At 44.2% G+C, this 72,089-nt stretch overlaps 5 protein-coding genes and 1 pseudogene across 5 annotated transcripts; 2 read left to right on the top strand and 4 right to left on the bottom strand.

Moving 5' to 3' along the window:
• Positions 1-14,872: 14,872 nt before the first annotated feature.
• On the bottom strand, positions 14,873-16,089 carry LOC123441118. Its single transcript, XM_045117633.1, has 2 exons — positions 15,897-16,089; positions 14,873-15,736 (listed from the first exon to the last, which is right to left on the bottom strand). Exons 1-2 carry the CDS (start codon positions 16,057-16,059, stop codon positions 15,006-15,008), a joined length of 894 nt encoding a protein of 297 aa, XP_044973568.1. The 5' UTR covers positions 16,060-16,089; the 3' UTR covers positions 14,873-15,005.
• Positions 16,090-18,870: 2,781 nt separating this feature from the next.
• LOC123441117 lies at positions 18,871-20,187 on the bottom strand. The gene is made up of 2 exons (XM_045117632.1): positions 19,836-20,187; positions 18,871-19,754 (listed from the first exon to the last, which is right to left on the bottom strand). The coding sequence occupies exons 1-2, from the start codon at positions 20,098-20,100 to the stop codon at positions 19,033-19,035; spliced, it is 987 nt and encodes a 328-aa protein (XP_044973567.1). The 5' UTR covers positions 20,101-20,187; the 3' UTR covers positions 18,871-19,032.
• Positions 20,188-32,801: 12,614 nt separating this feature from the next.
• LOC123441116 lies at positions 32,802-34,099 on the bottom strand. Its single transcript, XM_045117630.1, has 2 exons — positions 33,767-34,099; positions 32,802-33,686 (listed from the first exon to the last, which is right to left on the bottom strand). Exons 1-2 carry the CDS (start codon positions 34,035-34,037, stop codon positions 32,965-32,967), a joined length of 993 nt encoding a protein of 330 aa, XP_044973565.1. The 5' UTR covers positions 34,038-34,099; the 3' UTR covers positions 32,802-32,964.
• A 5,925-nt stretch (positions 34,100-40,024) lies between these two features.
• LOC123441115 lies at positions 40,025-40,613 on the top strand. The gene has a single exon (XM_045117629.1). It carries the CDS (start codon positions 40,031-40,033, stop codon positions 40,409-40,411), a length of 381 nt encoding a protein of 126 aa, XP_044973564.1. The 5' UTR covers positions 40,025-40,030; the 3' UTR covers positions 40,412-40,613.
• Positions 40,614-45,087: 4,474 nt separating this feature from the next.
• Positions 45,088-45,490, bottom strand: LOC123442276 (annotated as a pseudogene).
• Positions 45,491-53,837: 8,347 nt separating this feature from the next.
• Positions 53,838-54,501, top strand: LOC123441114. The gene has a single exon (XM_045117628.1). The coding sequence runs from the start codon at positions 53,878-53,880 to the stop codon at positions 54,250-54,252; it is 375 nt and encodes a 124-aa protein (XP_044973563.1). The 5' UTR covers positions 53,838-53,877; the 3' UTR covers positions 54,253-54,501.
• The last annotated feature ends 17,588 nt before the right edge of the window (positions 54,502-72,089 follow it).

The raw sequence follows: 72,089 nt of genomic DNA, 5'->3' as shown, positions 1-72,089 counted from the left end.
CAAAATAGCAAGTATAGCATGGCAAGGGATAAATTTCCTTCAGCTACAAAAATGTTTTATATGGAAAAGGCAAGGCAGTAAGAAAATGACATTCATTCTAGACTTGCAACAAGAAGAGAAAAACTACACATATGGCTGATAATAGCAAAGAACAACAACAAATAACATATTTCTTTATGGTGACCTCTTAAACAATATCAACTTGGTTAAGCTATAATTACCCATTTGAAATTTCTATTTAGATCATATTTATACAAAGCAAACTAAATCTAAAGTTTTGTGGTAAGTGGCGTAAATACCTGCACATAGGAGGCTAGAGAGTTCAAGTAGAGTTAATCCCTCCGTCGCAAAATTACTAAGTCGGCAACACTTATTTTGGACGGTGAGTACTTGCTACCACAATAAAATGAGATGGCAAGGGCAGATAATAGAAGGATGCCGCCACCCAACGCTCACTCACACCCAAGTCTTCTCCTTTCTCATTCCGTTCCACCGCCCAAATGACACTCCAACTGTCGCCGCTCGCTGCAAGAAAAAATAGGATGGTATATGGCTCAAAAGGGAGACCAAGAAAACCGGCTCTATACATCGAGGCACATAGAATAAACAATGAGCAGAAAATACTAACTAACTAAAAGTTCATGGACACATACCACCAAAATATCCATATAATGCCCCTCTATCAAAATTTAAAACTTTTTTGGTTTTGCATATGCATAAAAACATCTTGCATTTCGTTACGCAGGGAGTATTATTTTATCTCAAGGATCGAACATAAATGTTAGACATGCTTGAAAAGAAAGTTAGCTTGGTTTTTATTGAACCATTGTTCTGACATATATATATATATATATATATATATATATATATATATATATAAAATTAATTCAGCACATAAATACATTAAATGAGCATGGATTCTTCACGGTGCTAGCTACATGCCACTGCTACCAAGTACATTTCGTCTCACTGCTACCAAGTACATTTCGTCTCATGGAGAAAAAAAGGGACACGGATGCATGGTAGAATTTTATCTGTCGAAAGAAAATTTACTAGGGTACTTATCTGGTCTGATATAGTAATAATTGAACATGGACCAACTACTACCGAGTCTAAACACTAAGTCGTAGCTTTTTTTATAGGGAAAACAGCACTATAATTTAGGCTAACTAGCACAATACCACTAAAGTGCCACATGATGGCCTACGTCACATGGAGCTGGGACTCAGGTTTCTTACATCGAGGCCAAGAGGTAGCCACCCACAACCTGTAGCAGCCGGTAATAGAACCACCATTGTAGGCTGATTCAAAACCATGGTGTACAACCCCTGCAGTCAGCCACAGGCCTGGGACGCGGATAAGAGGAGTCGTCGATGGAGGCTCATATTTTGGATGACAGCGTACTGCCTCGTGATGGCATCCTTCTTTGTTGGCTCTAAGTCAGCAACTCCTCCGTGTGTTGTTACATGCACGTCGACACAGACGATCCCTAAAATCACTTTGGAAAAATAGTGGTAAAAGGGAGGGATTCATGCCGAGGTGTACCTTGCGTGGATCTTGAAGGCCCTGTCGAAGTCGATGGCGATGGTATGAAGCTACACGCCGAGCCAGCGAGGCGAGGGGAGCAAGCCTTCAGGTGAGGAAATCGAGATCGGAGGCGAGGGGCTGCGGGATTGAGGTCCTCTGATGGGGCGAAATCGCCGACATGGCCAATGTCGCGAGGTGGGGTAGCAAAATGAGCAGCAGGGGAAGTGGTGGGGCGTCGGAGGAAGAACAGAGTGAGGGAGTCGAGGCACCGGTGGCTAGGGTAGAAGAAGAAGATGGAGACACCTGTGGGAGCAACTTAGGTACGTCTCCTGGGAACCCTAGTTAGTTTGGTGGGCTTCGGCCTATCATAAACGGGAAAGGTTAATCCAAATGCCATCTATTTAGAAAACTTTGTCTCAAAATAATATATTTAGAAAATTAATATAAATCTTATGTTCCTAAAAAATCTTCAAAAAACTAAATATATGCACGTAAAATTAGTAGGGTGATAAGACTACCAAAATTGACCATTGTGCCTAGTTTCGGTGACACTCAACAAAGGATAAAAAGGAAGCATTGCTCTGCCACTCAAAAGAGAAGTGCATGCATGGATGGACGGTGAGAACACAACAAAAACAGGTTTGCCGATTGTTTTCCAACTACTCACAAAAATTGTGTACATAAAAAAGACGACATCAGCCAGCCTGCGACACACTGTCTCATCGTGTGCCTGGACTCATAACCGCCCTCGCGCACACCGGTGATGAGGTAAGGGCGTCGTTTATTTGGATGGAATAATCCCAGTAAAAATCACAAAATTTTATAGAAGTTTAAAACAATTTTGAATACACAAAAGATTTAAAATGTTTCAAAATTAAAAGAATGTTTCTATGTATATCTCTTTCGCCACACTATTTAAAAAGAACCTAAGGTTTTATCTTTTACTATGTTTTCTCCCTCTATCCCTTCATCCAAACTCCCAACCTTCACCTATTTGTTTTCCTTTTTTCATCCCCTTTTCATTTTTCTCAAAAACAAGTAGTAACCCAATAAACCAAATCAATATATGGTATAGCAATAAATTCACGGTCCATAATTGAAGATTTTCTTACAGTAAAACATTAACGTGTATGACATCTATGATAACCCAATAATAACAATAAATTCACATCCCAAAAAGCAAATAGATATAAAAAAATATATATTTTGGACATCATGTCGTATGTGGGCCTCATTTTTCATTTTTTGAGTGACCCAAATGATTTTTTTTAAGGATCTACCATTTATTTGTTGGAAAAATGTACCAAATGAATGTTATAAAATACTAGGTCATATTTCATGTCCAGTTGACAAAATGGTTGGATAAATTTTCAGCAATTATAAAGTAATATAAAATATAGTGCTTCACAAACTGAAAATATTACGAGAAACAAATATTGGATTGTGAGCTTAGATGGATTGTTAGGTGAAGACCAAAATTTGTGGATAGCTATGATTTTGGCATATAAAATATGTGGCAAAAATGCAGCTCATTAGGAGATTCCTAGCTAGTATTTCCTTCACTAAGCTTCTAGCTGAACAGAAACTTTGGAATTTTGGTGAGAACGATTTAATTGGCAAATAGAGCTAAAAAATTTCATGAGGCAATGATTTGGGTAGGAAAGGGTGCCCAAAATATTGAGGGCAATCAAGAAATTATAAATTCTGACCTGTCAACGTACTTATCCTTTGTGGCCTTGTCGACACCTACAAGACACGTAGGCGAAATTGTCGAGTTGTTTGCCCAGTCACTTCTATTTAAGCCTATGACCTTCTAAATTTTGTCAAGGAGGACCTACAATACGGGCATAAATAGAGCTACGCATGCCAGTGACCATTTTGTGCAATGGGATTATGACCTTCTTGATAGAGATGGTGAAAAATTTCTAGTGTTTGAACGCTCTTAGACACCTCATGACCTTTTCGTAAATTTTAGTCATAGATCTATGACCAATTCAACCGCCGTCATTTTCTTTTGTCATAAACGAGCTTATTTCTTGTAGTGTTTAGATTCGTCATAATGTTGAGTATGCATATATGGATGGAGTAGGCCATACTTGAGTTCATTAACAAGTATTTTAGCATATAGAACAAGAAATCTATAAGCTTTTCTATTCTTGATTTTATAAGAATTTTGATAAAAGCATTTCATTTGCTTATGTTAATGGAAATTTTCTTTCCTAAAATGTATTCTAATTTTTGGCCTAATTCTTCCTCTAATGACCGATTTAACCTTTGATAAAAAAAGATACAAAAATGACTTAGAATTAACTCCAAATGTATTTTCATTTAATCAATCAAGAATCTTGCTTTACAAATTAAGGTGATTATAGAGCATCTCGTGTTCAACAAAGAATGCAACATTGCTACTATTTAATTTTTACAATGATTAATTTAGACCACAAATTAGTAAAACAAGAGGTAAAATATGTAAGAGACATCCACAAAACAGATCAACTCTATTAATTCAATAAAAGCACACGTGGTTATTATTGACTTAGTTAAGCATGTACTATTGTCTGGATGTTATTCGTCTCTTCATTGGACGAGCCCTGGGGTGGAAATGGAAGAATACATAGTCGGGAAGGCCACTTTTTGGCACTAGAGAAGGTGAGGAAGTGACCTTTGTAAGGGGTAACCCGTAACTAGTGATTCTGAAATAGTTGGGGCGACGCCCGCAGCATGACACCATTGGCAGGCCAGTTCGGGCTTGGGTGCACGCTTATGTTTTTCCATTTGTTGCTTTTGGTTTTATATTTTGATTTTTCTTTTCTTTATGGGTTTTAATTAATTATTTCTGCTTCTTTTTTTTGCGAATCTGCTTCATTTTTTCAGGTTTTGTATATGGGTTTGTTTTTTGTCTTGGCAATTTTGTATTTTTGTACTTTTATTTTTCCATAGTTTTTATATTATAATGTGGGATGAACATTTTTATATGGACCATGAACTTTTTATTTAATATATGGTATACTTGTTTATATACAATGAACTTTTTAAATATACGAGAACTTTAGAAAAATAAAATAAACCTTTTTAACATAGACTAAACTTTTCTTCTAAATGTATGATGAATTTATTCTAGTATATCTAGACCATTTTTAATATAGACCGAACTTTATTTAAACACATACTAAAAAATTTATCATGTAATTTTATATTTTTCTAACATATTTATATTTAGCCGTGTAAAAGACAACACTTGATTTTGTGAAAAACTACAACAGCCCGTTTTTATTGAGAGTCGCCATAATTGGGTGAAGCCTCATCTACTTGATGCTAGCAGGATGTCTCAAAAAAAGGAGGTCTCTGGGTTTTATTTGTTTTTTCGGTTTTTTCAACAATTTTTATTTTTGCTTGGTTTTCCCTAGGTTTTGGTGAAATATTTTTAGGTTTCCATTCTTTGGGAAGCAACATTTTTCCGTGAAAAACACATCATGTACTTCTGCGATAAGCACAATTGTGCTTCCTAAAAAAAAAGAAAAAAGACACAACCACGAGAAGAACAGCGTTGCTTTTGCGGGAAGGACAACATGTGCTTCTACTGAAAACGAAAAGAAACATAGGTTGTGCAGTTGTGCCTATGTAAGAAGCACAATTATGCTTCCACGAAAAGCATAATTTGTTCTTCCATTTGAAGCACAACTCTGCTACCGAAAAGGAAAATCACAATTGTGCTTCCACTCGTAAAAGGGAAAATCACGTCATGTGGAACTGCGGAAGCACTTGTGCTTGCTTTGGTAAGAAGCATAACCTTTCTTGATAAAGCGAAAAATACATAGCTAGTGCTTTAAAAAAAGGTGAAAACACAACTGTGCATCTGGGCTTTGTTTTTTTCCTGTTTTCATATTATTTTTTGGGCTTGCCATTTTTCCTTTTTCAGTTTTTTGTTCGGGTTTTAGGTTTTTCTGGGTTTTTTTATGAAAAAAAGTTCACAAAACCTGTTAACATGGGTTTTAGTTATGAAGATCTTAACGCTAGAAATCCAACGGTAAAAATGATTTAGCATATAGACCCATGATTCAAGAAATAAACCGTTTTGGAGAAAAGAATCTACGAAAGAAAAAGAAAAAAATATCGGGTTGCGACAAGGAAAATATTCATCATATGTGCGCCACTTGTCCACACTAGAGAGGTTGAGGACATGAGCTTTGTTACCTTTTGTTGGAAATATGCCTTAGAGGCAATAATAAAATGGTTATTATCATATTTCCTTGTTCATGATAATCGTCTATTGTTCATGCTATAATTGTATTAACAGAATACAGTAATACATGTGTGAATAAATAGATCACAATGTGTCCCTAGCAAGCCTCTAGTTGGCTAGCTCGTTGATCAATAGATGATCATGGTTTCCTGATCATGGGCATTAGATGTCATTCATAACGGGATCACATCATTGGGAGAATGATGTGATGGACAAGACCCAATCCTAAGCATAGCACTAGATCGTATTGTTCGTATGCTAACGCTTTTCTAATGTCAAGTGTCTTTTCCTTCGACCGTGAGATTGTGCAACTCCCGGACACCGTAGGAGTGCTTTGGGTGTATCAAACGTCACAACGTAACTGGGTGACTATAAAGGTGCACTACGGGTACCTCTGAAAGTGTCTGTTGGGTTGGTACGAATCGAGATCACGATTTGTCACTCCGCGTGACGGAGATGTATCTCTGGGCCCACTCGGTAGAACATCATTATGAGCTCAATGTGACTAAGGAGTTAGTCACACGAGGATGTGCTACGGAACGAGTAAAGAGACTTACCGGTAACGAGATTGAAAAAGGTATAGGTATACCGGCGATCGAATCTCGGGCAAGTTCTATACCGACAGACAAAGGGAATTGCATACGGGATTGATTGAATCCTTGACATCGTGGTTCATCCGATGAGATCATCCTGGAGCAAGTGGGAGCCACCATGGGTATCCAGACCCCGCTGATGGTTATTGGCCGGAGAGGTGTCTCGGTCATGTCTGCCTGTCTCCCGAACCCGTAGGGTCTACACACTTAAGGTTCGATGACGCTAGGGTTATAGGGAATTGTTATACGAGGTTACTGAAAGTTGTTCGGAGTACCGGATGAGATCCCGGACGTCACGAGGAGCTCCGGAATGGTCCGGAGGTAAATATTCATATATAAGATGGATGCTTTTTGAATACCGGAAATGTTTCGGGCGTCACCTGTAATGTACCGGGACTACCGGGACCACCGGAAATGGTCCCGGGGGTCCACCGGGAGGGGCCACCAGCCCCAAGAGGTAGCATGGGCCAAAAGAGGGAGGGCAATTAGCCCAAAGTGGGCTGGTGCGCCTCCCACAAGGAGGCCCAAGGCGCAGGAGAGGTGGAGAAGGGGGGAAACCCTAGGCGCTGGTGGGCCTAAGGCCCACCTAGGGGTGCGCCACCCCCTCCCCCTGCCCTGGCCGCCGCACCTCCCATCTGGGGAGGCTGCGGCACCACCTAGGGTGGGAACCCTAGGGGTGGCACCCCCTCCCCTCCTCCTATATATAGTAGAGGTTTTGGGGCTGTTTTGCACACGGTTTCCCATCTCCCTCGGCGCAGCCCTGCCCCCCTTCTTCCTCCTCTTCCACGGTGCTTGGCAAAGCCCTGCCGGGAGTCCTCATCTCTCCATTGACACCACGCCGTCGTGCTGCCGGAGATCTTCCCCAACCACTCCCTCCTCCTTACTGGATCAAGGTGCGGGAGACGTCACCGGACTGCGCGTGTGTTAAACGCGGAGGTGCCGTGGTTCGGCACTAGATCGGAATCACACCGCGATCTGAATCGCCGCAAGTACGACTTCATCAACCGCGTTCTAGCAACGCTTCCGCTTAGCGATCTTCAAAGGTATGAAGATGCACTCACCCCTCTCTCGTTGCTGGTCTCTCCATAGGAAGATCTGAATATGCGTAGGAAAATTTTCAATTTATGCTACGTTACCCAACAGTGGCATCCGAGCCAGGTTTTCTATGCATAGATTCTATGCACGAGTAGAACACAAAAGGTTGTGGGCGATGATTTGTCAATTGCTTGCCGCTACTAGTCTTATTCTTTTCCGGCGGTATTGTGGGATGAAGCGGCCCGGACCGACCTTACACGTATGCTTACGTGAGACTGGTTCCACCGACACACATGCACACCGTGCATAAATGTGGGTAAAGGGTGTCTGTCTCTCCTACTCTAGTCGGATTGGATTTGATGAAAAGGGTCCTTATGAAGGGTAAATAGCTTTGGCATATCATCGTTGTGGCTGTCACGTAGGTAAGAAAGCGTTCTTGCTAGAAACCTAAATCAGCCACGTAAAACTTGCAGCAACAATTAGAGGACGTCTAACTTGTTTTTGCAGGGTTTGACATGTGATGTGATATGGCCAAAGTTGTGATGTTGCATGTATGATGTATGAGATGATCATGTTATTGTAATAGGTTTCACGACTTGCATGTCGATGAGTATGACAACCGGCAGGAGCCACGGGAGTTGTCTTAATTTATTGTATGAAATGCAACGCCATGTGCTTACTACTTTTACTTCATTGCTAACGGTTAGCTATAGTAGTAGTGATAGTAGTAGTTGGCGTGACGACTTCACGGAGACACGATGATGGAGATCATGATGATGGAGATCATGGTGTCACGCCGGTGACAATGATGATCATGCGATGCCTGAAGATGGAGATCGAAAGAGCAAAGATGATAATGGCCATATCATGTCACTATATGATTGCATTGTGATGTTTATCATGTTTTTCATCTTATTGCTTAGAACGACGGTAGCATAATAAGATGATCCCTCTTAAAATTTCGGGAACGTATTCCCCTAAGTGTGCATCATTGCGAAGGATCGTTGTCTCGAAGCACCACGTGATGATCGGGTGTGATAGATTCTAACGTTCTCATACAATGGGTGTAAGCCAGATTTACACACGCGAAACACCTAGGTTGACTCGACGAGCTTAGCATGTACAAACATGACCTCGAATACAAGAGACCGAAAGGTCGAACATGAGTTGTATGGTTGAATACGATCAGCATAAAGTTGCTCACCATGGTGACTAGTCCGTCTCACGTGATGATCGGACACGGGTTAGTCAACATGGATCATGTACCACTTAGATGACTAGAGAGATGTCGATTTAAGTGGGAGTTCATACTTAATTTGATTAAGTGAACTTAATTGTCATGAACTTAGTCTAAAAGTTGTCTTTTTAAATATTGTAGATGGCCAACGCCAACCTCAATTTCAACGCATTCCTAGAGAAAAACAAGCTGAAAGATGATGGTAGTAACTATGCGGACTGGGTTCGCAACTTGAAGCTCATCCTTGAAGCAGCTAAAAAGGCTTATGTCCTTGATGCGCCGCTAGGTGACCCTCCCGCTCTCGTAGCTGCCCAGGACACTCTGAACGTTTGGCAAACGTCGAGTGATGACTACTCTCTGGTTAGGTGTGGCATGTTATACAGTTTGGAAACAGGGCTCCAAAGGCGTTTTGAGCAACACGGTGCATATGAGATGTTCCAAGAGCTGAAACTAGTTTTTCAAGCTCATGCCCGTGTCGAGAGATATGAAGTCTCCGACAAGTTCTTTAGCTGTAAGATGGAGGAGAGCAGTTCTGTCAGTGAGCACATACTCAAAATGTCTGGGTTACACGGTCGTGTGACTTCACTTGGAGTCGAACTTCCGGATGATGCTATAATTGACAGAATCCTCCAGTCTCTCCCACCAAGCTACAAAGGTTTTGTGCTGAACTACAACATGCAAGGGATGGAGAAGATCATTCCCGAGTTGTACTCGATGCTCAAATCTGCAGAAGTAGAAATCAAGAAAGAGCATCAAGTGTTGATGGTCAACAAGACCACTAGTTTCAAGAAGGGCAGGGGTAAGAAGAACTTCAAGAAAGACGGCAAAGACGTTTTTGTGCCCGGTAAGCCGGATGCTGGGAAGAAGAAAAATAATGGACCAAAGCCTGAGACTGAGTGCTTCTATTGCAAGGGAAAATGTCACTAGAAGCGGAATTGCCCCAAATACTTAGCGGACAAGAAGGCCGACAACGTTAAAGGTATATGTGATATACATGTTATTGATGTGTACCTTACGAGCGCTCGTAGTAGCTCCTGGGTATTTGATACCGATGTTGTTGCTCATATTTGCAACTCAAAGGAGGAACTGCGAAATAAGCGGAGACTGGCCAAGGACGAGGTGACGGTGCGCGTCGGGAATGGCTCCAAGGTCGATGTGATCGCCGTCGGCACGCTACCTCTACATCTACCGTCGGGATTAGTTTTAAACCTTAATAATTGTTATTTAGTACCAGCTTTGAGCATGAATATTGTATCAGGGTCTTGCTTAATGCAAGACGGCTACTCATTTAAGTCAGAGAATAATGGTTGTTCTATTTATATGAGTGATATGTTTTATGGTCATGCTCTGCTGGTGAATGGTTTATTCTTGATGAATCTCGATCGTGATGTTACACATATTCATAGTGTGAGTACCAAAAGATGTAAAGTTGATAATGATAGTCCCACATACTTGTGGCACTGCCGCCTTGGTTATATCGGTGTTAAGCGCATGAAGAAGCTCCATACTGATGGACTATTAGAGTCTCTTGACTTTGAATCATTTGACACATGCGAACCGTGCCTCATGGGCAAGATGACTAAGACTCCATTCTCAGGAATAATGGAGAGAGCAACCGACTTATTGGAAATAATACATACTGATGTGTGTGGTCCAATGAACGTTGAAGCTCGCGGTGGCTATCGTTATGTTCTCACTCTCACCGATGATTTGAGTATGTATGGGTATATCTACTTGATGAAGCACAAATCTGAGACGTTTGAAAAGTTCAAGGAATTTCAGAGTGAGGTCGAGAATCAACGTGACAGAAAAATTAAGTGTCTACGATCTGATCGTGGAGGAGAATATTTGAGTCACGAGTTTGGCCACCTAAGGAAGTGTGGAATCGTTTCACAATTGACGCCGCCTGGCACACCGCAACGCAACAGAGTGTCTGAACATCGTAATCGCACTTTATTAGATATGGTACGATCTATGATGTCTCTTACCGACTTACCGCTATCATTTTGGGGATACGCATTAGAAACTACATCATTCACTTTAAATAGGGCACCGTCTAAATCCGTTGAGACGACACCGTATGAACTATGGTTTGGCAAGAAACCTAAGTTGCCGTTTCTTAAAGTTTGGGGTTGCGATGCTTATGTGAAGAAACTTCAACCAGAAAAGCTCGAACCCAAAGCGGACAGATGTGTATTCATAGGATACCCTAAGGAAACTATTGGGTATACCTTCTATCTTAGATCCGAAGGTAAAACCTTTGTTGCCAAGAACGGATCCTTTCTAGAGAAAGAGTTTCTCTCGAAAGAAGTAAGTGGGAGGAAGGTAGAACTTGATGAGGTAATTACACCCCCTCTCGAACAGGATAGTATCGCAGCGCGGGAAGTTGTTCCTGTGGCGCCTGCACCAACTAAAGAGGAAGTTAATGATAATGATCATGAAGCTTCGGATCAAGTTACTACTGAACCGTAAAGGTCCACAAGGACACGTCCACACCAGAGTGGTACGACAACCCTGTGATGGAAATCATGTTGTTAGACAACGGTGAACCTTCGAACTATGAAGAAGCGATGGCGGGCCCGGATTCCAACAAATGGCTTGAAGCTATGAAATCCGAGATAGGATCCATGTATGAGAACAAAGTATGGACTTTGGTGGACTTGCCCGATGACCGGCGAGCCATAGAAAATAAATGGATCTTCAAGAAGAAGACTGATGCAAACGGTAATGTAACCGTTTATAAAGCTCGACTTGTCGCAACGGGTTTTCGAAAAATTCAAGGAATTGACTACGAAGAGACTTTCTCTCCCGTAGCGAAGCTGAAATCAGTCTGAATCATGTTAGCAATTGCCGCCTTTTATGATTATGAAATTTGGCAAATGGACGTCAAAACAGCGTTCCTTAACGGGAACCTTAAGGAAGAGTTGTATATGATGCAATCAGAAGGTTTTGTCGACCCTAAGGGTGCTAAAAAGTGTGCAAGCTCCAACGCTCCATCTATGGGCTGGTGCAAGCATCTACGGTCAAGAATATCCTTAAGTACCTGAAGAGGACTAAGGAGATGTTTCTCATTTATGGAGGTGACGAAGAGCTCGTCGTAAAGGGTTACGTCGATGCTAGCTTCGACACAGATACACATGACTCTAAGTCACAGACCGGATACGTATATGTTTTGAATGGTGGGGCAGTGAGCTGGTGCAGCAGCAAGCAAGAAGTCGTGGCAGCATCTACATGTGAAGCGGAGTACATAGCTGCTTCAGAAGCAGCTCATGAAGGAATTTGGATGAAGGAGCTTATCACCGACCTTGGAGTGGTTCCAAGCGCGTCGGGTCCAATGACACTCTTCTGTGATAACACTGGGGCCATTGCCATAGCCAAGGAGCCCAGGTTTCACCGGAAGACGAAGCACATCAAACGCCGCTACAACTCCATCCAGGACCATGTCCAGAGTGGAGTAATAGAGATTTGTAAAGTACACATGGATCTGAATGTTGCAGACCCGTTGACTAAACCTCTTCCACGAGCAAAACATGATCAACACCATAATGTTATGGGTGTTCGATACATCACAATGTAACTAGATTATTGACTCTAGTGCAAGTGGGAGATTGTTGGAAATATGCCCTAGAGGCAATAATAAAATGGTTATTATCATAATTCCTTGTTCGTGATAATCGTCTATTGTTCATGCTATAATTGTATTAACAGGAAATAGTAATACATGTGTGAATAAATAGATCACAATGTGTCCCTAGCAAGCCTCTAGTTGGCTAGCTCGTTGATCAATAGATGATCATGGTTTCCTGATCATGCACATTAGATGTCATTGATAACGGGATCACATCATTGGGAGAATTAGGTGATGGACAAGACCCAATGCTAAGCATAGCACTAGATCGTATTGTTCGTATGCTAAAGCTTTTCTAATGTCAAGTGTCTTTTCCTTCGACCGTGAGATTGTGCAACTCCCGGACATCGTAGGAGTGCTTTGGGTGTATCAAACGTCACAACGTAACTGGGTGACTATAAGGTGCACTACGGGTACCTCTGAAAGTGTCTGTTGGGTTGGTACGAATCGAGATCAGGATTTGTCACTCCGCGTGACGGAGAGGTATCTCTGGGCCCACTCGGTAGAACATCATCATGAGCTCAATGTGATTAAGGAGTTAGTCACACGATGACGTGCTACAGAACGAGTAAAGAGACTTACCGGTAACGAGATTGAACAAGGTATAGGTATACCAACGATCGAATCTCGGGCAAGTTCTATACCGACAGACAAAGGGAATTGTATACGTGATTGATTGAATCCTTGACATCGTGGTTCATCCGATGAGATCATCGTGGAGCAAGTGGGAGCCGCCATGGGTATCCAGACCCCGCTGATGGTTATTGGTCGGAGAGGTGTCTCGGTCATGTCTGCGTGTCTTTCGAACCCGTAGGGTCTACACACTTAAGGTTCGATGACGCTAGGATTATAGGGAATTTTTATACAAGGTTACCGAAAGTTGTTCGGAGTCCCGGATGAGATCCTGGACGTCACGAGGAGCTCAGGAATGGTCCGGAGGTAAAGATTGATATATAGGATGGATGGTTTTGGACACTGGAAATGTTTCGGGCGTCACTCGTAATGTACCGGGACTACCGGGACCACCGGAAATGGTCCCGGGGGTCCACCGGGAGGGGCCACCAGCCCCAAGAGGTAGCATGGGCCAAAAGAGGGAGGGCAACCAGCCCAAAGTGGGCTGGTGCGCCTCCCACAAGGAGGCGCAAGGCGCAGGAGGTGGAGAAGGGGTGAAACCCTAGGCGCTGGTGGGCCTAAGGCCCACCTAGGGGTGCGCCACCCCCACCCCCTGCCCTGGCCGCCGCACCTCCCATCTGGGGGGGCTGTCGCACCACCTAGGGTGGGAACCCTAGGGGTGGCACCCCCTCCCCTCCTCTTATATATAGTGGGGGTTTTGGGGCTGTTTTGCACATGGTTTCCCATCTCCCTCGGTGCAGCCCTGCCCCCCTTCTTCCTCCTCTCCCACGGTGCTTGGGGAAGCCCTGCCGGCAGACCTCGTGTCTCCATCGACACCACGCCGTCGTGGTGCCGGAGATCTTCCCCAACCTCTCCCTCCTCCTTGCTGGATCAAGGTGCGTAAGACGTCACCGGGCTGCACGTGTGTTGAATGCGGAGGTGTCGTGGTTCGACACTAGATCAGAATCACACCGCGATCTGAATCGCCGCGAGTACGACTCCATCAACCGCGTTCTAGCAACGCTTCCGCTTAGCGATCTTCAAAGCTATGAAGATGCACTCACCCCTCTCTCGTTGCTAGTCTCTCCATAGAAAGATCTGAATATGCGTAGGAAAATTTTGAATTTATGCTACATTACCCAACACCTTTAACTAGTGATTTTGAAATAGTTGAGGCTACGCGTGCATCACAACACCATTGGCCAACTCGCTTCGTGCTTTGCTGCAAGTTTTTATTTTTCCATTCATTGTTTTGTTTTAGTTTGTTTGTGGCTTTTGCGTTTCGGTTTTATGTTTTAGGTTTTATTTTCATTATGGTTTCCAATTATTTATTTTTATTTAAAATTTTATTTATTTTTTTCATGTTTTTCCAACAGGATTTCATTTTTCTCTTCGCTTTTTTTGCTTTTTTTAATATCTATTTTTCATATTCTGTATACAATACTTTTTAACAAAATATATTGAACATTTTTCTGTATGCAGTGATCATTTTATTAAATATATGGTGAGTTTTTATATAAAATGAACTTTACAAAAATATAATAAACATTTTTAATATTGACTGAAATGATTTTTGTAACGAATAGTTTTTAAACGTATGGTGATTTGTTTTAATATACAGTGAACATATTTTTAATATAGACTGAAATTTATTTAGACACATACTAAACAGTTTTTATCATATAAATTTCTATTCCAAATATGTTTTAACTATTTAGCTCTTTAAAAAAGGCAAAATTTGATTTTTTTTTTTGGAAAAGAACAACACCCTGTTTCGAAAAATCAACAAGAAAACTGACAAAAAAACAAAAGATAAAAAAATGTTTTAAGTGGCAGTCATCATAATTGGGCGAAGCCTCGTCTACTTGACGCTAACAGCGTCAACCAGGAGGTCTCAGCCCCTATCAAGCAGGGCCAAGGTGCGTGGACATGCGAGATGAGCGGTTTCTTGAATGACATCATCCAAGTACCAACATAGGGTGCAATTGCTTCAATTATTGACTTGAAAATTATTTCATCTTTAATTTCGTGAGAATCAAGCATATATACTCTACAACAACATGATCGGGATAATTGCTCTCCCTATATGTATTTTCTTTTATTTCTTGTGTAGGTCCATGAACCAATGGTTTATGAGGCGAACGTCTCGACGACGGTGACATCCTTGCGGTGGAACCTGGCGACAGCGCAGTCGGTAGAGAAGAGGCTGGCCGAGTGGTACTTAGGCGCGCCGCCCATGATAGGCATCTTGGCCGTGACATTGACCTTGCTAATGTAGTCGGAGCTGTAGGTCTGGCCGAGCACACCGTCTACACCGTTAGTAAGGGCGTGGAACTTGAACCCGAGGTCGAGGTGCACGAGGCTGTCCTTCTCGGTCTTCCCGTAGTTGTGGATCCGGGAGTCCTCGTCGGTGATGGGCACGGCATTGGCCGAGATGCTGAACGCGCCGTCGAGCTCCACGACGATGGTGTTTACCGTGTCGGTGCGAGTGACGGAGAGCCCCGGCATGGCCCTGGAGACCCATTGGGCGTTCTTGCCGGCCTCCACCTCCACGGGCACCCCGTCGAGGGCGATCTGGACGTGGTCCTCCTCCTCGTCCCACTCGACGACCTTCTTGGCACCTACGTAGAGGCGGTGGTCGGCGCCGCCGTGGGCGAAGGTGACACCGAGGGCCTGCACCCACGTGAAGTCGCGCTTCATATCGGGGTTGTGGTTGCCGATGAAGTGCGCGTTGATGTGGAGGTCCTTGTCGGACACGATGCAGAAGTCCTGATCCTTCTTGCCGTGGAAGTAGAAGGTGTTGCCGTCGCCGCCGGTGAAGCGCGGGTCCCCGCACGACGTGCCCGGGAACATGTCGCACACTGCATATGATATATACACCTTAGTTTCGTTAATTAGACAATACTAGCATGCTCTTCTTTCTTTCTATAGACGTGGGTTGGATGATATATACAGAAATGAAGAGTTGGGAACGATTTGAAATTGGAACCGAAAAGAAAGAAAGGGCGTAGGAGTGCTTACTGCAGAAGGTCATGCAGTAGGCGCAGAAGGCGAGGCACTTGTTGGGGCAGGTCTTGGGGCATGAGACGACGCAGGGAGGGCCGCGGTTGTCGGTGCAGGCCACCTCGTACTTGCGCTTGTTGTTCTTGGCGAACGTCACCGTCTCGAACTTGCCCGGCGGCATCTTGGCGCCTTTCTTCCCCGGCCCGCCCACCCTCGGCTGCACGGGCTGCGCCGCCGCCGCCGCCAGCGCCACCGCCAGAGCGACGACCACCAGGCACCAGGCTGCCTGCCGCCCCGCCGCCATCGTCGCCGCCGACGAGAGCTAGCTAGCTAGATGTATGCTCGATGTTTCTATGGGTGGGTGGATGATGGACGACGTGTGTGGGTGTGGGTGGGATTTGTGTACAATGGGTGGAGGTGCGGAGGGAGTCTTATGGGAGATGGAAGGGCGCGACTTGGGGCCGGGATGGCTAGTCGGAACTCGGAAGTGAAGTGGAGGTGAAGTGGCGTAGTTTCTTTACACAAAGGTGGTGACCGACAACATAGCTACGTTAATTAGTTTCCTGCGAAATGACATGTACACACATGCACGTTACCATTGGTTGACTCTCTTTTCTGCATGTTACCATGCGTACGTACCTAGCTAGCCATGCAGGCGTTGACCGGCTGGCTACAATCTCTCGCCTCACGTCACGTGTACGGCCATACTAGCTTTCGTCTTCTTCCTAAGGCTCTGCTGCTTTCCAGCTACATGCATGCATCGAGAAATTAACAAATTACGTCACCCGCAATTTTTTTTTAACAAATTACGTAGGAGTACGTTGCTTGCTAGCGCGGCTGAGTTACGTTACGTTACGGTCGACCTAGCAAAAATGCTACAAGTACGGGAACTTTTTACGAGAGTTTTACGGACTGGTTTTTCTCCTCACTAATCTCCTCCCCTGATTCTTGGGATGGGGCCTGCTTTATCTTAATCACCAATCAATACATTTCACCTTAGCTCAGCCCGTAAAACTCGTGTAAAACTCCTGTACGTGTAGCATTGTTCGTCGACCTAGTGACGTACGCTTTGCACAAAAATGCTAGACATACATGCTTTTACAGAGGTTCTACAGGTTCCTTTCAAATTTTTTAAACATGCCCCCCCCCCCCCCGATTTCAACGGTGGTTGGCCCATGCCTCTGCTATCGACCAATCCCCTCATCCCGTAACCCTCCTGTATGTGTAGCAAAGCTCTGCTTTGCATGCTGTGCTAGCCAGCTTGTTGCTCCCGCTCTCTCCGGCCGGGCTTGAAGACCCGGGCCCAACTTGCATCTACTCCCTCCGTTCCTAAATATAAGTCTTTTAAGATATTTCATTAGATGACTACGTACGAAGCAAAATAAATGAATCTATACTCTAAAGTATGTCTATATACATCCGTATGTAGTCTTCTAGTAGAATGACTAGAAAGACTTATATTTAGGAATGGAGGGAGTAGCACATAGTAGTACTCTCTTTGTAATGAAGTCAACTCAACGTGCCGGCCCGCGCAAATTGTGACCTCCGTCAACGGCCTGCAATGACGGGATCCTTGGTCAAATCCCATTCAAACCACCTTATTTTAAACAACCTGCTTGCGCTATTTTCTTTACCAAAAGATACCCGAGAGATAATATCTTACATCTGATAATATAGAGAAAAACTATAGATAGACATTATAGTGACAGATTGCTGGACACGGAACTACCAGTAAAATTACATTGAAAATCATACTAGCCTTGTGCGCCCTTCACTCGATTGTCTGCCTAAAGTTGCACTTAAATAGTAGTAAAGAAAAGAGACACCTACAAATGCCGTCGTCGTCCTTCCAGGCTTGGAAGACGACAATAGCCACTCACCCCTTGAGACGAGATCTAGAAACCGCTGAAGCGGCATCGATTGGATTATCACTTCATGTAGTATCGGATTGCAATCCATTGCCACCCTTTCAGGGGGTTGGAGAAACCAGACCATGTAGCAGAACAACCGGAAGAAGATTTTCATAGTTGCCGCACAAATAATCAGCTAATAGCTTTCCTTAAAAGACACAACAATTCTCATAGTCCCTTCATCGACGCCGGATCATACATCATCAAGATAGGGTGGGACTATAGAGACATTTTTCGAACACGTCATCGAGATAGAGAGGGCCGACATAGTCTATGTTGCTAGGGAAACAAAAGCATAAGGAAACGAAAACGAGACGAATGGGTCCCAACTCCTCTTGCCAGCGATGAGGCCTGAGATGGGGAAGAGGAGGGGTTCCAAGGCAAATGCTTGTTAAAAAGCTTTGGCGCGGACACACATGTGCTGTTGACTTTGCATCAAATGTACAACACAAGAACACACTATCATTTTGTACGCGAATTGGGCCCAGTGTACAGGTGAGATATTATTAGTCATTCTTTTCCATCGTCACAACATACATGGGCCTGACGTGCATCCACTGGGCCAGAACGGGAGCTAAACTGAGGCACAACAAGAATCTCTGGCCCATTGTTGATGGAACCATGGCCCATAGCCAGTCTTCCTATGACTTCACATGTAATTAAATTTTTGTAAATTCCCTGTTTTCAAATACATCTTGAAGTTTAAGATAGATAGATAGATAGAGAGATAGAGAGAAAGGGAGGGAGGGAGAGAGAGAGAGAGAGGGAGAGAGAGAGGAGTTATCACCAAAGTAATATGTATGTTCATCACCACATTCACGGAGTCACTAGAAACAATGGACTTCACATTTACTGTTACACAAATTAATTAAAATTCTTCTTGCAAAAATAAAATCAATACAATTAGAACAAGTTCATTGAGCAGCAAACAACCCTAAATATTCCCCTGACACATGTAACGCTCTACGGAGAGATTCAGCAGCATTGAAAAAATAGCTAGTAGGATGTAGCTATTTCTAAATAGAAGATTCGATGGAGAGATTCTGCATTCTTGAAAGTTTAATAGGAAAGCACTATTACAATTTGCATCCTGAAAGTTTAATTCACTTTTCATTGTAAAGTTGTTGCATTTCTTGCACAAAAAACAATGTTACACATTACAGTCATATATTATTTTATTTCTTGGCCTATATCCATCATTGGTAGGCCGATTACATCAGAGTGGTGTTGTCTTGAGAAATAGTTCAGTTGACCACGGTGGTGACCATGGAGATGCCAGCACTACGGCCGAACCTAGCCACCTTGCAGTCGATGGCGAAGATGTCGGAGGAGATGTAGCTGGATACGCCACCCATCACAGGCATGTTGGCGCTGACACTGAGCTTGTTGACATAGTCAGAGCGATAGGTCTGACCGAGGACACCGTGAACATCGTCGGTGAGGTCGTCGAACTTGAAGCCGATGTCCAGATGTGCGAGGCTGTCGTCCTCTGTCACGCCATAGTTGTGGGTGCGGGAGTCCTCCTCTGTTATAGGCACCACCTTAGCCATGATGTCGAACACACCCTTAAGCTGGACCCTCACGCCGTTTGTCACGGTGGTCCTTGTGACGGTCAGGGCAGGATCGCTGGTGGACTGCCACTTAGCACCGACGCCAGCAGCGACGTTGATCGATTCTCCGTCGAAGGCCAAGTCGAGGCGGTCGACGTCGTTGTTCCACTTAGTGGTCTTCTGGGCGCCGATGTAGAGTCGGTGATCAGCGAAGCGGATGCCCAGAGCTTGGATCCAGGTGAAGTCGCGGCTCATAGTGGGGTTGCGCTTGCCGATGAAGTGAGCGTTGATGTGGAGATCAGCATCAGAAACAACACAGAAGTCCTGGTCCTTCTTGCCGTGGAAGTAGAAGTTGTTGCCGTCGGCGCCGGTGAAGCGCGGATCCCCGCACGACACACCAGGGTAAAAGTCGCACACTTGTACCCAAAGTTAAATAATAAACTGAATCACCCAAACTAATAACTAACTAATGTAGATATGCAAATCAGTGTGCTTACGGCAGTATGTCTTGCAGCCTGGGCACATGACGATGCACTCGTTGGGGCAGCGCCTGTCGCAGGTGGCGACGCAGGGTGCGTTCCCGTCCTTGGTGTCGTCGCAGGAGAGCACCTGGTTCCTCTTCCCGAACCGCCCCGGGGTGATCATGTGGGAGTTCTTTGGCAGAGGGGGACGAGGCTGCGCGGCGGCGGAGGACACGGCGGCGCACAGCAGCACCAGCACGGCCGCCACGGCCACCACACCCATAGGGAAAGCCCTGGCCATTGCTATACCTTCCTGTACGCGCTAAGCTAGCTTAGCTGATCTGTGTTTAGTAAGTGTGGCTAGTGGGTAACTAGCCGTGACTTTGATGAGGTGAATGGCTGTATTGCATGGGGATTTATAGGAGGGGAAGATGCTCAAGTGTTGCATGCATCAATGCATGTGACGGACAGCATCTGTGTGGAAGATTGACCCTGGGTGGGACGTACGTAAAGCGACTGGCATCGCGTAGCATCGCAGCCATCCGGATCGATGGAGCGCGTACTCTTTTTTTTTTTTTTTTTAAGGAGGTTAAACCCCCGACCTATGCATCAATTGATGGATGTAGCCATCTTTATTAATTATTCCACAAAGGTCCAACAAGAGTATACATCAATCCACCCCAAAGCCACCACTCACTCCTACAAATTTGATAATGTGGAGTGCTCTCACTTCATATATCTAAGACCGGTGTTGTCGTCAATCCATCCACATAATGTATCGGGGACAACAGCCGGTGTAGCATACCTAAAACGCACATCTCACACACACGTTTTACAAGCCGCCATCATCATCGAACAACTGATCCATCTTCAGGAAAGAGATCCGCATCATCCTTGCCAGTCCAAACATCCGTCGACGCCACAACGGCGCCACCGCCCTGCGCTCATCCGTCTAGATGCGAAGACTCCGGGAGATCTGTCGTGCGTAGCACCTGTCAACCAGGCATGACTCAACGTAGCACCTGTCGGTCAGACATGACTTGACAGCTCCACCGAAATTTCGTGCAAGACGAAGCCGCTCCACCTCCTGCCTCAGTCTGCCAGCACTGCTCCACAAACGATGCTCTCAACAGAGAAACGGCACCGCAGTACCGCCATCGTCCGATCTAAAAGACCAGATCCTAGGGTTTCCCCCGAAGCTGTGCCCACCACCAGCAACCGTTCAGGACCCACACAGTGCCCACCACCACTCAGCCCTCAAGGCGACGCTTTCAGGAAGGTCACGACGTCAAGGACGCTGCCGCCGCCCACCGGAGTTAGGGTTTTCACCCGAGAGGCAAGGAAGGGGAGCAGAGGAGCAGATGTATACCGACGTCTCCAAAAAGAAAAACGGCGCCCTTGAGCATCGTCGTCAGCGCGGCCGGCCTGGGCCAACCAAGGGGTTTCCCCCAATCCGAATCTCCTCCACTAGCTTCACCTGCAGGTAGGGCCCCGGCAACCATGCCGGCACTGCCAAGAATCCGCAAGAGAGAGGCCCACAGACCAGGGCCGGAGGACAGTGGCCAGATCTGGCGCCGCCGGCCGCCACAGCAGCCAGGCGACGGCTGACCACACGAGGGTTGTCCCACGACTGGCCACACGAGGCACGCCGGCCACCAGGAGAGTTCCGCCGCTCACCACACGGCCCAGAGGTGCGCCCGCGACGACGCGCCGCTGCCCGCACCGCCACCTGCGCCCTCCATGGGACAACCCCCCACCGCGCGAAGGGGAGCCGTCGGGGCGCGCCGCCCTCGCCCCCGCCTTTGGCAGACGGGCGTGGCCACCACCGCCGGCACCGACGGCGGCAACGGCCGAGGGAGGGAGGAGATTGGCCGCCCGCTTGATCTAGGGTTGGGGCTTCCGGAGACGCTCGCGCGAGCGACCCGGGAGGCGGAGGAGCTATGTTTCCTTTTGTCGGTTGAACACCGTTGTAATTGTTTTCAGGCGCATTTCATGGAGCGCGTACGTAGGTAATTAGATTACGTCTACACATTTTATAAATTGATGTAGCACGGAAGCACCACAAGAGGAGAAAGCACCAACTGTAAATATGTAATAAGATTACTCTACAAATTTATATTTTGATGATGTAGCGTGTAAGGGCATCTCCAAGAGCTAAATTTCCTACAACATCCCTCCGTGGACAAGAAGAACCAGTCAGCGGATACAGATGCGGGAGGCCGTCATCCAACGCTACATGCATACATTTCAACAACAATACAGAGAAATCAGACAAAAAATGTTCAAACCGAACGGATTTCATTAAAGTTCAGATATAATTTACATAAAAGATCAATATTTTGACCGTTTAACAAAACAAAAACTACAAAAAAACATAAACCCTATACCGAAAGGCCACACCGTACGGGTGACCGCCCTGTCCTGCCTCATAGTTGGTGCTGGCCAGCCGCTGCAGGAGGTGGGCAAATCCGCAAATGAAGACGGCGGCGCTGCATGATGTGCCTCAAGTATGGAGCGCATTAGGATAAGCTGTGCGGCTGCGCACGGGCTGCGTGCGTGGGTAGAGAAAATGGATGAAAAAGCTCCGTGTAGTGTAGGCTATTTTTTTATGTAGATGGATTATTGGGCTTATCTTTTCCAAATTTAGGATTGTTTTGCTGGTGTATTTATATAATACTAGCAAAAGGGCCCGTGCGTTGCAACTTGAGAAAAAATACCACACGTTTTTAATTTTTTTTATAATCATTCTGATTTATTAAAATAATAAACTAACTAACTAATGTAGTCAGTCCTATCCTATTTTGTTGAGAAATCAACCCGTCCATTGTTAATTTCACCGTGATGAGAAATTAAGTCGGACAAGCAAAGCAAAACAAAGAGGCTACGTGAATTGATCAATGGACTGTTATCTTATTTCATTCATGGGGTAGAGAATGTGGGATCAGATGACAAACTGAAGGTGGTGTCCATTCTCTCTCTCTACAACAATAGAATCTTACATTCAATACATTCATTCATCAGCAAACAAATCCCCACAAAACAAAATTTCTTGCCGGTGCTTGGCACACGGTTGGAGGCATGGGGAGGGATCTCACCAGATGATGAGTTCCTGCCGGAGGAGGGGATACGATGAGGGGAGCAAGGGTTAGGCGCCTCTATCTGGCCATAAGGAGTCGCCGTTGCTGCGTCATAACCTGGGAGTTCCCCGTGTGAGCCATGGAGGCCCGCCTCCACCTGCAAGTACTTCGCTCCGTCGCGCCTTATCCGCGCGCCGCCGCCGTTCTGCATCGAGCAGACACATCATCCCCAGTCAATGTAGTTGTCGCGTTGATTTGATCAAGAAGTTGTGCTCGAGCGCCGAAATAGGGGCAGCAAGCGGGCAGAGGTACGGCCGCGGAGGCGGGTGGGTTGAGATCGACAACAGTGGTGGTTGAGGTCGGCCGCGGCGGTGAGTGGTGTGGCAGTGGCCTGGGCATAGGTCAGGGTGGACCAGGGTCGACGCGATGCGCTCGAGCGCCGCAACGGGGGCAATGAGCGGGGGGAGGTACGACCGCGGAGGCGGGTGGGTTGAGATCGGCAGCGGTGGCGGTTGAGGTCGGCCACGGCGGCGAGTGGTGTGGCGGCGGCCTGGGCTCAGGCCAGGGTGACCCATGGTCGACGGGAGGAGGCGATGTGTACGGGTATAATTTTTCCAGCGAATCGTTTTTTTCTTTTGCGTTGCAGATAAATGATGGTGCGCGGGTTGAATAACAAAAATTATAGTTTTTTTATATAAAAATACCGCGATGGGTTTTCCGAGGAAAACAATAGCCGCTTTATTATTAGGTATATATTTGGTTAATTAGGCACACCTAGGCCGCTGACCGAGATCACCAAAGCAATTTCGGTTTCTCGCGTTTGCTGACCGATCAAACGACCGAAGCTTCGGTCCTCGTTTTTTTTCTGCTTTGGTTTTGAATTTTTCGGGTCCGGTCTTCGGTTCTCGGTTTTTTTGCCTACACCTAGCGGCGAGGCATGACCATGGGGCGCGGCGGCGCGACGACACGGGCTGGCGGCCGTGGCTACTATGCTTCTCTTTTTTGATATAGCGTGTGAGGGCATCTCCACGGGCGACTTGTAAAATTCGTCCCGCATCCGTTCATGGACACAGAGAACCAGTCCGCGGACAGGGATGCGGAACGCCACCATGCAACGCTACATGCATACATTTCAACAACAATTAATACAGATAAATCAAACAAAAGTTGTTCAAACTGGGTGAATTTCATTGAAGTTTAGATATAATTTACATAGACCAATTGGTGGGATCATGGGACCCTCCCAACTCTGGGCCCGAGGTGGTCGCGGGTGGCCCTCCCGCCTAGGCCAATAGGCGGGCTCAATCAAAATAATGTGGATGGAGATGAGATGAATTCTAGCGTCCAGGTCATCTACAACGCAAAGTGTGTATATAGTGCTATGAAAATAAACTAGTTTTTTATTTGCGAGATAAAAATAAAGTAGTTTTCAAAGTACTTGTACATATTTTTATCGATAATCCTAGACATTTGGGCATTAGAGATGTCTTACGACTTCCCTCACACTAATTACCCCTGTGAATTCGAACGAGTGGACCCCTCCTCCACCATTGATCTCAAACCAAATAATGCCAGTTTGTACAATCCGTAATTAATCACATGTATCCTACTAATAAGCACCACAGCTAACCAACAATAAATTGTTTTTTCTAAGCACCTGTAAATATTTTACATTGTAGATGGCCTAAGCTCTGTGGTTCCATCAACACATGACCCCATCATACAAAATTCGTAGAACACACACACACACAAGTGTTGATAAATTGGGCCTTCAGTGCCAACCGCTGCAGCGAACCGCTCTCTCTACAGAAAAGGCGATCGCCAGGCGGCGATCCAACTGCCCCAGCGACACCGGCCACCACCGGTCCCTGCCTCCTCCGTTGCCCACTCCGGCGACGTGAGGAGGTGGGGACCACGGCGCTGCGATGCCGGCTTGTAGTTAGGGTTGGCTTAGTGTTTCCTTGGGACGCCGTTAGGGTGGTGGGAGCGGCGTCCGGCGAATAAATCTGCCTCAACTCTATTCCCACACTGGCGGCGACCTTCACGGCGGCGTCTTGAAGTTGATGGCAACGTGTGCTGCTCGGTCCTTCAGATCGGCAGCTTGGTCTTCTCGCCGTTCTTCAGATCTGGCGAGATCAGTTTCTCGGTCTGTCGCTGGCGTTCGTGGTTATTCGCGACGGCGCTGGCGGCCGGGGCGAGGTGGTTCTTCTGGAGCGAGGATGTCGGTCCGAAGATGGTGGATCTTCCGTTCCTCTCCAACTTTGATGGGAGGCGACAAATCTTGGTCCAAGACAGCACGGGGACGTTCCCCGGTCGACGTGCCACAACGACATGTGCCTTGCTGCGTGCAGCAGGCCTGTTCATCGACTCACAAAGCCTCGTTGGCGATGGTGCTTTCTCGGGCCTTGGGATGGTGGAGGCTCGGCGTCCCTTCCGGCGTTCACCTCGGCGGCGCTGGAGTTGGGCGGCGGCCGTTCGCTACGGTGGTTGTAGGAAACCCTAGGGATCGTTTTGTATTTCTCAATCTTTTAGGTTTTTATCTGCAAATTCAGGATAATCATTTTATCCCGGTTTGTCTTTTAATTTTTACGTGTACTGCTTATTGTAACTTGTTTTTCGATTAATGAAACATGTGGTTGCTCAAAAAAAAAGTGTTGATAAATTGAATGAAAAATCATGTACACCAGTCTCTACAAGAATAGAAGATCCGATGTACAAAACATAATACTACATATTAAGAGTAGTGGGAAAAAGACATTCTTAGTGAATATCATGTTTTTAACCCCCACTCCCCCACGAAATCCTTACACTAACGTTAATCCGAAAGCATAATTTTATTACCCAATGGTGAACAATGGTGAACAATGAATACATATCACATATTCATATAAATAAGGGGGACTAAGGAAAGATAATGAATAATTTGAACCCTCAATCCCACTAGTAGAAAACAGGGCATTGAGCCAACCACATTGGACCCGGATTGGATATAAACCGGTTCTAAAGGGTCTGTCCGCTGGGCCCCCTCCCTGCAGAAAATGGCCGCAAGGCCTTTAGGACCGGTTTGTAACACAAACCGATCCTAAAGGTTTTTGGACCGTTTGCTGCAGGGAGGGGGGCCCAGTGGACAGACCCTTTAGAACCGGTTTGTATCACAAACCGGTGCTAAAGGTTTTCTCATTTTTGCAGCAACTGCGGGGCCCCGCTGTCAGACCCTTTAGCACCGGTTTTTAACACAAACCGGTCCTAAAGCCCTCCTCTCCTTCCTCCCCGAGCACCCCTATATTCCACCCCGAGCTCAACTCCATTTTTTCTAGCTCGAGCTCAACTCCATTTTTGCTCTCTCCTTCCTCTTGGGAGCTCTAATCCATCCCCATTTTTCTCCACCATTTGTCAAGATTGTTGGCACCCATCGGTCATACGGTTAGCATCAACATTCCCTCTTCCGGCATTGCAAGTTTTGCTCGTTTTCTTGCTCATTTCATTTTTGTTGTGCTAGCTAGGTGTTTGATGAAATGCCTAAGCTAGAGAGAGTTCATCATTTGTTATGTATACATATGCAATTTGAGCTCAAATTTAATTATGATTTGTGTTTTTTTTAGTGTCGCGCGCCTTGTCCCCTTCCTCACTGCCGTCGATCGCCCCGTCACCGACACAACCTTGGTGAGCCTATTGTTTTTATTTACCAAAACAAATTTTGATTTGTATGATTTAAATATTTACTTGTATATAATTTTCTTATTGTGTAAGATTTTTTTTATATGTATAGCGCCATGGTTTTGATATCCGTCCCCGTTGGCCCTCGTCCAGTCTATGATTCGGATGTGGTATATTATCTTTTATAACTACATATTTTCATTTCCTGATTATATGACAATAATTACGCCGACCAACTTGACATAGATATTTTTATCTAGGAGGTAGTGGAACCGGAAATGCCAATCGACCCTATTGTTGAGAAGTTACACTTAGTTGAACAAGAAAATGTTGGCCTGAAAGAAAGATTGAAAAAAACTGAAGAAAGGTTGGAAAAAACTGAAAGAGAGAAGATGACCTTGGAAAAGGTTCTTGCCGGTGTCGTCGATGGTCACAAGAGTGAGATGGACGCAATGCTTCTGAAGATTAGAAAGATTAGAAAATATGCAATTAGTAAAGAGGCTTGGTATCATTATGCCGTCGGGTCAATTGTTACCTTTGTTGCGATTTTGATCGCATTTGTTGTTGTTTTTAAATGCATTAATTAGAGAGAGTTTTTATGGTTGGTTTCAGTGTGTGTTTTTATGAGAACTATATATGTATGGTCACTACGCTACTTTGGTTTTAACGTGTGATGAACTTTTTGTATTAATTAATTAATTTAGTCATGATGATTTAGCATAATGGTTTTTGATAAATTTATATAATGCAGATGAACCGGCAATGGATGTACAGTGATCGACGTCGTCCCGAATTCCTTAATGGCATGCATAGTTTTCTCAATGTGGCTGAGAAAAACAGGCAGAATGGATTTATTTTTTGTCCATGTAAAAAATGCCAGAATAAGAGGAATTTCCCTAACTCAAGAACCATACACACCCACCTGTTGCAAGAAGGCTTCATGCCTAGTTATTTTTGTTGGACCAAGCACGGAGAAAGAGGGGTTGTAATGGAAGACAATGAAGAAGAAGAGGATAATGATAACTATCCTATGTTCGGTGAACACGGTGATACTGAAATGGGGGAAGACGAGCCTGAACTTGAGGGCATTGTTGATGAATCTGATGATGATCTTCGTCAGGTCATTCGTGAAGAACAGATAAACTGCGGAAGTGAAAACGAGAGGTTGAAGTTGGAGCGCATGTTAGAAGATCACAAAAAATTGTTGTACCCAAATTGCGAAGATGGTCAGAAAAAGCTGGGCACCACCCTGGAATTGCTGCAATGGAAGGCAGAGAATGGAATATCTGACAAGGGATTTGAAAAGCTGCTGAAACAAAGTCGAAACGAGGCCCAACCGCAAGGTTGAAAGATACTGCAAGGTACTCGATCGATAAAGTTGCTGCTGATGGCAAACCACTGGAACCCCCAGAAACTTATCGCAAATTTGTAAATCAGTGCGGAGTTGTTGTAAGAGACCTGGTCCCGATCAACTTAATAGAATGGAATAAGCCGAAGACTGGCGCCAACGTTGGAGCTACTTATGTCGATGACAGATTGAAAAGAGTGCTTTGCGACACGGTCTGGCTAAATTTCAGCGTAGTGGAAGATAAGAAGAAGAAAGTCGAGGAGTGGGCTTTGAAGAAGATGGCCACACAATTCCAGAGGTGGAAGAAAGACTTGTGGAAGAAATATAAGGACGAAGATCCAGTTTTCAGTGGGCACCTAGTGAAGATAAGAGACGCTTGGCCTGATTTTAAGGCGTACAAGAAATCGGGTGTCTTTACATCCCGATCAGCCACAAATACGGAGAATGCGAAGAAGAAGAAATATCACAATATTTTGGGGTCAGGTGGCTACATGACTGCCCTGCCTAGGTGGCGACGCTATGAAGATGCGCTTCTGAAAAGAAATATCATTCCACAGACACATGACTGGCCCGATAGGTCCAAGTTCTGGTTGTTCGCGCATGGGGCAACGTTGGACGCCGAGACTGGGATGATTGTTGCGGAGGGACCATGGTCGGAAAAAATAACACAAGTCGTATCAGATCTAGAGAAGGCAATAGAAGCTGTTCGAAAAGGAACTTTTGTTCCCGATAGAGAGAACGACGAGTTGACGAAGGCACTCGGGAACCCTGAAAAGTGGGGACGAACACGAGGCTTTGGAGCCACTACCCCGTGGAACCAAGGGTTTCCGACGGACCTTTGCACTTACAGAAGCCGTGGTAGAAGCAAGAGGAAGGCGCTGGAACGGATATCGACATTAGAAGAAAAGGTGGCGTTTCTCTTGAAGAAAGGGGGACACCCTGTACCTGACACTGAAGAGGAGGAAGAAGATCCTGCACCTGACGCTGATCAGCAGCAATTAGAAGACGATCCTGTAGCAGATGCCGTCCCATCTCAGCATAGAAGCAGCGTGGGTTCCACGCAGCTGCAGCTAGAAGACGGTCCTGCAGTCGAACCGTCGGCGCCTCACTACCCCGTGGATGATGTCACGGAGAAGACAAACTGTGAGATACATATGCCAATGGGGAACATATCCTTCATGGTGGCGTCAGGCTATGCTTTACCGAATCAACCTGGAGCAACCTACCATGGTGGTCAGATTCCAGCATCCCATGCTCGTGTCGGGTTGTCAACAATTACGCCGGGATGCCAGTCAATTGAGCTTGATATTCCTGGAGGTGAAGGCGAGAAGACACTGGGAGAAATGGAGCTTGGTATCATCTTGTGGAAGAAGAAACACATCGTGTTTCCTAACGCGGCGCCAAGGCCACCGACTCCTCCAGGTACAAATGCACCACCTCCAACAATTACTGAATGTTGCACCACATGTAAGCCTATTTTTAATAGTTTTTTCACTTTCGTACAGAGAATGCACGACCTCCAGGTCCACCCCCCAACGCACCTCCAAGTCCACCCCCCAACGCACCTCCAAGTCCACCCCACAACGAAGATAGGGAGCCCGAGGCCGAGAGTCCATTGCCCGTGCACTCCAGTGAGCCGACGGATGCGCCCACTACGGGTACGGCAAAGCGGAAGCTGCAGTTCAGAAGAAACGGGACTCCTCCCAAGAAGAGAGAAAGGAAACCCAATAAAGTCAAGACTCCCCCGAAGTTACCAGGCCTGATGACTCCGGAGGAACTAGACGAGGCCATGAAAGCCAAAAACAAAGCATGGTTCGCACGGTTTCCCCTGAAGCCCCCTCCAGACATCTGGAAGGAAACTCTGAAGAATGTAGCAAAGTGGAAAATTGAGCGCACCATCGACAACTTATATTATCCTGAACCGCCGCCACCGCCGCCCCTTTCAGACTATGAACGGTCATTGAAAAGATGCACACCGCACAGATGAAGCAGGCGGAGCAGATGAAGCAGGCGGAGCAGACGAAATGCGGGAAACAAGTTCCCCAGCTCGGACAACAAGAAGCACAGTCAATTGCCCCGCTCAAGGTGTTATCTGACCAGGCTTCAGTGTCCGGTCCACGCATGGGCGACGTAGGTTACGCTATTGCTGATGTGGTATATAAATATAAGCCCGAGCACCCTCTGGTCGAAAATCCTAGTGCTCTAACAACCCAACTATGGAATTTACATGGTTGGTACTTGGAGGCCGCAAGGCAAAAGAGAGACTGTATCATGGCGGCAGTTCAGGATCAACACTACTTCGGAGAGTACGGTGTAGAAGTTGGGTTCGATGATTTTTTCCAGATGTACAATCAACGTGCCCTCGACAAAGCTATCGTCAGCTGCTACTGTTTGTAAGTGATTTATTTGTGTAATTTAATTATTTAGTTAAGCTCGCGTTCATTGCCCGTATAATTATCACTCACGAGACATTCTTTTTGTACGCTACTATGCAGAATGAAGATTCGTGAATGCAGGCTGGCAGGAATCTGGGACTTTGGGTTCATTGACCCGTATTCGTTTCATCAAGAGACAATAGAAAAGTTCAACAAGGATACACCGGATGATTTGCTAAGGTTTTTGAAGCGACAAAGTACCAAAAAAGAAATACTTTGGCCCTACGGATTCAAGTGAGTGTTACTGTCTTGTACACATTCCATTTTGCTTACCTGATGTTAAGTGTAATTGATGAGTATGCATGACTGCGTGTGTACACGTGCGCAGGTCCCACTTCATATTGTTCATCATTAGAATCGATCAAGGAGTGGTTGAAGTCTGGGACCCGTTAACCTGGGACGCTGACAAATGGAAGAGCGCGCGTGAGATGCTTCAAAGGTATATATATATCGGCCTTTTTCGTTCATCGGCCTCTTTTTCGTTCATTTCCTGATATCAAGTAAGTAATAATTAACTCTTGTATTCATTTTTCTTTGTCGGTCAGGGTTTGGCAAATGTTCATCAAGGAAGAACCCGGTACATGGGCAGACAAGCTCCACTTTCAGATTAACAAAGTAAGTAGTACTACGTACCCTGGTTTCAATACCATTACCATTCTCTTGATTATTATTAATTTGACTGAATTATGTTCTCGTATATAGGGCGTCCCGCAACAACCACAGAGCACTGATTATTGTGGATACTACGTTTGCGAGTACATTCACAGGATTATCAATGAGAAATCCCGTACTTCCAGAAATCTAGAGGTACGTAACCGGATCTTCACAACTTTATTTATGTTGCCAACAATTATGTTTAGTTTTGTTCATAACTTAATTGTTTTCATCTACTTCTTTTAAAGCTGCAACGAAAGCGGGCGATGCTCAGACCAATCCAACGTTGCAAGGCAGTTGCAGAGGAATTGGCAGGATTTCTCCTCACGCAAGTCATAGATGAAGGCGGAGAATTTTTCCATCCTATGAACCAAAAGCCAGCTCCCTTCTCTATGCAAGTATACAGCTATAGGAAACGAACTTCAAATTATGTAATGATAATCGGTCCAGTACTTCGTGTTACATGTATATATGTACTTTTATTTGGTGCATCAACATTTAACCGCAAACACGGAATCGGAAACACTTAACCGCAAACACGGAATCGGTGTTTCCGGATACGTGTTTCCGATTACGTGTTTCCGATTCCGTGTTCGTAAAAAACGGAACACGGACACACGGAATCGGAAACACGGAATCGGAAAGACGTAAACGGAAATACGGAACCGGAAACACGTAAACGAAAACCCTGAAAATACGGAACACGGAAACACCGAAATACGGAATCGGAAACCCTAAAAAGAAAAGGAAAAAAAGAAAAAAAAAGCATTAGGACCGGTTGGTGTTACCAACCGGTTCTAAAGGTCCTCCGCCTGCGCGCACTCTTCGGCGCCCACGTGGAGGCCTTTAGCATCGGTTTGTAAGAGACCGGTGCTAAAGGGGGGGGGGGCCTTTAGTCCCGGATACATAGCACCGGATGTGTATCCGGGTCCAAAGGCCCTTACCAACCGGTTCTAATACCCCTTTCTCCACTAGTGTCCATAGTAAACATGCTATGATCCTTGGTTGATTTTTATCCTTTGTTTATTCCCCCTTCGTTTAAACATGCTTGTAACAAACATCTAGATGCGCATTTGAGTTAAGCCCCGGCCTATAAATACAATCAACGCGATCCTTATCATGGGTAGGACATTTCAACCAACTACAAAGAGGGAACTATACTGCAGTTGGGAAAACCGTTACAATAAGATGTAGTCATTGCAATAGGTAGTTTTTGTAAGGAATTATATCGTTGCAAAAGCTGAATACTATTGCTGTGATACATTGTGTGGTAATAAGTTGTTGCAAAATATTAATTTTTTTGTAAGACACCACACTATTGCAATAATTTACATACTTCTTGTAGTCAGAAAACTATGTATTGCAACCGAATCCTAAATCGTAGCATTAACATATCGCAATGGGTTTTTTCCCATGGTAAAATATTAATGCAACATCCTTATTTTTAATGGTATTATCATATTGCAGGGTTCCAACTAAAATCATTTGCAAGGTTATTTCCATTTTCTAATTTTATTTGCAATGGTTATATTTTATATGTCTCATCATAAGCATAACAATCATTTTGGAGCAATTTGTTACATTCATGGAGTCACTAGAAATAATGTTCTTCACCTTTACACTTTACCGCTACACATATAAGTGACAATTATAGCAAGTTCATTAAGAAGCGATTGGCTTATGAGCATGACACTTACAACGTTCGGTGGACAGACTGAATAGTTACTATTCAGTACTAGAACTAGAATAGGGAAGAAGAAGATCTAAAGCGAATTTTGCACATTGCTTCACACTAAAATAAAACTGCACAGACAGGAAAGCACCATTACAATTTGCAGCATGAAAGATCATTTCATTTCTCATGGGAAGGTTGTCAATTTCTGGGACAAAACAATGTTACACATTACATTTCTCACATATTATTTTATTTGTAGGCCTTTGTCCATCATCAGATAGGCCGATAACATCAGAGTGATGTTGTATTGAGAAATAGTTTAGTTGGCCGCGGTGGTGACCATGGTGATGCCGGCGCTAAGACCGAACCTAGAGACCTTGCAGTCGGTGGAGAAGATGTCGGAGGAGATGTAGCTCGCTACGCCACCCATCACTGGCATGTTGGCGCTTACGCTGAGCTTGTTGACGTAGTCAGAGCGGTAGGTCTGGCCGAGGACACCGTGAACATCATCGGTGAGGTCATAGAATTTGAACCCGATGTCCAGATGCGCGAGGGTGTCATCCTCTGTCACGCCATAGTTGTGGATGCGGGAGTCCTCCTTTGTGATGGGAACCACCTTAGCCATGATGTCGAACACACCCTTAAGCTGGACCCTCACACCGTTGGTCACGGTGGTCCTAGTGACAGTCAGCCCGGGTGCGACACTGGACTGCCACTTTGCCCCGATGTCTGCAGCGATATTGATCGATTCTCCATCGAAGGAGAACTCGAGGCGGTCGACGTCGTTGTTCCACTTGGTAGTCTTTTGGGCACCCATGTAGAGACGGTGATCAGCAAACCGGATGCCCAGAGCCTGGATCCAGGTGAAGTCACGGCTCATAGCGGGGTTGCGCTTGCCGATGAAGTGAGCGTTGATGTGGAGGTCAGCATCAGAGATGACACAGAAGTCCTGGTCCTTCTTGCCGTGGAAGTAGAAGTTGTTGCCATCGGCACCGGTGAAGCGAGGGTCGCCACATGACACCCCGGGATAAAAGTCACACACTTCAAGAAGGTTTTGGTTACCATCATATCTGTATCATTAGATGGGCATTTCGGGGATACAAATTAATTAGGATGCTTACAGCAGTATGTCTTGCAGCCTGGGCACATGACGACGCACTCGTTGGGGCAGCGCTTGTCGCAGGTGGCGACGCAGGGTGCGTTCCCGTCCTTGGTGTCGTCGCAGGAGAGCACCTGGGCCCTCTTCCCAAACCGCCCTGGGGTGATCATGTGGGAGTTCTTTGGCAGAGGGGGACGAGGCTGCGCGGCGGCGGAGGACACGGCGGCGCACAGCAGCACCAGCACGGCAGCCACAGCCACCACTCCCATTCCCATGGGGAAAGCCCTGGCCATTGCTATCTTCCTGAGCTAAGCTGAGCTGTGTTTAGTAACTCTGCCTATAGTGGGTAGCCAGCCGTGAGTTTGATGAGGTGTATGGCTCTATTACATGGGGATTTATAGTTGGGAAAAGATGCTCAGGTGTTGCATGCATCAATGCATGTGAGGGGACAGCATCTGTGTGGGAGATCGAACCTGGGTGGGACGTACGTAAAGCGACTCGCATCGCTTAGCATCGCAACCATCCGGAGAGCTCCAGCGCGTAAGTAGGTAATTAGATTCGTCTACAAACTTCATATTTTCATGTGGGATGGCAGATCCACATACGTAACTAGATGTCTAGATTCATGAAAATTTGCAAGGGCACGCACCTGCCAAGTTCTACGGTCTGATCGATTTGCCTCGTGATTCACGGATGAGATGTATCTCGCACAAGGACATGACAAAAAAATAGTCTCTCAAAAAGTTTAAACTTTCAACTTACGGTTTTTGCATCTAAAACTGACAAGTTTCAAACAATTTGAACATATAATATCTAGCATTTCTTCTTATCGGTCGTAGACGCAAAATAATTACTCCGCCCGTCCCATTATGTGAGCCGTTTTTTGACCCTAGTGCAGCGAGAAAAGTATCTTACGTTATGGGATGGAGGGAGTAATTTTTATCGGTCTTGTACAAAGTTTCAACATTGAAACTTCACATATATTTTAGAAGTAGTCCAAATATATTTAAAATGGATCATCTTGCTTCAGTACCTCCATCTGTTCCTTCCTTTCTATGCGATCATCTTGCTTACTATTCAAGTCCTGGATAGTGAGGATTTGCTCTTTCCTTTTATTTTTCAAGTCTTCTAGTTGTTTTGGCAGCGCTCCTTTCATTTTCCAAGTCTTTTCAAGTTCTCTATTTTGCAACTCGTTCCCTCAAAAAATGATAATAAGCTTCGATGTGCTTTGTCCGAGCATGAAAAACCGGATTGGATGAAAGATATGTCGCACCAATATTGTCACACCAAATGAGTAGTGGCTATCCTAGGGATACTCCCACCTCCCTTAACAAGGACTATACCCAGATGAGCTCCGCTGTAGCATTAGCAACTGCCTTATACTCAGCTTCAGTGCTACTATGAGATACTATGGCTTGCTTGCGAGCACTCCAGACGATCAAGTAAGGAACAAGGAAGACATCATAGCCTATCATTAGGACTCCCATCCCAACCTGCATCAGAAAATGCCGAGAGATCTCAAGACGGTGAAGACCGGAGATGCAGACCATATGAGATAATATGAGAGAGATAGCGCAGTATGCGCTTCACCGCTGTCCAACGGGATGTCCGAGGAGCATGAAGGTACTCGCACACTCTATTAACCGCATAGGAAATGTCCGAACGCGTGATAGTCAGGTACTATAAGCCACCAACAATGTTGCGGTACTCAGTAGTATCATCAGAAGTAAGCAAATCACCATCCAGAGTCGACAAACGATCAATGGTAGACATGGGAGTGATATCGTGTTTGCACTTCAACATACCAGCACATCGCAACAAATCCAAGGAATACTTATGCTGATTGAGAGTCAGGCCAAAAGAGGACCGTGAGACCTCCAATCCAAGGAAGTAATGCAGTGCACCCAGATCCTTGACAGCAAAGTGACCACTCAAAGGAGATAACAGACGGTCGGGGGCAGTCACTGAGGAGCTGATCAGAATAATGTCATCAACGTAGACCAGCCCGTACATAGTAACCTCAGGACGGTGGAACAGAAATAGAGACGTATCAGCAGTGGACGGAACAAATCCATGACGCCAAAGAACCGAGCCAAGCCGTTCATGCCATGTGCGAGGAGCCTGCTTAAGTCCAGAGAGCGCATTATCAAGACCACACAAATGATGTGGGAGAGCAGGATCAACGAACCATGGCAGTTGGTGCATGTAAACTTCTTCCTCCACGACCCCATAAAGACAAGCATTTTGAACATCAAATTGACGTAGAGACCATCTTTTGAAAACGACCAATGACACAAGCAGACAAATAGTGGTAGGTTTGACAACTGGACTGAAAGTATCCTCGTAGTCAAGACAATACCTTTGTTTGAAACCTTTGGCCACCTGTGGTGCCTTGTAGCGCTCGATAGAACCATCAGCATGCTTCTTAACCTTGAACACTCACTTGGAGTCAATGATGTTGACACCACATACAGGAGGAACCAGGCGCAAGTATTGTTCCGCCGTAGCGCCTGAAACTCCTGCTCCATGGCACTACGTCAATGAGGAATCCCGAGAGCAGTTTGAAAATGCCGAGGCTCAGTAGTGGGGCCAGCATCCGCTTGTGCCACACACGCCGCGATCCACGCAACCGTGCCATCGCTGCGTTGGCATGGAAAAAAATACCATTCTGACTACGTGTACGAGCACGCAGAACCGCGGTAGGCGGTGGTGGCGGCGGCGAAGGTGAAGACGAGGAAGATGGCAATGACGATGCATACTGATCACCAGACTCAGAGGCCACATGTATTAGTGAGGAAGACGCGTCAGACGGTCGCGAAGGCATCGCAGGAGATGCGGCTGAGGTGGGCGACGTGGGCGAGTCAAGCGACTCATCTAGACCAGGCATACGACCTGGTGAGGAAGTAGAGGCCTCCCCGGCCAACGTTGGCATTGGTCGAGGTCGCGAGGATCAAGGGGGAGGCGCGGCAACAAATGGGGTGTCATCACGATTGAGAGTGTCTGTCCCATGCACGCGATCGACGTCTCGTGAACCTCCACCATCCGGCATCTGAGCGTCCATAGGCGGCCGGTCATCCAAAAGCTCGAGGCAAGCTCCTGTCCCAGTACGTGCACCATGGTTAAGCAGCAACAAAGGGGTATATGCAACATCTACAAATTGACCAGGCAAAGGTAAAACAGAGTTCTCTGGCCTAGTGGGAGTATTGGAGGTGATGGAAGGTGCGGAAAAAGGAAAACATTCTTGTCAAGCACCACGTCACAGGAAATGTAGTTGCGGTTAGAGGGGACATGAAGACATTTGTACCCTTTGTGAAGAGAACTATAACCAAGAAAGACGCAGTATTTACACCGAAACTCTAATTTATGTTTGTTATATGGACGAAGATGTGACCAACACGCACAACCAAAGACCTTGACAAAAGTATAATCAGGAGTTTCATTAAGCAAGAATTCAAGTGATGTTTTCATCTGAAGAAGTCGTGTCGGAAGCCTGTTAATTAGAAAACAGACAATGGTAAAAGCATCACCCCAAAACTGAAAGGGAACGGAGGCATGAACGAGCAAGAGTGTGTTGAGGTTGTGATACTCACCCCTCAATCAGATTGAACATGAATAATCTTGTGATTAAGAAGACGCTCAACATGTGCTTGGAATTGCAAGAAAACATCAAACACATCAGACTTGCGCTTAAGAAGATAAAGCCAAGTGAACCGACTATAAGCATCAATAGAATTGACATAGTAGTTATAACCACTAACAGAGGTTTGTGCATGGACCCATACATCATAGAACACACGCTCAAGAGTTTTATTGACTACACACTCGACTCTGAAAAAGGGAGATGATGATTCTTGCCTTGTTGTGAGGCATCACAAACTGTGATAACATTCCTATTAGACACAACTGGAAGCTCATGACGATGAAGAACAGGAATGACAATGGGAGTGGCAAGATGACTAAGGCGTGCGTGCCAATGTGCGAAGACACACGAACATCACTGAAAACACATGAAGATGGTGGCACATCAAGCGCATAAAGACCATTGCGTAGTCGACCTCTAAGGGGTACGTCCCTCGTGTCCCGGGCCTTAACAAAAAATGGAAAGGATGAAATTCAGCAAAAACATCATTGTCACGAGTAAATTTAGAAACTGACAACAAACTACATGAAATAGAGGGAACTTGAAGGACATTAAGGAGACACAACTGTTTGGATCGACGAGTAAGAAGAGAAGGCTGACCAATATGTGAGATGTGCATACCTTCCCCATTAGCTGTGTGAACCTGATCATATCCACGGTACGACTGCTGCGTAGAGAGCTTGCCCATCTCGCTCGTCAGGTGATTGGTACCTCCCGTATCCTTGTACCACGATACGTCAACTGGATAGGAAGGAGTATCGCCTGCTCATGACTCATCAGGGCAGCCTGCTTTTCAATGCCTTTGCCGTTGTTGCCAATCCAAAAGAAATCCTGCTTGAAGCAGCGATGGCAACGGGAAGCAATGTGACTATCAAGTCCAGAGAGCTGACAGGGAAACTGAGCACCACAGGAGGGGTAGCAGGCATGGACGCGGCTGCCCGCGGAGGTAGTGGAGTTCCGCCAGTTTGACATAGGCGGCGGCGGTTTGCCACTAGTTGGTGACTTGGAGGGTTTACCCTTGCCACACGTTGCAGCGTTGGCGGAGGGAAAACTCGGCGCGGATCGGCTAGCTTTGAGACATTGTTTCGTTGCGAGAAGACGTGCGTACAGCTCGCACGGCTGAATGGGAGTGTCACTGCCATTGACATTCTCCACCAAGTTATCATTGTCATCATCCAAGCCACTGAGCACATAGGAGGTGAACTCCTCGGGGCGGAGGGCCTTGCCAATGGAGGCAAGGGTGTCCGCCATGCCCTTAACCTTGTTGAAGAAGTCGATAACGGTGAGGTCATTGAGCTTCACCTCCCCAAGCACAGTGCGAATAGGACGAGCACACGCTTGGGAATGCGAAGCGAAACTCGTCAACGTGTCCCGAGACGTAGCGGCGAAGAGGACCAGCGACAAAACTCCATCCGAGAGAGAGAACTGTAAAGCAGATAAAATGGCCTGATCCTGGGCCACCCAGGCATGGTGCGCTGGATGATACGGCGAAGGGCACGACAGTGTACCATCAACATAACCCTCCAAATAGCGATTGCGAAGAAGCAGAAGGACCTGTACACGCCAAGCTATGTAGTTATCCGTCGTGAGCTTCACCGTAATGAGGTGCACAAAGTAAAACGGCGTCGTTGCCGCAACATGAACAAAAGACGGTGGCGGCGCAGTGTATGGTGGTGCATAGAAGCCCGGAGGCGGAGTACCACCCGGATGTACCGAGGAAGCCACCAACTCCGCCGAGGAACCACCGTAGGGTGGCCCATATGATGGCGGCGCGGTCGCCAAGGCCGACTGGTAACCATCGTAGGCGGGCGGTGCAGCAGCGCCATATGGCATAGGTGGCGCAGTATAGGCACCGAGAAACGACGGGTACATCATCCACGGGTTGGCTACGACATGGGCATGGGCCGGGGGTCGAGGAGGCGCGTCGTAGGGCGCCACCATCGCGGCTGGAGAACCGTGGGCCCGGGGGCGGGGGGTAACCTCGGCAAGGGCTGGCCGTGGCAGCACCGTAGGCCGGTGATGGCGCACGTGCAAGATCGCGGCGCGAGCGGGGCGGCGGAGTCGTAGACTAGCGGTGGCGCGGGTGCGAGATCGCGCAGAGGCTGTCTCGTAGAGGCGCCGGCCATGGAGACCAGCGGCCGAAAGGATAGAGACGGGGAGGCGGCGCACGTGGCGGCGGTGGCTGATACCATATTAGACTTGGGGTTTGTGGGAAACTGCACAACACTTAATACTATCTCATATATATAAAGATACATCAAGTGTACAAATACAAGACACATGTCATATACAGAAGATATGTATAAACATTCTCTAACACTTTCTACCTATAGTGCACTAAAATTCAAACTTCTAGCCCTCTGTGAAGCAAATGAGAGGGAAACCAGTCAACTGGGCTGATCACCTTATCACATCTTCGTGAATCAAAAGCTGCAGCAGGCATAATGGGTTGGAACGTGGGCGCCACAGCCTCTTCATCTGTCCTCGACCACTCACACTTTCTACCGTTCTACTCTATATATCACGCTGCTTTCATGAATTGAACCACCAGCCGCAGTTGGGCAATGCGATCAGTGTTGCCACTGCCACCACACGATGCATATATATATACTCGGGAAAGGTGTGCGCTGGAGTATACTAGCTGCAATGGCTGCGTTAGACCATCATCTTCTCGTCTTCATCCTTCTCGCCCTTGCCGCCAGCAGCAGCATCATCAGCGCAGCCGCTGCTGCCGCGGACAATGACGACGTGCAGCTGCGGAAGGTAGCCATGTCGCAGGCCGTCAAGGTGCTGTCCCGCTACAGTCCGGAGACCACCGACCAGGAGACGCTGAAGCGGGCTCTGGCGGTGGTGAACCGGGAGGCGCAGCGGTACTGGAAGCCCATCTTCAAGAACGTCAACAAGGTGATGGACAGCGGCGCCGACCACCGCAGCAAGGAGGCGGCGTTCGCCGTGGCCAAGGAGCTGCTCAACCGCGAGCTTGGCCAAGGCCCCAACGCCGTCAAGATCGACTTCGAATATGTGTGACATGCATGCATTCATCGCCAATTCGCCACCTCGGCATTTCTTTTCATTCGGTCTTAGCGTGCCTCGTCTCTGTCTGTGTTGTTGTTAGTACTCCTGCTGCTTCCTGCGGCCGCCATCCACTTCCTTGTCGACGCCTGTTGTGATTGTGCTTGCCTGTTCTCTTAATCAGCGGGGTGGATAAGAAGGTTGTTTTACTTCTGCATGTATTCTCTACCCTTTAATTTATTGCTATGTTGGTTTCTTAGACTTTCCATCCATTGTTTCTTTGTTCCAAGTTGAATCAATTATATAGGGAATCAACGAATGATGCTGATTTATAACAGTCTATTACCCAAAATGGCCATAGAGCTTTCATATACGACACAATTTCTGTTGTAGTATTGCTTAATCTAGATCATCAGGTAAAAAAAATGAATGGTCCAAGTAAATTGTTTTACCGTAAAAGCACTCGAAAATTAGTAACAAAGCATATAACTATGAAAACTATGTAAGGGAAATACTGTTTTCTTTAGATAAATATATATCCCACAAGAATCGTAAGTTGAAGCCAAAACGTAGACGACTGTGTACTCGTTCTCACTAAACCGCCCTGAACCACCAGAATCAATTGAATGGTGTCCCACTGTGTTCAAGACAAACACTCCAGCAATCATCATCACTTGCATATAGGAAATAAACTGTTCGGGACAATAACTTTAATCTTTACACATCTTGAAGGAAACCCGGAGAAGCTATTGACTCGCTGAAAAAACAAATCTAAATAATTACCTTAACATTTTCCATCTGAAAACAACTAGGTTGAGACACATGGTTGGTGCTGCAAGGGCAGCAAACCCAAAGATGGAACTTTGCCTTCGTCTTGCCATGGCTTTTTTACCTCGAAACAGAAGAAGGCATTACCCTGGTGAAGCCTATTTGGAGTAGTTCCCGAGTCGCGATTCACTCAGATTGCCATTTGAGTTCATGTTTCGCAATTCGCTACCTCATACGAATCAAATTCGATATGGCGTATATATATGTTTCAGATTTATGAATTGGGCATTAGATTTGTGTACAAGTATGATGGAATAAGGAAATCGTGGAAGAACATGGACTCACAAACACTAAGGAAATGACCATTGGTTTAATGAAAAATAAAAATAGAAAACATGGGAAATATCATCATAAGGGGGACATAGTTCCCACTACAAATAATAGGGATGCCATCTATTCTCCCCCCCAAAGGTTTTCTAATAATAGGGACACCATCCATTCTCCCCAAAGATTTAGGCATGGTCAAAATACTAGCACACATGCATTACATTCAAAATTACTAATTGCCATATTAATATTTGGCATAGAAACTTCTTGTTTATGTTTTTCTCCCTAGCTTTTAAGAGCTTCAACAATATGTTGAATGAATGATTTTTATTCTCATGAACATTAGTTGCTTTAATTATAGATAACAAAACATAAAGACTTAAGAGAACAATCATTAAAATGAGTGTTTCCATGCAAAATGGTGGGACACTCACAACCTAAATTTTGGACTTGTCCAAATCCACTTTTGATATTAGTGTGACTAGATAGATCTGTCTATAAACTTGTGGGACCTCTCCAAGGCCAGTTTCGTTATCGTCGTAGTTAAGATACAACAGTTGAGGTAATGCATCACCAAAGGGGTTTCAATACTACCTAAAGTTTTGATGTCACCAATACTGACGACATCATAAATTTCAACATTGTAGCCATTCTTTCTGCCCCTCTCTCTCTCTCTCTCTTCTAGTTGTAATCATAGTAAGCATACTAGGATTATGATTAATCTTATATTGTATTAGTTTTAAGGACTTCGGTATTTCTTCTTTAGAATATATAGTTCAAAGTAGGTTGAGTATCGGCCATGTCTGCAAGGGTAGAATTTGAAACTTCCTATATATTGGTTCATGTTGTTCAATTAATTACTCAATCACTTCAATGTTCAAGAATGCTCATTGATCTCTTTTGGAGAAGCTATTTCTAGTATTTTTATGCATAAATTATTAATTTTCCTTTTAAACTTCTATGAGTTAAACTCATTAGAAAAATATTCATAATATTTTCTCTAAAAAACCATAAGACTTGTGAAGGTTTTGTGGATACGGTCTACCACAATTAGTTCCAAGTTCTTTATATAACAAATGTTATCAAAATTGTTTCAAGAGATGAACTTCATATCTGCTTGATCATTATTTTGTTCAACAAGAAACATCCTTATGATAATTAGGAACTTTTTTTAAGCAATCATAGATGTAGTCATATCAAATTTTCAGTGAAACAAGAGATAAGTTCAACATAATTTACCTTCTAAGAGTTGGAGCTCTTTCAGTGTGCCAGTGGGTGTCGTTTGTTGTCATGCCATCAAGTAGGTTAATAGGATTCCCTAAAGTGATTTCAATGAAGGTACCATCGACATCAAAGTCTAAAAGGTTCTTGAAAATATAGTTAAGGCGACCATGGAAAATTTGCAAAATCATCCACTCACTTAAACCATGTGCGCACGGAAATTCTTATTCATAGCTTTTAATGTTTACCAAGATAGGGATGCATGCTCATGCTCATTCTAATGTTATTTAAAATTCAAAGACATCTTAATTGTAGGATTTTTGTAGACAGATGATATATTTGCCACATTTTGTTCGTGAATCAATGCTATTGTTAGGTACAAACAACAACCATTCTTTAGCCCCAAGTATTAATGTAAATTGAAAGAGGTTTAATTTGAAAATATCAGCTCCTAGTTCTTTATATTTTTGCATATCACGCAGTTCAACAAACTATTCAAGTGAGAAGCAACATCTTCATTAAAGGAACCAGAGAATTGTTTTTCCAACACTAAATTCAATAAAGTTGCATGCTATTTAGCCTTAGTAGGTTGTGTAGGAATATGTGTACTAGTAGATTCATCATTATCGATACTTGAAAAGTCACATAGTATGCTATCTGGGGCTGTTGACATCATTGCCCTAACTACTTGCTCTAATAAAATATGTCTTTCCTTTGTGATTTTTAGGTTTCCTAGAGAGCAGAAAATCAACTAAGTAAGGTCAATAAGTAAGTAAAGTAATGGAGTGTAGGACCTACAACTTCAAGAAGAACTCCCCATCAACGACGCCACTAAAAGGCTTGCTTTCTCTCATCTACGAAACTGTCGGGCCCTCAACTGCAGAGGTTTGTAGTGATCAAAAAATATTTCTCAATTGGATGACCTTAAGGTTTATCGAACTAGTAGGAGTGCTTGAATTAAACCTAAAAATCAGTTCCTACTTACATCTAAATACTTATGTTGGTCCCCAAGCAATATAATAAGATTGTCAGTCTCATTAGCCTTGCTTGTTACAAGGTTTCACGTACTTGTGGTAGAAACTGATATTTGCAACAAGATTGAGAAGAGATTCATATTGTAAACTGTAAATAAAGAGATGGATCAATGTTGAAACCAATTAATATGAATGGATTAGGATAAATAATTACACTTGTGGCATCTCTCTATAAAGTATAACATAACTGTGGAGAACAGATTAATTACAGTCGCGTATCGGTTATTGTATTTCTTATTATTATGATTATACATTGCATAATTTCGTAGAGGCATTATGTACTTATATATTTAGACAACTATCCAACTGCATCTATACCTAATCCCAACATCGTTATCTAACATATATTTCAAAGGTATTAAGTAAAACAGATTATTGCATTAAGCCTCATGACATTAAGTACACAGTTGTACTAAAACAATCAATTAATTTCGACCAGAGGGAGTTATATTATCTTTACCTCTAGCTCATCACCTAGACAACTAATTTTCTCTCTTCTTATCCTTAGTGGCAATAACATAATATAAATTTGTTTCCACTTATTTTCACTGCGGTAGATTACTTGCATGATTAAACTCATATAACATACACACCACTCCGTTGGAGATTGTTCATCTAAACATGGTTGTGGCAAGACTAATACATCAGAGGGCATATATATCTATAAATTATGCAGCAAAGAACTCTTATGAATCTATAAATAAAACATGCATATATCAGATCATAAAGTGAGAAATCATCACCATGACAAACACATCACATATTACTTTAGATGGATCGCGATCATGTGGGGAAGCTCATTTGATCATTGTATTGAAGAATACGGGAGAATAATTGTCATCTAGCTACTGTTATGGACACGATCCAAGGAGTACTCACACTTATGAATGTTGGCAGCTAGGATTATGAAGATGACTCCGATTATGGATCCCCCCTTCGAATGAGTACGGTAACAGGTTACAGAAGAAGGAGGATGTGGAGACGCTCAGTAGGGCTGCATACTAGGGGCGTGTACCTTTGGTGACCCAGGTGGCTCTGCCTTCTTCATCGCTTGAAACTTTGCAACATAATTTTTTTGCTGGTTTATTTTTTACCGAAACAATATTTTTCCTAAAAAAGTTTGAAAATCATAAGAACACACAGCTGGAACTTAACAGTGAATTTCTTAAGTTTAGTTTAGAAAGTTGATGAACTTAACAAGAAGGAAAGTAAAGGTGGAGCTCTGACAACTGCGACACGCCGCAGCGCAGGGATGGGAGCACCGTGACTAACAAGAGCACAGATATCTAGGGCACGCTAAGGCCGAAATTGAAAGGCACAGGTGGCGAACGGGCATCCATGTTACAATTCTCCGATGCCGAGGTCCTTCCGGTGGCAGGCCGGGCACGGACCGAGCTCGCGGTCGAGCATCAACTTGAGCTCGACGGACGCCTCCGCCGTGCTGCGGTCGTCGGCGCCGGTGCCCATCACCTTGTCGAGGGCCTTGAAGATGGGCTGCCACTGCTCGGGGTGGGCTTCGACCTCACGGTTCAGCACCGCGAGCGCCCGCTTCACCTCCCTCACCGCTTCGTCGTCGGTGGTGTCCACGTCGAAGCGGGCGACCACCCCGAGGGCCCTGCATCATGGCCTCGTTCCGCTGGTGCACGTCGTCGTCATCCGCAGTGGCAACTGCGCTGGCGCTGCTGCGGGTGGCGAGAGCAAGGACGACGAAGAAGAAGAGGAGGTGAAAGTGGAACCAGGCCATGGGAGCATCTCTAGTAGAATTCTCAAACCCTCAAACCCTTAAAAATAATCGTTTTTTTTACAGTTTTCATCGGAAAAACGGCGTAGACTAGAACCTTTAAACCCTTAAACCCGTAAAAAAATTTAGAGGTCGAACCCTCAAACCCCTTCCCAGCCTGTAGAAGTGAGGGTTGGGGGGGGGGGGGACTGCCCCCAACCCGCACTCATTTTTCCACATCGCGCGGGAGGAAGTTGGTTCCCGCGCGTGGGAGGAATCCGCAGCGGCCGCCGCCAGCCCGCCGCCCTCCGCGCTCCAGCCGCCGCCCCGGCCCCGGCCCCGCCGCCCCTCTGCGCCCAGGCCCCGGCACCGCGCTCCAGCCGCCGCCGTCGCGCCTGCCGCCGCCCCCCGCGCTCCAGCCGCCGCGCCTGCCGCCGTGCCCCCGCCCGCCGCCGCCGCCCTCCGCGCTCCAGCCGCGGCCGCCGTCGCCGCGCCCCCGCCCGCCGCGGCGCCCGGCGGAGCTCCACCGCGCGGTACGCCAGGGAGACGGCCTCGTCCAGGCAGCGCGAGCTCCTCCGCGGCTGAAGTCATTTTTGTATCCTCTGTTCCTCCGCGTGCATGTTCATAGTGTTCAAAACTAGGCTATAAGGGTTGGGTTTGAGGGTTCTAGTCTTTGCCTCTGTTTTTCAACCCTTAAAAGTGTCAAAAATGGTCAATTCTCAACCCTTAAAACTGATTTTAGATTTAAGGGTTTGAGGGTTTTACTAGAGATGCTCTAAGTACGGTGTACACTGATCCATCTGTTGAACAAGGACGGTAAGTATATATATGATGTGGTGGCTGTGGCAACGCGGGTCGCATTGCACAACAGAAAGCTGGGTGAGTGGGAGAAGAAATCACGTGACTTTATCCGATCGATTCATCTGTTGAACAAGGACGGTAACTATATATATGGTGTGGTGGCACTGGCAACGCTGATGGCATTGCACAACTGAAAGCTGCATGAGTGGCAGAAGAAATCATGTGACCTATGTGATGGATTCGGCGGCTTTTTGACCGATCCATCTTACCCATGTTCAAACTTGCTGCAACAGATGTGACTATGTGAGCACCCTCGCCTCCTGTTGATAAAGCTGGTACGTGATATTGGGTGATAAAGCTAGCTGCGCACCCTCGCCTCCTGTTGTACCATTGGCCACTGATCTAAAAGCCAAAATATAACCTAATCCTGAATGTATTCAAATCAATTAACTCTTGCCGTTGTATAATTGTGAATTTCCTTACAAGATTTTTTTTTACATTTCCGCTCAAAGCCAGAAGTATAACATAATTCGGACAAAAATACTGAGAAGCTTCTTGTGCTCCTGTGAGAAGCACACTTGTGCTTTTGCAAGAAGCACAGCTTTCTTTAGGCCTTATTTGGTACTAGTGTATTTTAGGGAATTTGTGGGGATTATTCAGGTCAAACCCCTCAATCCCCACACATCCCATAACACCATTTGGTTTTAGTATATTTGACATGTTTCGTCCCAACATTTCCCTTCAAATCCCCAAATTATAGTGCATTTTTCTCAATACCCAATACACTACCCCTACCTAGTGTATTGGGGATAAATAGGGATTCGAAGGGATTAGGTGAAGGTTGGGGTTTCACCCAAGGGATTATCCCCACCAATCTTCTCAAAAACACTAGTACCAAACAATATTGCCTTATGCGCGAAGAGAACCTTTGCTTTCCCGAGAAAGGGAAAAAAAACACAGCCAGCGCTTCCAAAAAGAGTTGAAAAACGCAATTGTCTTTCCGGGCTTTGTACTTTTTTTTTCAGTTTTCAAATCATTTTTTTGTTGCCGGTTTTTCTCTTTTTTCCTTCACTCTTTTCACCTTTTACGTTTCTCTTATTGTTTTTCATTATTATTTTTTCATCAAACTCTATTAACGTGGGATTTAATTTTAAAAATATTGACGTGAAAAATGGGACGGTAAAAATTGTTTGGGATTTGGACTTCTTCACAACTTTTTTATAATATAGGATGAACTCAGATATGATGCACTTTTTAAAATGTATGGTGAATTTGTTTAATATAAGGTGAACAACTAAACTTTATTTAAATACATAGTAAACAGTTTTTATCATATACTTTTTTATTTTTTCTTAATACATTTTTAATTATTGTGCTACACTAGCGCAGAAACGGACATTTGTTCCGGTTGGGCCATTAGTCCCGGGCCGCCAACAGGGACTAATACCTTGGGATTAAAGGCCAACCTCCTTTAGTCCCGGTTGGCCATGACCCGGGAGGAATGCCCCTCCACGTGAATGGCAAGGCGCGCCAGGGGCGGGGACCTTTCGTCCCGGTTGGTGACACCAACCAGGACCAGAAGGCAGCCTTACAGCGGGTTTTTTTTTCTCTGAAATGAGGGGTTTAGGGGTTTCATATATCGATCACGGATATCCATCCACTTTAATCAAATATTATGTCATATAACTCATCATCATCTTACGTACTCATCTAACAACTCATCAACATCTTAAACATATACCAAGTCAAAATCTCATAAAACAGAAAAACATCATAATAATCATCATCCTAATCGATCATGCCAAGTTAATATAAACCAGAAACACTTGTCTATCATAAGAGCTAGTCCTCGCTTCTAGGTATAATGTCGTAAAACAGAATAACATCTATGTCTTCGTGATGAAGAATAGAGATCCAACGGTCTCCAACTTATGACTTGCGATTCTTCTTTATTTATCTCCATGCTTCAATTTGGAGCCTTTTTGATTTGCGGTCAGTCGGGGATGGAGCATCAAACTCATCCCTCAGCGGGCTTTTAATTGTCATATGACCTGCGCCGTGCATCAACAGAGGCACTACATTATTTTTCAGTTGTTGTTGAAGAACATAATAATAATCTAGTTAGCAATGTAATCAACACTATTTATGCAATAGTAGAATGTACTTAATTAGAAAACTCTTACCAAGATATTTTGGCGAATGTGATCCACCCTCAACCTATGCACTAGCGGCTTGTAAAATTTATAATTTGGGTCATTTTCCAAATTATACGGTAAGTTCTTCCTACCAACTAGGACAGCAACAAGAAACTGGACAAGAACATCCTTTGGCTCCCAAGAAAGTGGATAAGAACATCCATAAGTGTCAATTAATTTTCGTAATTCACTCGAACCATCGAAATAAGTTGTAAACTATAATTTAACAAATTTAGTATATGAATGAACACCAACTATTTCTAAATATAAAATGCAAATTGCTTGACAAATATGGTTAACAAACTCACATGGAGGTAAAACAGGAAACATATCGACATCCACCCAAATGTCGATGTTACCTGCCATATTATCTTCACGACGAAGATCGAAGGTTATTTCCATATCCTCCTGAAATCCATATGCCTTGCAAAGATCTTCCCAATTTGAGCACCATATTTCTGTGTTATAAACTGCATTCATTACTTTGATCAGAAATATGTGACCATGTATAGTCCTCAGTTTAACTCTCCTCGTCTCCATACTCTCGTGGTCTTCGAACCCGAATCTCTCCAACACATACCTTCTTGCATGAAAAGGGAGGAACTAGTCGAATTGTATAAAACAGAAATTACAGATTGAAGCAAAGAAACAAAAGTCATGCTTAATTAGGAAAAAACACTTGTCATCGTTGCATGTCACAGAAACTTCAAAGGTCTCGTCAAGCTTGATGCTGAAGAACACGTCGTCTCGCAGGTGAGGCCTGTCACACAGACTCCCAATAATCATCATTAGACATTTTCTGTTTTAATATGATAATTTAACTTATAATCCGTAGAACATGTTTGTAAATGTGTAAACAACAACCGTGACTCTGTATCTAAAGAATTGAACATCTATAAACAGAAATGTCAAAACATCTATAAATTAAATGGAACACCTATGGTATTCACATTCCATAGAAAACATACAACCAAGTATATATATATATACATATACATGTATATATATATATACATGTATATGTATATGTATATATACATATACATGTATATATATATATACATATACATATATATATATATATATATACACGCATTTTATAAAAAAATATAACTATATGTACTATATTCCATAGAGAATCTAGCATCCACTCTAACCTCTTGGAAAAAATCCTTAGTTTTTCATGCCATGTAATCAAACAAACTCAAAATCCTATGTTTCTTCTTCTCCTGATTTAGTTAAGAAGCAAGGTTCATATCAGAGTAGAAAAATGCCAAATTGAGTCAAACTGCTTGCTAACATATCACAAAATTCATCAATCTCACTAGCCATCACATCAAACAAATTCGTCAAATTCATCAAACTAAGCATAAAGTTGGGCAGACCGGCGGCCATGGCGCTTAGGGAGGCCGGCGGCCATGCCGCTGCCGCACTCGAGCAGGCCGATGGCCATGGGTACTCGGGCACGATGAGGGGTCGGGTCATTTATATCGAGGAGGGAAGGAGAGGCCGACGGACCTCACCGTGGGATCGAGGAGGGCCGGGGCGCAGCAGTAGCTCGTGGAGGAGGCGTGGGCGGCCGGCGTCGGGGGCGGCGGCGACGAGGACAGCTTAGGGGGCGGCGGCGAGCTCTGTCAGCATGGTGGCGTTGGGGCACGGCACGATCGGCATCGGTGGATCGTATGGGAGAGATTGGTGGTGAAAAAGGGCGCAGAGTTATATGTAGAGCCCTTTAGTCCGGGTTCCAGCCATGAACCTGGACTAAAGGTCGGGTTCCAGCCATAAACCTGGACTAAAGGATCTTTAGTCCTGGTTGGTGGCTCCAACCAGGACTAAAGGTAGGGCGCTTGGCCCACTGGCAGGCACCTTTAGTCCCGGTTGTAGCCACCAACCGGGACTAAAGGTCTATTTTCGACTGCCAAAAATCCCTGTGGGAAGGGACCTTTAGTTCCGGTGCATGGCTCCAGCCGGGACTAAAGGTCTATTTTTTCTTTTTTATTGTTTGTGTTTTTCTAAACACAAGAGTTTCCGTTTTTAAATTTGGAATAGCTCTTAGACTATTTATAGTTTTTGAATGAATCTTTTTGGTTTAGGTCAAAAAACTACAAAATTTCTGTTAGTGCTAGTAGTTTTCAAATTTACATAGTTTAAATTTGCATTTTTTTGAAATTTGCGTGAACCACTAGTTTGTGAATAACTTTACATTAAAAATGGATTTTTTAGTCATTCTTTTTTCCGATGTTTAATATTAGTGTGTTTTATCATTATATTAAGTTTGGTAATTTTTAGCTTATTAAAAAAATAAAATGTCTTTGTAAGAGAAGAGTATTCGCCCGAAACCGTGATTCTGGGAAAGAGATTGTCCATTTTGTACATGAAGTTCATCAAGTTTTTGCCGTAACCCTCCTAAAACTTTTTAGCACATGCTATGTGGGTGAAATAATCATACCATGCCAAGTTTCAGCCTTTCCAGAGTTCATTTGTAGCACTTTTCAATTTCAGGGTCATTTAGCTAAAAGAAACATTAAATCCATGGAAAATAGCAACTGAGGTCAGAAAGGGTTGAAAATTGATGGCGTGGCTTTGAATGATGCATATGGGCGCAAAAAAAGTCTGGAGTTGAAATAAGTTTAAAAAAATAATATGCATTTGTGGGAGATGAGTATTCATCCAAAACCGTGATAATTTAAAATAGATTGTCCATTTTATACACGGAGTGCATCCAGTTTTTGTCGTAATCCTCCCAACCTTTTCTCACATGCTATGTGGGTGAAATGATGATACCATGCCAAGTTTCAGCCTTTTCAAAGTTCATTTGTAGCGTTTTTAAATTTCAGGGTCATTTTAGCTAAAAAAACCCATTAAATCAATGAAAAATTGCAAATGAGGTGAGAAAGGGTTGAAAATTGATGACGTGGCTTTGAATGATGCATATTGAGCGCACAAAAATCAAATGCCTTTGTAAGAGATGAGTATTCATCCGAAACCGTGATACTTCAAAAGAGATTGTCTATTTTGTACACGAAGTGCATCCCGTTTTTGCCGTAACCCTCCCAATTTTTTAGTCCATGCTATGTGGATGAAATGACAATACCATGCCAAGTTTCAGCCGTTTCAGAGTTCATTTGTAGTGCTTTTTAATTTCAGGGTCAGACGGGACCTTCATACTGAGCAGACATTTAAAGAAGATTTTTTTCTCTTCTTTGGTCAGAGCTTAGCTGGCAGGACCTTCATACTGCTTTGGATGCATGCCGTCTTTTTTGTGCTTACGTTGCTGGTCCTTCTGGGCCTCCGGTGTATCTTTTGTCTTCTCATACATGCCCAAGAATCCTAGCAGGTTCACGCAAAGATTCTTCGTCACGTGCATCACTTCTATTGCAGAGCAGAACTTTAGGACTTTCCAATAAGGTAGGTCCCAAAATATAGATTTCTTCTTCCACATGGGTGCATGTCCGTCAGCGTCATTCAGAACAGATTATCCGCCAGGACCCTTTCCAAAAATTACTTTTAAATCCTTGACCATATGAAGTATATGATCAACTAATGACCTTAGGTAAAATGGGATAGTCGTCTTCTTCTTCATTCTCTTTCATTAGTACCCCTCTTTCCCATGCTTGGTCCAACAGTTATAGCCGAACATGAAATCGGACCTAAACAGGTGGACGTCAATGACTCTTGAGTTAGAGTAAGTTTTATCATTCTTACACACAACACATGGACAAGAAATAAAACTATCGTGCTGGTTTGCCTCAGCCGCACACAGAAAACTCTGCAAGCTATCAATGAACTAGGGAGAGCATCGGTCATCGTATATCCATTGCAGGTTCATCTTCATTACACAAGACAAAAAAGACCAAATCATTACAAATTCACACATAAAGTTCATACTGACTTGTAACAAACAATCATACAGGTAAGAAAACAATCTAAATCATACAAATAAGATTTTTTTGGAATAAAATGAATAAGAACAAGAGGATCACCAAGGTGGTGCCGGTGACGAGATGGTGCGGGCGATCGACAGTGGTTAGGACGGGAACGGGAAGACACCAAGTAAACCACACCTACACATATGCAAACTAAGAAGTTAATTTGAGCTCAGATAGCATATAAATCAAATAAACTCCCACATAATTCCTTTCAAACTAAAAGCCACAAATCACTATAATTATAGAGCATTGTACGAGCTAAACTAGCAATGAAAGATGAAAGGACAAAGTTGCTAACCTTTGTGAACATTTGGATGGATGGGACGCCTTAAATCTTGACAAATCTAGGAAGAAATTAATAATGAACTTGAGCAAGGAAAGAGAACAGAGGAGAGAAAGGAGAAAACATAGATATATCTCTAGTCCCGGTTTGTATTACCAACCGGGACTAATGGCCCTCGCAGGGATCCAAGACTGAGGCAACCCTGACACCGTCCACGCCGTTACATTCAAGGTCATCTTAAAGGGTTTTTTGTGCAAGCTAAAAACTGATGTCAACAATTTGTAAAGATATCGTTTAAACCCGAATGTATTGTAAACATTGTTTATCACAAAGTAATACTATTACATTGAAGACGCAAATAAACCTCAGTCACACAGACAGTCTTGATAGACGTACAATGGTAATATTTTACCTACAAAAACTATCGAACTTCTAGCTTGTTTCCCTCATGAATAGAAAAAGGAGTAGCGTAGCCCGTGGCCAGCCTCCTCATCCATGCGGCGCCATTGTTCTAAGGAGTCTTGACTCTTGACTAAGATACCCACCGCATTGTATAGGAGATTTCATTAAGTGGACATCACAAACCACATAGTGTAGGAGACCTCATCGATCGGATATTCGGCCAGGGCGGCATGCTACATGCAAAAGGGTCATCTTATGAAATTATACTAAATGAGGTTCGTTCTGCGCTTAACTTTAAAAAAGGATCAGTTTTGTCGATTTTTACTAGTTAGTTGGTGTAGTGAAAGTGGCCGGCGTGAGTAGTGTGAATGATCTGATCTGATGTACAGCAGACGTCGAGAGAGAAGACGTGCAGGATAGCAGCAGGTAGCAGGGATGGCATGTGAGTACTATGTACTATGGTGGAGGCAGTTGATTGATTCCAATATCTACACCAGTCACGTGGAGAGGCAAACGGCCTTTGCGAAGCAGAGGAAAACTATTGAACCGCAGAACCAGTCAACCGTCCGGGTCACCTTATCACATCCACGTGAAGCAAATGTTGCAGCAGGCATAACCGGTTGGAACATTGGCGCCAGAGCTGCTTTCATGCAATGCTCCAACTGACCACCAGTCGCAGTTAGACAATGCGTTCTTGATGCCCCTGCCACTGCCCACTGCCACCATATATACTTACCTTCCTCCTTCAAGAGATGGACCGGTGTGCACTCCACCACTAGTCTTGTTGTATACTTAGCTCCCATGGCGGCGTTACACCACCTACTCTTCTTCCTCGTTGTGGCGCTCGCCGCCAGCGGCAGCAACGGCGCCATCGCCGCTGCGAGCGACGCTGACGATGTGCAGCTGCGGAAGGTAGCCCTTGCACAGGCAGTCGAGGTCCTTTCCAGCTACCGCCCCGAGACCACGGATGCGGAGACACTGAAGCGGGCGGTGGCGGCGGTGAACCGCGAGGCGCAGCGGTACTGGAAGCCCATCTTCAAGAACGTCAACAAGGTGATGGCCAGCGGCGCCGACGACCGCACCAAGGAGGCGGCGTTCGCCGCTGCCAAGGAGCTTCTCAACCGCGAGCTCGGCCAAGGCCCGGACGCCATCAAGATGGACTTCGAGTTCGTGTGACCTGCGTGCACGCATGACGCATCGCCACCTCTGCCTTTCTTTTTTTTCTTTTTTCCTAAGGCCTTAGCGTGCCATGTCTCTGTCTGTGGTGTTGTTAGTCCTGCTGCTCCCTGCGGCCTGTCGTAGTTGTGTGAGGCTTGCTTGTAGCCTGTGTTCCCTTAGTCAGCGAGGTGGGTGTAAGCACGGATTGGATCACCTCTCAGTCTCTGTCTCGCGCAAGAACACACAGAAAGACAAAGGTTTTTGCGATGCGAACAATGCACTAGTGGGGACGGGGCCGGGGCTCCCGTAAGGGGCTTTAGTCCCGGTTCACCAACCGGGACTAAAGGGGCGGGACTAAAGGTCTAACCTTTCGTCCCGGCCCTCTTACAAGCCGGGACTAAAGGTGCTCCACGTGGACGCCTCGTAGCGCCCTAGGGGCAGGCCCTTTAGTCCCGGTTCGTTACACGGACCGGGACTAAAGATTTTCAGATTTTGCTGGTTTTTGTTTTTTTTTAAATTAAATTATTTTTGGGTTTTAGGGTTTTAGGGTTTAGGTGTTCGGGAGATTAACGTGATGCCTCGTTTGGTGTTCGGGAATTAGTTTTCATATAATTTAAATAGAAATAATTATGCATATATATATATGAGATTAACTTATCTTACAAGCGATCATATATATACAATTATATGGAGATCTGAATTATCGGGACTAGAGCCCGTCTATTCGATTACATGGACGAACATCAGTAATGGCCCTTAGCTACACTAAATCGTCCTTTGTCTTCTATAGCTTCCGTCCTCAGAAATCCTGCAAGCTCCTCTGCAACAGCAATCGCGCGTTGCTCTGGTAGGACCTTCGTCCTCATGGCCGTGTGCTATATAAGAAGAGGAGATGAATATGAATATCAATCATGATAACAAAGAATGACGGGTAAAAATAGAGGTGTGAATGTTCATTGCTTACGTCGAATCTATGATCCTTGAACTCAGAGGTAAACGTGCGAATGGTCTCGCAAACATAGTATCCGCATAGATGCGTTCCCCGTGGCTGCTGGTAGCACTTTACGAGAACAGAATATATATAATCAAAATAATAATCTAGCATCATAAATGTATTGAAAATTAATAGAAGTATATCATACTACTACTTACCTGAGCCGCTCTAAAGGTCAGCTTCTCAGGAAAGTTACCGGAAGTCACGCACTTGAACCGCTTCCAAACCCTGCCCGACAAGGATAATGATTTGCTAAGTTTTTCATTAATTGATATATCAGAAAATCATCGAAAGAGACTGATACAGCGCAAGAATGATTAAAATTACCCTTGGAGCATGTCCTGCAGGCTTTGGAACTGTTCCAAGGGTCTCGATAATGGGTCGAAGGCATCAACTCTTCCCTTATCAATTTGAATCTCCAACAGAATCCAATGAAAGCTGCATATATATATATATATATATATATATTTTGTGTGTGTGTGTGTGTGTGTGAGTAACTTATCAATTACACTTATAAGTGAATGGACACAACAGAGTAAAGACCCTCACCTGAAGTTGTATGGAAACAGTATGTGGTCATAGAAATTTTGATCTATTAGAAACCTTAGAAGGTTTTCCTCCGTCTCCTTGGGTTTGTCAGTTAGCGTCGCTATATGTATTTTATCTGGGTCAATAAACCCAATATTTAGGATCCTCTTACTTTTACAATCCAGAATCTTCATTCTGCATAATAAAGTACAAGTTATATATAGATAATGAATTGAAATAACTAAACAAGTTATATGTAGACAACGAATTGAAAAACTTACAGACAATAGCAACTCATAAGCGATTTGTCGAGGGCGTCGCCATTGTACATCTGGAAGAGTTCATCAAAGTCGATATGGATTTCTTCGGAGCGGCCGTAGTACTCCCGTGGGACACTCAGCACGATCATCGTTCTCCCATTCTTTGATTCACTTAAGTACCATTTATGCAAGTAACGCATATTTGTTGGGAGATCATCTTTGCTGACCAAAGGCTCTCCCATGACAAAATGTGGCTTAGGGGCTACCACAACCTTGGGTATCCTGTTGTCTTGGGAAGCCATCAAATCTTCAACCGAGATACCACATTCAGCCGCCAACTCCTTTGCTCTTTCAAAAGCTTGCCCTTGCACCGGAGGGGGAACATTCTCGGTTAACACCTTGAGGGGGTGGGATCGACTGTTTGCCTGTTGTCCAAGCTGAGGAACGTCTGATTTTTTCTTGCTTGTAGTTGAACTTGATTTGGTCCCACTTGCACTTGCACGTGAGCTGCTCTTTTTCACTTGCTTGTGCAATGTGCGTGTATAGTCATCAGGCTTATAGTGTAAGTCATACTGTGATGGAAGGGTTATGAAGTCTTTCGCCCATGCTATTTGCTTCTCGGTGTATTCGGGGCGGGGCTCGGGTTCCTTCTTTTTCATCTGCGCATCATGCTGTTCCTTTGCTATCCTGGCGTTTTCCTCGGGGGTACGATCATAAGGTCTGATAGGAAGATTAGCATGAGGTACCTTTGGGAGGGGCGACAGTTTGCGCTTTGGGGAGCTCCGTCGCTTAGAAATCATCGACGGAGCGTTCTTGCTGGCACGCTTCCGCTTAATATCATGTGCGGGCGGCGGCGGAGACGGACGACCCAAGTCCGGCGGCGGTGATCGAGATGGACTCGTGTTGTGCTGGCCGACGTCATGTGGAGGGCTTGGAGGTAATGGAGGTGTAGGTGACCTGCGACGACTCGGAGGCGGTGTTGTCCTTGGGGGCGAGCCTGGAAGCTTGATGTAGTTCTTGTCCCATAGGATGACTCCACCCAGTACTTCTCCGAGTGTCCTCTCATCTTCGGGTCCAGCTATGTCGAGCTCCATATCATTAAACCCCGTCATGATTTCATCCACCCCGACTTTAGCAAAGCCAGCTTGAACCTCACGGCCATGCCAGCGTGCATCAGGGCCAGAAGGTAAAGCTTGTCTGACGGCCACCTTCATGGATATGTTCTTGAATTTCTAATGGAGTTCACATGATGTTGACTCCTTGATTCCATCCACGGGGTAGCCGGGACCGCCCTCTATCATTCTTCGTTCATCGTCGGGCGGGGCCTCAGATTCAGCCACACTGCTTCTCCGCTTAGATGGGGCGCCGGTAATATCAAGTGCAGGATCTTCCTGGCGCGGTACTCCTCTCAGCTCATCAATCTGCTTCTGTTGCTCGTTAATCCTGGCAAGCAACTGGTTGAACTTGTCATTCTCCTCATCCTACTGCCGCTTCTTTGCTCTCTCTCGGCTTCTGTAAGTGTCTTGGTCTCTGGCAAACCCAAGCCACCACGGGTAAGAAGGACCGAAGCCTCGCGTTCGTCCTCCATGTTCGTCATTGCCGAGGACCAGTGTGAGAAAATCTTTATCTCTTTCTGCAGTGAACTTTCTTTGTCCCTCCTTAATTTCTTTCACTATCCTTTTCCAATTCTCCCTGGGTATCCTAAGATCGTCATTCCAGATGAGGTCCCCTGTTGTTTCGTCGTACGACCCATCATGCGCAAGGAACCAATTTCTTGCTCTCAATTCCCACTCATCCCGGAGTGGTTCAGGTACGATGCCTTTATCTATCAGATCTTTCTCTTTCTTATCCCACTTTGGGATGGCAGTCTCATAGCCCCCTGGCCCCAGCTTGTGGTGATATTTCTTCTTGTCGGCATTTATCTTGTTCTTTTCTGATAATGCCTGGGCATCTTCTGACTCCTTGTACTCTTGAAATGCCTTCCAGTGATTTGCCTGCTTGGCAAGATACCCCTCGAATACTGGCACTTTCTTTGTCTTCAGATAGTTTTTCCATAGCTTCTTCTTCCAGCTACGGAACAGTTCGGCCATCTTCTTCAGAGTCCACTGCTTGACTTTGGCCCTCAGTTTGTCTGCGGCGTCTTCATTTTCACATTCTGGCAGGTTGAAATGTGACATGAGATCATTCCAAAGATTATCTTTGTACCTTACGGCGACATAGTCACTATCGGCTGCCCCTTTGCGCTTGTTCCACTCCCGAACGCTGATCGGGACGTGATCCCTAACGAGAACTCCGCATTGCTTCTTGAATATGTCAGCAGCATTCTTAGGAAGCTTGGGTTCGCCCGTAGGAAATATCACCTCAAATGTGTAATGCGTCCGTGCATCCAACTTTCTAGTCGGGCCTCGTTTCGTAGTTTTGCTCGATGTGGAGGCCTAAGAGGGAGAAACATTCGTCAAATGAATGTATATGTATACAATATAGAGCTATCTCCAATATTTTTCACATATTACAAGTGATTGTCGAACTTCATATGTATACCTCGCCGAACTTCTCCTCTTCACCGGCTTCTCCATTAGTGGAGCTATCACCTTCTCCGTCATTGGACCTATCTCCTGCCCCATCGGCTTCATCTTCGTGTCGCTCGAACTCCATTCCAACGTCCTGGTTTAGATATGACGACGGAGATTCAGCTGGTTCAACGTTGGGGCCGTCTTTGATTATATCTTCGAGAAGTTCTTCGTCTTCGAGGGTCCTGATATGTGGATCCATAGTTCTGCAAAAAACGGATTCTCTTAACCTTTGTACCAAAAAAGAATTATTCTATCAGGAACTCCGTTCCAAAACAACTTAAGTCCCGGGTCGTGGCTCGACCCGGGACTCCTAGATTTCTGCATAGTATTCAAAGTAGGAGTACTTTTCCAATTTGAGCATTCAATAAGCAAAACCAAATCGTCAAATAAAGTAGTATTCAAATTAGCATGCATTAAATTATAAGCTAATACATCATCACTTTTGTCCGTACATCGTCGAATATTATCACTAATACTCCTCGAATACTATCACACATATAGCATCGCTGATATATCTAGAACCGTAGCGCCCGACGGGTATCGGCGCGGGCGGTGGACACCAAAGAGAAGGAACCATCACAGGATCATAGCTCCAGTGAGATCCCCGAAGAACCTGCCAGGTATACTCGAACCTGCCCTCCAACGCAACCATGTAGCGACGGACGTGCTCATCCTCCTCGCTGACACGGTAACGTACCACCTCCGCGGTGTCCGGAAGCCTCGGCACCCTCACTGGCCCACGCGACCGCCACCAAACAAGGATCGGGTCAACGACGGGCTGGCTCCTCACCAACCTACGCCCCCGGAAGGTAGCACCTCCCAATACTAGTCGGGCGGAGCCGAGTCCCGGACAGGGCCCCTCTGATCAAGCAGGTGTCGTCCGCCGAGTCGACGACGAGGATGCGGGATAGGCATCGTAAAATGAACTAAAAAAATAAACTAGTTATATTAATTTTCTTGCTAAAAATAAACTATTAACACTTAAGCATATACAATCGCAAAATTAAACTATTAACACTTAAGCATATACAATAGCAAAGTTAAGCAATAATCTAAGAAACACTATTAACACTTAAGCATATACACTATAAAATAGCAAAATTAAATGACAAAAAAATATATTTCTTCTTCTTGTAACCCTAAACTAATTTTTCCTCTTCTTCTATTTCTCCTCTTCTTCTACTTCTTCTTCTACTTCTACTTCTCCTCTTCTTGTAGTACTTCTCCTCTTCTCTTCTTCTACTTCTCCTCTCCTCCTCTTCTAATTTTTTCTCTTCTTCTACTTCTCCTCTTCTTCTATTTTTCCTCTTCTTCTCCTCTCCTCCTCTTCTTATTCTCCTTTTTCTTCTTTTCTTCTCCTCCTCTTCTTATTTTCATTTTTTCTAATCTTATTTTCTTATTTTTGTTCATATTTCTTCTTCTTGTAACCCTAACCTAATTCTAAATATTACTAACCCTAATAATCTAGCACAAACCTAATAACAATAGGAATTAAATGACAAAAAAAATCTTTTTCTTTTTCTTCTTTTCTTCTCCTTTTTCTTCTTTTCTTCTCCTTTTTCTTCCTTTCTTCTCCTTTTTCTTCTTCTCTTCTCCTTTTTCTTCTTTTTTTCTACTGGCCGGAGTGTTGGGGAGGAGGGGGCGGGGGGCTTACCGGCCGGAGGTGTCGACGGCGCGCGGCGAGGAGGACGGCGGCGGCGAGGAGGACGGCAGGCGGCGGCGAGCAGGACGTCGGGCAGCCTGACGGCGTCGTCGAGTTCGTCGTTGTGCCGCGCCGGGCAGGAGAACGAGAGGAAGAAGAAGAGAAATGGACGATTTGGGTTGGAATTTTTCGAAGTCCCGCTTATATAGGTGGATCTTTAGTCCCGGTGTGTGGCTCGAACCGGGACTAAAGACCCCCTTTAGTCCCGGGTGGAGACACGGCCCTGCCGAAAAGGGGTCTTTAGTCCCGGAGCGTGGCTCCAGCCGGGACTAAAGGGGGTCTTTAGTCCCGGTGTGTGGCTCCACCCGGGACTAAAGCCCCTCCTCGGCTATACGATAAGTTTAGTCCCACCACGCCCAGCGAGGGGGACTAACACTTGTTTATAAGCCCCGTCGCAGCTTCTCTATCGAGCTCCTCTCTAAAGCAGACTTACGGGCCTAAACTCACTGAAAATTGTAACTATATTAGAAATTATAGGGAAAACTGAATCTAAATTCAAATGAGAATTTAGATTGAATTTTCTCTATGATTTCGAATATAGTTTAAATTTTTTTCTACTTTCATAATTAATAATTTTGACTTTCCAAACTATTATCTATTTTGTTATTTTCAATTAAAAACTATGTTTATTAAAAATTCTTTTTGCATATTTGAGAATTTGACAAAACTATGATAATGAAAAGTGTTTCAAATTGAATAAATAATGCAAAACTATTTTCTATTTTCATAATTAATAATTTTGACTATCCAAACTATTATCTATTTTGTTATTTTCAATTAAAAACTGTGTTTATTAAAAATTCTTTTTGCATATTTGAGAATTTGACAAAACTATGATAATGAAAAGTGTTTCAAATTGAATAAATAATGCAAAACTATTTTTTATTTTCATAATTAATAATTTTGACTATCCAAACTGTTATCTATTTTGTTATTTTCAATTAAAAACTATGTTTATTAAAAATTCTTTTTGCATATTTGAGAATTTGACAAAACTATGATAATGAAAAGTGTTTCAAATTGAATAAATAATGCAAAACTATTTTTTATTTTCATAATTAATAATTTTGACTATCCAAACTATTATCTATTTTGTTATTTTCAATTAAAAATTATGTTTATTAAAGATTCTTTTTGCATATTTGAGAATTTGACAAAACTATGATAATGAAAAGTGTTTCAAATTGAATAATAATGAAAAGCACTACAAATGAACTCTGAAAATGTTGAAAGTTGGCATGCTATCATCATTTCACCCACATAGTATGTGTTAAAAAGTTGAGAGGGCTACGACAAAAACTGGATGCAGTTCGTGTACAAAACGGACAATCTGTCTCGAAGTAACAGCGGTTCGAACGAGAACTCATCTCTTACAAAGGGATTTCATTTTTTTGAACTTATTTGAACTCCATACTTTTTGTGTGTTCAAAATGCACCATTCAAAGGCACATCACAAAAATTCAACAATTTCTGACTTCATTTGGGATATTTCGTGCATTTACTTATTTTTTTTGAGCTAGTTGATCCTAAAATTGAAAAGCACTACAAATGAACTCTGAAAATCTTGAAAGTTGGCATGCTATCATCATTTCACCCACATAGCATGTGTTAAAAAGTTGAGAGGGCTACGACAAAAACTGGATGCAGTTCGTGTACAAAACGGACAATCTCTCTCGAAGTAGCAGCGTTTCGAACGAGAACTCATCTCTTACAAAGGGATTTCATTTTTTTAAACTCAATACTTTTTGTGTGTTCAAAATGCACCATTCAAAGGCACATCACAAAATTTCAACAATTTCCGACTTCATTTGGTATATTTCGTACATTTACTTATTATTTTTTGAGCTAGTTGACCCTGAAATTGAAAAGCACTACAAATGAACTCTGAAAATGTTGAAAGTTGGCATGCTATCATCATTTCACCCACATAGCATGTGTTAAAAAGTTGAGAGGGCTACGACAAAAACTGGATGCACTTCGTGTACAAAACGGACAATCTCTCTCGAAGTATCAGGGTTTCGAACGAGAACTCATCTCTTACAAAGGGATTTCATTTTTTGAACTTATTTGAACTCCATACTTTTTGTGTGTTCAAAATGCACCATTCAAAGGAACACCACAAAATTTCAACAATTTCTGACTTCATTTGGTATATTTCGTGGATTTACTTATTTTTTTTGAGCTAGTTGACCCTGAAATTGAAAAGCACTACAAATGAACTCTGAAAATGTTGAAAGTTGGCATGCTATCATCATTTCACCCACATAGAATGTGTTAAAAAGTTGAGAGGGCTACAACAAAAACTGGATGCACTTCGTGTACAAAACGGACAATCTCTCTCGAAGTATCAGGGTTTCGAACGAGAACACATCTCTTACAAAGGGATTTCATTTTTGTGAACTTATTTGAACTCCATACTATTTGTGTGTTCAAAATGCACCATTAAAAGGCACACCACAAAATTTCAACAATTTCTGACTTCATTTGGTATATTTCGTGGATTTACTTTTTTTTTGTTTGAGCTAGTTGACCCTGAAATTGAAAAGCACTACAAATGAACTCTGAAAATGTTGAAAGTTGTCATGCTATCATCATTTCACCCACATAGCATGTGTTAAAAAGTTGAGAGGGCTACGACAAAAACTGGATGCACTTCGTGTACAAAACGGACAATATCTCTCGAAATATCAGGGTTTCGAACGAGAACTCATCTCTTACATGGATAATATGAAAATGAAAAGTGTTTGAAATTTAGTACGTTCCATACATGCATTACATAAAAGGTTTAATATATTATTACATTATTGCACCAATATTCCTATCTATTATTTCTGTTTTCTTCTGGGTCGTAGCCATGGAGAATCTTCATCATTCAGTAGGATGCTTGGGTCAGTTTTCACTTTGAAGGGCGGAATTTCATGAAACTTATTATAATCTTCTGACATGTCTGTCTTGTCATCTACTCCCATGATGTTTCTTTTCCCTGAAAGAACTATGTGGCATTTTGGCTCATCGGATGATATATTCTTTTGCTGATTTCTTTTCTTGTTAATGTAGACATGTCCTTCACATAGAAAACCTGAGCGACATCATTGGCTAGGACAAATGGTTCGTCCATGTACGCAAGATTGTTAAGATCCACTGTTGTCATGCCGTACTTTTGGTCTACAACTACCCCGCCTCCTGTCAGCTTCACCCATTTGTACCGAAATAAAGGGATCATAAAACTCGGTCCATAGTCAAGTTCCCATATCTCCTCTATGTACCCGTAATATGTTTCCAGACAGTGCCCATTCTCGTCTGTTGCATCAAAGCGGACACCACTATTTTGGTTGGTGCTCTTTTTATCTTGGGCAACCATGTAAAATGTATTCCCATTTATCTCATACCCTTGGAAAGTACATATAGTTGAAGATGGTGGCCTGGCCAAACAGTACAACTCATCTCCAACGGTGTCGTCATTCATGAGATGTGTCTGCAACCAACTGCCGAAAGTCTTCTCGTGTTCCCTTTTAATCCAAGAGTCAGCCTTCCCCGGGTTTTTGGAGCGTAGAATATTCTTGTGTCTCACGATATACGGAGCCACCACGGTGGAATTGTGTAGAACTGTGTAGTGTGCTTGAGAGAAAGAATGCCCGTCCATACATATTTTTGCTTTCCTTCCTAGTGTGCCTTTTCCTGTCAGCCTACCCTCATACCGAGATTCAGGAACACCAATCGGCTTAAGGTCAGGAAGAAAGTCCACACAAAACTCAATGACCTCCTCTGTTCCATAGCCCTTGGAGATGCTTCCTTCTGGCCTAGCACGGTTACGAACATATTTCTTTAAGACTCCCATGAACCTCTCGAAGGGGAACATATTGTGTAGAAACACAGGACCGAGAATTCTAATCTCTTCGACTAGGTGAACTAGGAGGTGTGTCATTATATTGAAGAAGGATGGCGGGAACAACAACTCAAAGCTGACCAGACATTGGACCACATCAATATGTAACCCTGATAGACTTTCTCGATCGATTACCTTCTGAGAAATTGCATTGAGGAATGCACATACCTTCACAATTGCCAGGCGAACATTTTCCGGTAGAATTCCCCTCAATGCAACCGGAAGCAATTGCGTCATAAGCACGTGGCAGTCATGAGACTTTAGGTTTTGGAATTTTTTGTCTTTCATATTTACGATTCCCTTTATATTCGACGAGAAGCCAGTCGGGACCTTGTTACTGAACAGGACTTCAAAGAAGATTTCCTTCTCTTCCTTGGTAAGAGCGTAGCTGGCACGCCCTTGAAACTGCCCTGGATGCATGCCATCTCTTCCTTTATGACGTTCCTGGTCCTCCCGTGCTTCCGGTGTATCTTTTGACTTCCCATACAAGCCCAGGAAGCCTAGAATATTCACGCAGAGATTCTTCGTCACGTGCATCACGTCGATTGCCGAGTGGACCTCATGGACTTCCCAGTAGGGTAGCTCCCAAAATATAGATTTCTTCTTCCACATGGGTACGCGCTTATCAGGGCCGTTAGGAACAGGTTGGCTGCCAGGACCCTTTCCAAAGATTAATTTTAAATCTTTGACCATATCAAATACTTCAGCACCAGTACGGATGACAGGCTTCCCCCGGGGTTCTGCCTTGCCATTGAAATGCTTGCCTTTTTTCTTTAAGGGATGCTTGGGCAGAAGAAAACTATGATTGTACGGATACACATTCTTCCTACAGTTGTCGAGATATATACTTTCTGTCTGATCCAAACAGTGCGTGCATGCATTGTATCCCTTGTTTGACTGTCCTGAAATGTTACTAAGAGCAGGCCAATCATTGATGGTTACGAAAAGCAACGCCCGAAGGTCAAATTCCTCTTGTTTGTGCTCGTCCCACACACGTACACCTGGTTCGGCCCACAGCTGTAAAAGTTCATCCACTAATGGCCTTAGGTACACATCAATATCGTTGCCGGGTTGCTTTGGACCTTGTATAAGCACTGGCATCATAATGAACTTCCGCTTCATGCACAACCAAGGAGGAAGGTTGTAGATACATAGAGTAACGGGCCAGGTGCTGTGACTGCAACTCTGCTCCCCAAAAGGATTCATGCCATCTGTACTCAGACCTAACCATAAGTTCCTTGCGTCAGCTGCAAATCTCGGGAAATCTCTCTCGATTTTTCTCCACTGCTGACGATCAGCGGTGTGCCTCAACTTATCGTCTTTCATACGATCTTCCATGTGCCATCGCAACAACTTCGCATGATCCTTATTTCTGAACAGACGTTTCAACCATGGTATTATAGGAGCATACCACATCACCTTGGTAGGAACCTTCTTCCTGGGTGGCTCGCCCTCAATATCACCAGGGTCATCTTTTCTGATCTTATACCGCAATGCAGTGCATACCGGGCATTTATCCATATTCTCGTACTTCTCACCGCGGTAGAGGATGTAGTCATTAGGGCATGCATGTATCTTCTGCATGTCTAATCCTAGAGGGAAGACAAGCTTCTTTGCTTCGTACGTGCTGGCGGGCAATTCGTTCTTTCTTGGAAGCATCTTCTTCATCAGTACCAGCAACTTTTCGAATGACGAGTCAGTCACACCGGTCTCTGCCTTCCACTTCAGCAATTCCAGTGTGCTACCCAGCTTCTTCTGGCCATCTTCACAAGTTGGGTACAACAATTTGCTGTGGTCCTGTAACATCTGCTCGAACTGCAACCTCTCCTTTTCTGTGTCGCAACCTCGCCGTGCATCAGAAATGACCCGGCCAAGATCATCAGCGGGCTCATCTGGTTCCCGTTCTTCATCCTGATCTTCTTCTTCATTGTCTTCCATTGCGGTATCAGCATACTCAGGGAACATAGATCGGTAGTTGTCATCATCGTTCTCTTCTTCTTCATCGTCGTCTTCCATCATAACCCCTCTTTCTCCGTGCTTGGTCCAAACATTATAGCCCGACATAAAACCGGACCGAAGAAGGTGGCTCTGAATGACTCTTGAGGAAGTGTAATCCTTCTCATTCCGACATTCAACACATGGACAAAACATATAGCCACCACCATGCTTGTTCGCATCGGCTGCATCTCGAAAAGAATGCACACCTTCTCTATAAGCGGCTGTGCATCGATCACCGTACATCCATGGATGGATCATCTCTGCGTTATACGACAGTATATCAAATACAATCACGATCCTAAAAATTAGTACCGCCCGGTCTAAGCGAGGAAATATAGTTGCTAACCTTTTAGAATAAGTAGAAATAAAGAGAAAGAGGTTTAAGCGTGGCTCGGGCATCTCATATCGTAGTTGTGTTCGGTGAACTGAAGCGGCATCGCTCTAACACACATTTCAACAAACACCTCTAGTGCACCAAAAAAAGTGGAGAGCAAGCACCCACCCACAATCCTCCATCCAAGAAAAATGCAACGAAGTGGGGAGAGGGGGCTGTGCTATATATAGGCAGAGGACTTTAGTCCCGGTTTGAGACACAAACCGGGACTAAAGGTGGCGCACATGCGGGCTGCCCACCGCGCAGCCCTTTAGTCCCGGTTTGGGACACGAACCGGGACTAAAGGATCCTTACGGGCCGGGACTAAAGCCTCGAGGGAGGCATTTAGAATTGGGGCGACGTGGCCGGGCCTTTAGTCCCGGCCTAGAGGCAGGCCGGGACTAAAGGGTCCCGGCCAAAGGCCCGTTTTCTACTAGTGAAGACTTCGTGCCCGATGCACGGCAGGCTGCTGTAGCCATGCGGGAGCACAGCGGAGCTGACGGTGACACGGTCTGGTATGCCGATTCTGGCGCCACATATCATATCACAAACGAGCTAGAGAAGCTTGCCCTCCGAGAAAAGTACCACAACAGTGATCAAATTCACACCACGAGCGGTGGAGGTATGGACATTCTTCACATTGGTCAATCGTCTATTAATTCCCCTAGCCTTAAACGTGATATTGTCCCTAAAGATGTCCTTCATGTTCCACAAGCCGATAAAAATCTAGCTTCCATGTCTCGTTTAACCTCCGACAATAATATTTTCTTTGAAACTCATCCTACCTATTTTTTCATAAAGGATCGGGCAACGAGGGAGCTCATCCATCGCGGTAGATGCATCGGAGGGTTATACCCCATCACATCTAGAGTCTTTGATCGCAAGCGTCATCGCCAAGTCTATTCTGCTATCAAGCCCTCCTTAGCCAAATGGCACCAAAGACTAGGGCATCCTTCTTCAAATATAGTCAAGCAAGTAGTCAATAAAGGCAATTTATTATTGTCAAGTAATTCCGAAAGTGAGTCAGTTTGTGAAGCTTGTCAATGTGCAAAAAGCCACCAACTTCCTTATCCTGTGTCAAATAGTGTGTCTCATGCTCCTTTAGAGCTTATTTTTAGTGATGTATGGGGTCATGCAAGAGATTCTTTTGGTAGAAAGAAATACTATGTGAGCTTTATCGATGATTATAGCAAATTTACATGGATATATTTGCTTAAATTCAAATCTCAAGTTTTTTCTGTTTTTCAAGAATTCCAAAAACTTGTTGAAAGACAATTTGATAGAAAAATCCTTGCAGTCCAAAGTGACTGGGGAGGAGAGTATGAGAAACTCAATTCCTTCTTTCGTAGCATTGGCATTATTCATCATGTTTCTTGTCCTCATGCTCATCAACAAAATGGCTCAGCCGAACGAAAACATCGTCATATTGTGGAAGTTGGTTTGTCTCTCTTAGCCCATGCATCAATGCCCCTCAAATATTGGGATGAGGCTTTTATCACCGCTACATATCTTATCAATCGGTTACCCAGTCGAGTCATTGGCAACACCACTCCCTTGGAACGCTTGTTTCATCAAAAACCAGATTATAGCTCCCTAAATTTTTTTGGGTGTGCTAGTTACCCAAATTTGCGTCCCTACAATCACCATAAACTTGAGTTTCGGTCCACACAATGTGTGTTTCTTGGCTATAGTAATCTTCATAAAGGGTACAAATGCCTAGAGATCTCATCTAGGCGTATCTATATTTCTCGTGATGTCATTTTTGATGAAACATTGTTTCCTTTCTCTAAGCTTCATCCCCATGCGGGAGCTCTCTTGTGTGCAGAAATATCCCTCCTTTCCGATCCTATGTTACCTTCTGGTCATGGGGGTGAATTAATTAACGCTGATCATGTGCAAAATTCCATGGAACAATTTGAATCTGGTGTTGATTGTGCAGCTACAGGGCGTGATTTCATGTGTGGAGAAACAACAAAAATAGGATCTGGCGCGCGATCCCAGGATAGATTCCCCTGGCACTGGCTCCGGCGCGCGATCCCAGGCTGATTTGCCTGGCGCTGTTGCCTTACCTGGCACCTCGGCTCCGTGATCCGAGGCTGATTTGCGCGCCAGCCTGCCGAACACGCGATCCCAGGAGGATCGCCCTGCCCCTCCCGCGACATCTGATCAGGTGGCCGACAGCCCTCCAGGTGACAGCAACTCTCCTCGCAGCCAGCGCCACGATGCTGCTGATGTGGGGGAAAACGTGTCTGCTACCGCCACGTCTGTACCAGGTGAGGGCTCGGTAGGCCCGGTCGGATCGTTTGTGAATGACAGTGCTACTGCAGAATCGGCATCTTCAGGATCCTCTGTGGCCAGACCTGCTGCAACACCAGTTCCTCCCCGTCATACACGGTCTCGGTCAGGGATTGTCCGGGAGAAGAAATATACGGATGGTACAGTCAGGTATGATAAACTTAAACATGCTTTTCTCGCGAGTACTGGTGAACCAACAAATTTGCATGATGCGCTTTTACATAAGGATTGGAAGAAGGCTATGGATGTTGAATATGATGCACTCATTCAAAATAAAACTTGGCGGTTAGTTCCACCAAAGAGGGATGCAAATTTGATTGACTGCAAATGGGTATATAAAATTAAGAAAAGAGCTGATGGTAGTATTGACAGATACAAGGCCATACTGGTTGCAAAAGGTTTTAAACAGAGATTTGGTATAGACTATGAGGATACCTTTAGTCATGTTATTAAATCTGCTACTATTCGACTTGTATTGTCTATTGCTATTTTCAGAGGTTGGAGCCTACGACAGCTAGACATCCAGAACGCGTTTCTTCATGGTGTTCTTGAAGAAGAAGTGTTCATGCGGCAGCCACCAAGATATGAAAACAAAAACACACCACATTATATCTGTAAGTTGGATAAATCTTTGTATGGGTTAAAACACGCCCCAAGAGCCTGGTACTCAAGGCTAAGTACACAATTGCAAAAGCTTGGGTTTTCACCATCAAAGGAAGATACTTCATTATTCTTTTATAATAAGAACAATGTTACTATATTTGTTCTTGTCTATGTTGACGACATAATTGTTGCCGGTTCAAGTCTAGATGCCACAACTTGCTTGCTCAAGGATTTAAAACTGGAGTTTGCTCTTAAAGATTTGGGAGATCTACATTACTTTCTTGGAATTGAGGTCAAGAAGGTAAAGGATGGTATAATTCTCACACAAGGAAAATATACCACTGATATTCTCAGAAGGGTAGGTGTGGAAAAGTGTAAGCCAGTCAGTACACCTATCTCTACGTTAGAAAAACTTACTATTGAAAGTGGAGAAGCACTTGGGCCAGATGATACAACAAATTATAGAAGCATTGTAGGTGCATTACAGTACTTGACTCTTACACGTCCTGATATTTCATACTCTCTAAACAAAGTATGCCAATATTTGCATGCTCCTACTACTCATTGGACAACAGTAAAAAAGGATTTTGTGGTATCTTAAGTTTACAGAGGGACTTGGTCTCCAGATTGTTAAGTCGTCATCTATGCTTGTATCCGCATACTCTGATGCAGATTGGGCAGGATGTGCAGATGATAGAAGGTCAACTGGTGGTTTTGCTGTGTTTCTGGGAACAAACCTTGTGTCATGGAGTGCAAGAAAACGGGCAATAGTCTCAAGATCAAGCACTGAGGCTGAGTATAAAGCTTTGGCTAATGCAACAGCTGAAGTAATGTGGATTCAGACACTGTTGCATGAACTTGGAGTTAAAATCCCACAAGCTGCTAGATTATGGTGTGATAATCTTGGTGCAACCTACCTTTCGGCAAACCCTGTTTTTCATGCACGGACAAAACATATTGAAGTTGATTTTCATTTCGTCAGAGAAAGAGTAACTCGCAAGTTACTTGATATAAGGTTCATTCCAACAGGTGATCAACTTGCTGATGGATTCACAAAGTCTCTCACAATTAGGAGGTTAGATGATTTCAAGTACAATCACTAGTGGGGACAGGGCCTTTAGTCCCGGCCCGTAAGGTGCTTTAGTCCCGGTTCGCCAACCGGGACTAAAGGCCTAACCTTTAGTCCCGGCCCTCTTCCAAGCCGGGACCAAAGGTGCTTCACGTGGCCGCCTCGGAGGGAGTACCTTTAGTCCCGGTTCTACTTACGAACCGGGACTAAAGGACCCGTCTGTTTTTTGTTTGTTTGACCCGAAAAGGTAGATTTTCTTTTAATTTTTTTGAAATTTTATTTTTGAATATTTTTTATGTTTTATTCCAATTTTCTAATCTTTGAATTATTTGACAATTTAATCTCTAATCACCCATCATCACTGCTCTAGTGTGGATCACTCATTTCAAATCGTCTAACTTCCCGGCCGATCGCCCCTAGTTGCCAAGTGTGCACTTGTTGTTTTCCTAACAATAGTAAGCTATCAATCCTAAACAACTTGGGTCTTGATGTCATGTCACATGATTTAATTTTTTGAATTATAAACAATTATTGAAATGAACTTAATAAGTAACAATAATAGTGAATTTCAATGAAAACAACCTAATATTTTTAAATAAAATTATTTTTCTTTTTTTTTGGAAAAAACTTCTTTTTGAAATAACTTTTTTTTCATTTGGAATTTTGAGCATGTGAGAAAACTTCACCGGGCAAGCCCGGGTGAAATCGAGTACCAATTTTTTCTATTTTTTTTTATATATTAATTTTTTTTGGACGTCGTATGCAAAAGTTATGGCCGTTTATTTTTTTCCTTTTTTTGCAAAAACGGTCAAAATTCATATCTCAAAATTTCTATACCGACTAGACACTAAAACCTAACAACATCTCAAAGGATTTTATTTTTTGAAGATTTTATCATTTTTGTTTATTTTTTAAAGATTTTATCATTTTTGTTTATTTTCTACAAAACTCAAAGTATCAAGGTTTCAGACGAAAACCCATCTGCTACAAAGGCATTTTTTTTAAATTAATTGAACTGTAGATTTTTTTGTGCATTAAATATGCACCATACTACAACATGTTAAAATCTGCAGAAAGAACTAACTAAAAATAATAAAAAACAATAATTAAATGACTAAAACAACTATATAAGGAAAACAATATTTCTTTAATTAAAATCCTAATTTAAATTATTCTAAAAAACCAAATAAATCTTACTGTGACAACAATCTAACACATGAGTGGGAGCAAAAAGATTTAAATTAAAAACTATTTGTAAACTCAAGTTATTCAAAAACTGGGTTTGAAGCAAATTTAAACAAATTCAAATTTAAACCATTCAAATTCGAAATCTTATGGCACAAACAGAAACTAGACAAAATTTTGAATATAATGCAAAAAGAATCAATCAAAAACATCAAATATCCTAGAAGATATAAGCAATTTAAAACAGAAACTACAAACAAGAATTTAAAAACAGAAGAAAAAAAATCTGAACACCTCTAGTCCCGGTTCGTGTCACGAACCGGGACTAAAGGTCTACCCTTTAGTCCCGGTTCAAGACACCAACCGGGACTAAATCCTGCAAACCCTTT

The sequence above is a fragment of the Hordeum vulgare genome, chromosome 3H (assembly GCF_904849725.1).
Source record: "Hordeum vulgare subsp. vulgare chromosome 3H, MorexV3_pseudomolecules_assembly, whole genome shotgun sequence".
NCBI classification, from domain to species: Eukaryota; Viridiplantae; Streptophyta; class Magnoliopsida; order Poales; family Poaceae; genus Hordeum; species Hordeum vulgare.
The sequence above is the reverse complement of the archived record's forward strand: the minus strand, read 5'-3'. Positions and strand labels throughout refer to the sequence as shown.

Excerpts from the sequence above, each read along its gene's own strand:
- LOC123441118 (XM_045117633.1), bottom strand. The coding sequence starts at position 16,059 with ATGCCGCCGGGCAAGTTCGAGACGGTGACGTTCGCCAAGAACAACAAG. Across the intron at positions 15,737-15,896 it reads CTACTGCATGACCTTCTGCA|TGTGCGACATGTTCCCGGGC; the intron begins GTAAGCACTCCT and ends TATCATATGCAG.
- LOC123441117 (XM_045117632.1), bottom strand. The coding sequence starts at position 20,100 with ATGGCCAGGGCTTTCCCTATGGGTGTGGTGGCCGTGGCGGCCGTGCTG. Across the intron at positions 19,755-19,835 it reads AGGCTGCAAGACATACTGCC|TGTGCGACTTTTACCCTGGT; the intron begins GTAAGCACACTG and ends TTTGGGTACAAG.
- LOC123441116 (XM_045117630.1), bottom strand. The coding sequence starts at position 34,037 with ATGGCCAGGGCTTTCCCCATGGGAATGGGAGTGGTGGCTGTGGCTGCC. Across the intron at positions 33,687-33,766 it reads AGGCTGCAAGACATACTGCT|TGTGTGACTTTTATCCCGGG; the intron begins GTAAGCATCCTA and ends ACCTTCTTGAAG.
- LOC123441115 (XM_045117629.1), top strand. The coding sequence starts at position 40,031 with ATGGCTGCGTTAGACCATCATCTTCTCGTCTTCATCCTTCTCGCCCTT.
- LOC123441114 (XM_045117628.1), top strand. The coding sequence starts at position 53,878 with ATGGCGGCGTTACACCACCTACTCTTCTTCCTCGTTGTGGCGCTCGCC.